The sequence below is a fragment of the Schistocerca cancellata genome, chromosome 9 (genome assembly GCF_023864275.1).
Source record: "Schistocerca cancellata isolate TAMUIC-IGC-003103 chromosome 9, iqSchCanc2.1, whole genome shotgun sequence".
NCBI classification, from domain to species: Eukaryota; Metazoa; Arthropoda; class Insecta; order Orthoptera; family Acrididae; genus Schistocerca; species Schistocerca cancellata.
In genome coordinates, this window is record NC_064634.1 from 368,270,546 (window position 1) to 368,342,634 (window position 72,089).

At 40.4% G+C, this 72,089-nt stretch overlaps 1 protein-coding gene across 1 annotated transcript; it reads left to right on the forward strand.

Annotated features, from left to right (window-relative positions):
• The first annotated feature begins 34,604 nt into the window (after window positions 1–34,604).
• On the forward strand, window positions 34,605–51,812 carry LOC126101596 (shematrin-like protein 2). Its single transcript, XM_049912274.1, has 3 exons — window positions 34,605–34,627; window positions 39,188–39,389; window positions 51,572–51,812. Exons 1-3 carry the CDS (start codon window positions 34,610–34,612, stop codon window positions 51,727–51,729), a joined length of 378 nt encoding a protein of 125 aa, XP_049768231.1. The 5' UTR covers window positions 34,605–34,609; the 3' UTR covers window positions 51,730–51,812.
• The last annotated feature ends 20,277 nt before the right edge of the window (window positions 51,813–72,089 follow it).

Consider the following 72,089-nt stretch of genomic DNA (forward strand, 5'->3'; position numbering starts at 1 on the left):
AGTTTTAAATGCCTTGCCCCAAACCGTTCATGAGCACAAGCAGGTCAACATCTTCTCCTACAATGACAACACTTCCAAAATCTTTGTTACAATTATAACGTCAGCATCTTCTTGTGCCTGGTGCACTTCAATGCTACACTCCATAAATTGCATTTCAAGAAGTGTGATCAAACGCATCTTGTTTCGTTCGTTGTACAAGAACTTGTCCTGAGGGACCTGGTTCACTATCTCTGACTCAACCACAACGTCAACCGAAGAATGTTGTTTGGACCTACGAATCCTCTCAGCACTCTTTGTGCTACATTTGTCTCCCTCACATGGATACCCATCAAATACAATAGCAAATTCAGATCCAAAATGACGTTGCAGGTAAGAAACATAGTTTTGGGCTATTGACTTGAAGCAAACATTTCGAGTCCAAGTCACTTTGTGGATAAGGTACCCTCCATCAATGACAAAAAATTTACTCGGTCCACCTGACTTCACATTTTCCACTGGAACGAAGGCATTGTAGAATGTAGATTTTGTTCCCTTCCGCATGCCTTTTTCTGAGAATAGGGACATTGGGTAAGGAGCAAGTTCATATTTCAGAAAGGCTTTTAACTCTTCTTCACTTTGTTTCATTAAACAAATCCTTTGGAAAAGAGTTAAAGGATCAATAGGAGTAATTTTAGTGCTCCCAGCTTTTAGAGAATTGAACGCAGAAAGTAGAGTCACAACTTTATCTTTTCTACGGAACTTTACATCGTGGAAATTGTGACCAACTATTATTTGTTCGAAATTTGAAAAAATGGTATTTTTTGACGCGCTGTAGCGCCTTAGATACTGGGAATAGAAAAAAATGGCAAGAATCAAATTTGTAGAGAATTTTGTGCTCTTTAAAAAAGGAAATAGACGTCAAAGCGATAGGAGCAAATGAAACAGATATTTTGAAAAAACTGAAAAAAGTCCGAATTTTTCGAAGTTTTTTGACTGCATAAAGTTTTCCCAAGAGAAATTTTGTTGGTATAACTTGGTTTTATAACCTTTCCAACAATATGAACGAGTTAAAAAATTAAATCTTATACCCCACCCTTTGCAAGGTACAGGCTTTTTTTTCTGACAGTTTCACTGAGCTGTAGTGGTGCTATTTCCCTTTTAGTTTTCTGAACTGCTGCCTACTCTTTTACTATTCTTTGTATCTATCAAAACAACTCTTCAACTATCAATCTATCTTGAAAGGAGTCAGTAAAGAATAACCGGATATGACTATTTTACCCAAAAGTGACAGTTTTCAGGATATTGATGAAAAACGAACCGGCGACGCGCATGCGCGCACTTATTAGAGATTGTAATAATTTAAATGATTTTTATCATGCATTTCTATCGGCATATTGGTCCGAAAACACGCAAGACAGAGTCAAACATAGTCTTATTATGCAGCGTAATTTTAAACAGTCTGAGTTCCGCACGCTGACAGAATACTTTGAAGACATGATTCGAAAGAATCAATATCTTTCCAACCCTTATAGCCCGTATTAATTCGTATTTGTTTAACTAAGCTGCCACAATGGATAAGACACATTGCTTTAGCCGGAAGATGTAAAGACGACATTGAAACTTTTAAGACTTTGCTAGAAGAACTTGAGTATGACAACGACGACGGAACTTCCCGTAATTTTTTCAGTAACGGTAATAACAATAGATTTTCAGAGAAAAGGGATAATGATCGGAACGGACGTTATAGCGGTAATTTTGAAAATGACAGACGAAACAGACAGGTCAATAGATACCAGCTTTATGACAATAACAGACGTTCTAACAGAAATTACACAGACAAGTATAATAACAGAAATTCTTACCGGAATGATCAATCATACGGAAACAGTAATTGGTATCATCAAGACAGAAATTACTCATACAATAATAGAAATTCTTACTACAGAAATAACCAGGGTAGTAGATCTAACAATAATTTCAGAAGTGACAGTCGAAATTACACAAGAAGTAGTCATGCAGATAGCCAGAAAAACAAAAATTTTAATAACAGACACAAGCAAGAATTTACATGTAACAGACAGGAGGGACCTAACTGGCAACCTCCACGTGACAGATATTCAGAGCGACAAGTACGAATCGTAGAAATTGATCCGCAAAATGACGCGAATAATCAAAGACGTGACGCAAACAATCGACAATGACTTGTAGCTTCGGCTTCTGTCAGCAATATAGACGGTTCAGAAAGTAATGACACTACGACTTTACACTACGTATGCTTGGAAGACATGAGAGATATTTTGCTAGAAGAAAAGGAAAATAATGTAGACGCATTTTTATACCCTGTTATTGAAGCAAGCGTGGGTAAGAATAAGTTCACTGCGGTTTTAGATTCTGGGAGCCCATAGAATGTTATTAGTGAATTAGTTTCTTGTATATGTGCAAGAACTATTGCTTGTCCTGTGTTACCTGTTACTAAAACTACAATTCGAGGAGCGATTTCTGGAAAAAGTGTGGAAGTCAAACAACAGACAAACTTAAATTTCATTTGTCAAGGATATGAATTTTCTGCTAATTTTATTATTGTTCCATTACTCAGTACACAAATTATATTAGGTATGGAGTTTCTTAAAACATATAAGGCAATTTTAAACTGAAATGAAGGAAGTATGAACTTGATGGTTGCCGGAATGCCGAGAAGTTTGAAATTTTTCGAGTCTGCAACGAAATCTGAATCAGACACAAATTTCCAGAATGAGATTTTCACTCTGCAGCGGAGTGTGCGCTGATATAGAACTTCCTGGCAGATTAAAACTGTGTGCCCGACCGAAACTCGAACTCGGAACATTTGCCTTTCGCGGGCAAGTGCTCTACCATCTGAGCTACCGAAGCACGACTCACGCCCGGTCCTCACAGTTTTACTTCTGCCAGTATCTCGTCTCCTACCTTCCAAACTTTACAAAAGCTCTCCTGTGAACCTTGTAGAACTAGCACTCCTGAAAGAAAGGATACTGCGGAGACATGGCTTAGCCACAGCCTGGGGGATGTTTCCAGAATGAGATTTTCACTCTGCAGCGGAGTGTGCGCTGATATGAAACTTCCTGGCAGTTTAAAACTGTGTGCCCGACCGAAACTCGAACTCGGGACCTTTGCTTTTGGCGGGCAAGTGCTGTACCATCTGAGCTACCGAAGCACGACTCACGCCTGGTCCTCACAGCTTTACTTCTGCCAGTATCTCGTCTCCTACCTTCCAAACTTTACAAAAGCTCTCCTGCGAAACTTGCAGAACTAGCACTCCTGAAAGAAAGGATAAAGCGGAGACATGGCTTAGCCACAGCCTGGGGGATGTTTCCAGAATGAGATTTACACCCTTGCAGCGGAGTGTGCGCTGATATGAAACTTCCTGGCAGTTTAAAACTGTGTGCCCGACCGAGACTCGAACTTGGGACCTTTGTCTTTCGCGGGCAAGTGCTCTACCATCTGAGCTACCGAAGCACGACTCACGCCCGGTCCTCACAGCTTTACTTCTGCCAGTATCTCGTCTCCTACCTTCCAAACTTTACAGAAGCTCTCCTGCGAATCTTGCAGAACTAGCACTCCTGAAAGAAAGGATACAGATGGTACATGGCTTAGCCACAGCCTGGGGGATGTTTCCAGAATGAGATTTTCACTCCGCAGCGGAGTGTGCGCTGATATGAAATTTCCTAGCAGATTAAAACTGTGTGCCCGACCGAGACTCGAACTCGGGACCTTTGCATTTCACGGGCAAGTGCTCTACCTGCCAGGAAGTTTCAGACACAAATTATTAAAGGTTGCTTACTTCTTATGTTTTCGCTGAGTATTATGACGACAATATGTTCATTCATGACAACGGCAATAGATACAGAGACGCGATGGATGATATAATTAATAGTGAAGAACTAATTAACGAAAAGGTTAACAAAGCTGAAGTGACAGATGACGTTGCAAGAGAAAAATTGTACCAAATTTTGACTTTACATGCTACAGTATTTCGTCATGACACAGGAATTATACAAGGTTTACAATATTTATTTAAAGTAAAAGAACACACACCGTTTCGGGGAGAAACGTACCCTATTCCTTTGGCTTATAGAGACAAGATTAAGAGTGATCTTTAATACATGTTAGATGAAGCCATTATTGAGCCAGCAGTCAGTCCTTATACCAGCCCAGTACATGTCGTTCTTAAAAAGGATGGGTCAATTCGTTTGGTTCTGGATTCCAGACAGTTTAATAATATCATCATTCCTGAAACTGACCGTCCACAAAATTTAGATGAACTTCTTCAACATTTCCATGGAATTAAAGTTTTACCCACAATTGATATGCACGCAAGTTTTTGGCAAATAGAACTCCACGCTGATTGTAGAAAATACACTGCCTTTTTAGCCTTTGGTAACTGTTATCAATTTCGGAAATTACCGTTTGGACTTACTGTATCTTCAGCAGCATTCATTCATGGTTTAAACGAAATTTTACCTGTTTATCTTCGTAACAATATTACTTCACATGTTGACGATATTCTTATTGCTAAACGTTCTTGGAGTGAGCATAACAGAATTTTTGATTCATTATTACGTATTTTTCCAATAGATACCATTACAGTGAACTTGGAAAAATCTGAAATTGGTCGTTCTCAGGTGAAATTTCTTGGTCAAATAATTTCTACAGAAGGTATTCTTCCTGATCCAGAGAAACTAGACGCTATTCGTAATTATGCTGTTACTACTACAAAACGTGATGTTCGTAGTTTCCTTCTTAGACGCTTTGTTAGATTGGACAATTTGGCCACATCTCGTTTATGTGAACTTTCTGGAAAGAATTCTAATTGGTTTTGGGATGAGGAAGCTCAATTAGAATTTGAACAACTTCGTGATGCTTTAGTTGCTGCTCCACTTCTTTCACATCCGGATTTATCTAAAGATTTTTGTTTGGTGACGGACTCACCATACAAAGGCCTAGGTGCACTCTTATTTCAAGAGATAGAAGAAAACGGCGTTGTAGTACAGAAAACTATTGCATTTGGAAGTCGTGTTCTCTCTAAATCAGAAAAGAATTATTCGATTACGGAACTTGAAGCTTTGGCTGTTGTTTGGGCTTTCACAAAATTTCTCATCTTTTTGTATGGCAGACATGCTAAGGTTTACACTGATCATCGAGCTCTGGAATTTCTTAAGTCAACAAAATTAACACATGGAAGATTATCACGATGGGCACTGTATCTACAGGAATTTGATTTTAATATTGTTTACATCCAGGGATCTTCAAATATTATTGCTGATGCTTTATCAAGTGAACCTATGGGTTTGAAACAAAGTGCTTAGGAGGACTGCAAAGAGAACAATTATTGTTTGATGTATATTCAACGTGTTGCGTTTGAAAATTTTATTTCGTCTTCGCTCCAGGACATCGCTAAGGAGCAAAACAAGGATCCAATCTGGAAGGACATTAAGGAGAAGTGGAGGAGAAAGGAAAGCGTAGCGATTAGACAGTATTATTTAGTTCGCAATGATATCCTTTTTAAACGAAAATCGGTTGACAACTCTGTTTGTTTAGTTTGCATTCCTGATGAGTGGGTTAATAAATTGATTTGGTATACACATGCACACTTTGGTCCCAGAAAATGCTTTCATAAATTACGAGAAAATTGCTACTTCAGTAATATGGAAAAACGTATTCGATTTGTTCTTGCCAAATGCAAATTATGTCAAAAGGCTAAGCCAACAACTATTTCTCACAGAGCAGTTTTCTTCTGTTTTCCCATGATTCTTGAAGTGGTGTACACACTGTGAAATATTACGGTTTATTCATTCATATTCTTATGTGATCGTTAATACTGTGTACTCGCACCTACTTACTGAAAGTTATTCAAGCTGAAGGCTCTTAGAGGTCATGTATGCATTTCTTTTATTTTATGATGGACAGGGTAACCAACATGAATTTTATAATGAGTAGAAGATTTGGCTCAAGTGGATTACACAGAGGTTGTGTGTGCACACTGTGTCTTCGGATTGTATGCGATGATGAAGTTTGCACTAGGATTTTATCTGTACTTGTCCAGGGAGACTGACTATTGGAAAGAGTTGTTGAAGAGGTATTATTGAAGCATTGAGATTGTGTGATGTTGATGATTATTGGACTTTTGGAGGATAAGAGGTAAGATAAATGATATTGGCGATAAGGTTTATATGTATCGACATATTGAAGAAGTATTATTGAAGTATTGAGATTATGTGATGCTGATGAATATTGGAGTTTTGGCGTATAAGAGGTAAAGTAAGTGAGGAGCATAATTTTCTTTTTGTTGGTTTATATGGAACAATAAGGATGAAGATGACAGACTAGAACACTCCAGTGGAAGGAAGATTGTCTACACACACACTTTGTTAAATCAGTAAGCAGTATATACTTATTTTTTGGAGAGAGGAAGTATTTGCATTTCTTGGCATACTGACAGTTGTTCAGCAACCGTACATTTTGATTTGGCTTGGTAAACACTGGTCTTCAGATGATGACTATGACATTGACTAACTATTATTGACTATTACACACTGCTGCCACTACTATTTGATACACATGTTGAACATCAAATTTTGACAGAATTGCATTTACACAGTTAACACTATTCAATTACACTTTAGTACTTAATATGTGGATGAAAGATGAGTGAGTGTGTTTTATATATTTTCCTTTCCTAATCCCAAATAATTGGTACCGACCTACCTCCTAAATATTATTTTACTTGTTTGTTGTGGCTTGCACTGACACCCATAAATATTGTAGGATTGCTGATATTTGTGTATTTGTAATAGGTAATATGACAAATTATCTGATATCATTTATGTGTTTATTATAATCTGTATGTTCAGTGTAAGAGCATTGATAATAGTTTTGTAAAAGCAGTTGTGTGTGCATTCGAACTGTTGTTCGTGCTTACACCTATTATTATTTATGGGTGCCACTTGGAAATGTTTAATTTCTGCTGATGAACTCTGATGAACTGTTTAATTATTGCTGGTGAATATTATGGACTGTTACCTGCACTTGTTCAACATTGCTGGGTGCCACTGTTGGAACTGCTCAACCACTGATGAGATGTCACTTGTTGGTGCCTGCACCTGCTCGCCATTGCTGGGTGCCACTGTTGGAACTGCTGCTGCTGAGATGATGTCACTTGTTGCTGTCTGCACCTGTTCAAAATTACTGGATGCCACTGTTGGACCTGGTGCTACTGAAATGATGTTACTTGTTGCTGTCTGCACCTGCTCGCCATTGCTGGGTGCCACTGTTGGAACTCCTACTATTGATGTGATTACACTCATTCCTTCCTGCACCTGTTCAACGTTACTGGGTGCCACTGCTGGAACTGCTGCGACTGCAATGATGTCACTTGTTGATGTCTGCACCTGCTCAACATTGCTGGGTGCCACTGTTGAAACTGCTCAACCAGTGACGAGATGTCAACAAAGCATCTGGCTCGTGTTCATGTATTAGACTTGTAATTCTGGTTTCTATGTGAAATTATAGTATTTATGGTTTTTCAATTAGTTCATTGTAAATGGTGTTTAAAATATTTTGTCGTTTTGAGAAAGAACCGAGCCAGGTACATGTACGTTGAGTCACACTACCACACACAGAACAGTTAGACTTGTGATTTGTTGTTTCATAGCTTTTATAGTTGCAAGGGACTTAATTAATCAAGTGCGTTAATGGAAATTCCTTGTCATTCTTTATTTTTATTTTATGCAGTCAGATTGCGTGCTGATACTAGTCAGGGCCAACCGGTTACGAGACTTCGTAACCGGTCACACAGCTATTAAAAGTATTGCATCTTATTCTTTTAACTAAGCTCCCACGCAAAAGTTCAAAACCATCGTACAATATGCATTAGATGAGTATGTGCCAAGCAAGATCGTAAGAGATGGAAAAGAGCCACCGTGGTACAACAACCGAGTCAGAAAACTGCTATGGAAGCGAAGGGAACTTCACAGCAAACAAAGACATAGCCAAAGCCTTGCAGACAAACAAAAGTTACACGAAGCGAAATGTAGTATGAGAAGGGCTATGCGAGAGGCATTCAACGAATTCGAATTTTATGAACTGACTTGGCAGAAAATTATAAGAAGTTTTGATCTTATGTCAAAGCGGTAGGTGGATCAGAACAACACGTCCAGACACTATGTGAGCAAAATGGTACTAAACAGCCTAAACGCAGAAATACTAAATGTCTTTTTCAAAAGCTGTTTCACAGAGGAAGACTGCACTGTAGTTCCTTCTCTAGATTGTCGCACAGATGACAAAATAGTAGATATCGAAACAGATGACAGAGGGAGAGAAAAACAATTAAAATCGCTAAAAAGAGGAAAGGCTGCTGGACCTGACGGGATACCAGTTCGGTTTTACACAGAGTATGCGAAGGAACTTGCCCCCATTCTTGAAGCGGGGTACCGTAGGTCTCTAGAAGAGCGTAGCGTTCCAAAAGATACGAAAAAGGCACAGGTCCTCCCCGTTTTCAAGTAGGGACGTCGAATAGATGTGCAGAACTATAGACCTATATCTCTACCGGCGATCAGTTGTAGAATTTTGGAATACGTATTATGTTCGAGTATAATGACTTTTCTGGTCACTCGAAATCTACTCTGTAAGAATCAGCACTGGTATCGAAAAAGACGATTGTGTGAAACCCAGCTCGTGCTATTCGTCCACGAGACTCAGAGGGCCATAGACACGAGTTCCCAGGTAGATGCCGCGTTTCTTGACTTCCGCAAGGCGTTTGATACAGTTCTCCACAGTCGTTTAATGAACAAAGTAAAAGCGTATGGACTATCAGGCCAATTGTTTGATTGGATGGAAGTGTTCCTAGATAGCAGAACGCAGCATGTCATTCTCAATGGAGAGAAGTCTTCCGAAGTAAGAGTGATTTCAGGTGTGCCGCATGAGAGTGGCGTAGGACCGTTGCTATTCACAATATATATAAATGACCTTGTGGATAACATCGGAAGTTCACTGAGGCTTTTGGCGGATGATGCTGTAGTATATGGAGAGGTTGTAACAATGGAAAATTGTACTGAAATCCAGGAGGATCTGCAACGAATTGACGCATGGTGCAGGGAATGGCAATTGAATCTCAATGTAGGCAAATACATAGACATAAAGATCCTTTATCATTTAGCAATATAGCAGGTCAGCAACTGTAATAAGTTAATTCCACAAATTATCTGGGAGTAGGCATTAGGAGTGATTTAAAATGGAATGAGCATATAAAATTAATCGTCGGTAAAGCAGGAGTCAGACTGAGATTCATTGGAAGAATCCTAAGGAAACGCAGGCCGAAAACAAAGGAAGTAGGTTACAGTACGCTTGTTCGCCCACTGCTTGAATACTGCTCAGCAGTGTGGGATCTGTACCAGGTAGGGTTGATAGAAGAGATAGAGAAGATCCAACGGAGAGCAGCGCGCTTCGTTACAGGATCATTTAGTAATCGCGAAAGCGTTACGGAGATGATAGATAAACTTCAGTGGAAGACTCCACAAGAGAGAAGCTCGGTAGCTTGGTAATGGCTTTTGTTGAAGTTTCGAGAACATACCTTCACCGAGGAGTCAAGCAGTATATTGCTCCCTCCTACGTATATCTCGCGAAGAGACCAAGAGGATTAAATCAGAGAGATTAGACCCCACACAGAAGCATTCCGACAATCTTTCTTTCCACGAACAATACGAGACTGGAACAGAAGTGAGAACCTATAGAGATACTCAAGGTACCCTCCGCCACACACCGTCAGATGGCTTGCGGAGTATGGATGTAGATATAGATGTAGATGTACGAGATGTCGTAGAAGAACTCCTAGGAGTCAAGTAGCTTGAATCCAAAGCACCACTGCCCTTTCGCTGTAATCCTCGCACCCTCCGAATGAGAATGCGACGCAGAAATTGCGACGCGATTGAAAACTACATGCTCCATGTCGACTTCTCTCCTACAGACAATCACATCTGTGGTCGCCGCATGGAACCTCTCCTAGGAGTCCTGTTGCTTGTATCCGATGCGCCACTGACCGGTGACTGTAACCCTCGCAAAAAAAAAAAAAAAAAAAAATGGTTCAAGTGGCTCTGAGCACTATGGGACTTAACATCTGGGGTCATCAGTCCCCTAGAACTTAGAACTACTTAAACCTAACTAACCTAAGGACATCACACACATCCATGCCCGAGGCAGGATTCGAACCTGCAACTGTAGCAGTCGCGCGGTTCCGGACTGCGCGCCTAGAACCGCTAGACCACCGCGGCCGGCCCCTCGCAATCTACGATTGACTATGCGACATAGAAATTGCGTCGTCACTGGAAACTACATGTTTTATACCGACTACACTCCAAAAGACTAACCCTGGTGTAGTTGCTCGTACCCAGTGTACCACTGCCTGTTTACTGTAAACCCTCCCACACTCCCATTGACGATGCGACACAGAAATAGCGTCGCGATTCAAAACTACACTCTCAATGCTGACCTCACTCGAAGAGACTGACATGGCTATGGTCGACGCATGAAACACCTCCTAAGAGTCCAGTAGCTGGTATCCGATTCACCACAGACTGTTTACTGTAACCCTCACATCTTCCCAGTAAGGATGCGGCACAGGAACTGCGTCGCGATTGAAAACTCCAGAGCCGGCCGCGGTGGACTAGCGGTTCTGGCGCTGCAGTCCGGAACCGCGGGACTGCTACGGTCGCAGGTTCGAATCCTGCCTCGGGCATGGGTATATGTGATGTCCTTTGGTTAGTTAGGTTTAAGTAGTTCTAAGTTCTAGGGGACTTATGACCTAAGATGTTGAGGCCCATAGTGCTCAGAGCCATTTGACCCATTCTTGAAAACTCCAGTCTCCATGACGACTTCTCTGCATGAGACTAACACGGTAGCTGTCACGAACTGAAGCTCTCCTAGTAATCCAGTAGCTTAAATCCGATGCACCACTGCCCGTGTACTGTAACGCACGCACCCTCCTAGTCAGGATGCGACACATAAATTTCATTGCGATTGAAAACTACAGGCTCTATTCCGACTTCTTTCCATGAGATTAGCATTGCTGTGGTCGCCTCATAGAACCGCTTCTAGGAGTCCAGTAGCTGGTATCCGATGCACCACTGCCCGTTTACTGTAACCCTCGCAACCTCCCAGGGAGGATGCGACAAGGAAATAGCGTCTTGTTTGAAAACTACCGTCTCCATTATGACTTCTCTCCAAGAGACAATCTCATCCGTGTTCCCCGCATGCATCCTCTCCATGGAGTCCATCAGCTGGAATCCGAAGCACAAATGTCCATTTACTGTAAACGTCGCACCATCCCAGTGAGGATGTGACACAGTAATTGCATCGTGATTGAAAACTGGTGCTCCATGCCGTCTTCTCTCCAAAAGACTTAACACGGGTGTGGTCCCCGCATGGAACCTCCCCTGGGAGTCCAGTACCATTAATTCGATGCACCACTGTCCGTTGATTGTAACCCTCAGTACCTCTCATTGACTATGCGGCAGAGAAGTTTCGTCGTCAATGAAAACTACAAGCTCCACGCCCATTGCTCTCCAACAGACAAGCACGATAGCTGTCACGGCATCGAAAATCCCCTAGGAGTCTAGTAGATGTACTCGATGCACCACTGCACGTTACTGTAACAATAGCACCATCCTAGTGAGGATGCGACACAGAAATTGAGTCGCAAGTGTAACTACTGGCTCGATGCTGACTTCAAGAGACAAACACGATAGCGGGTACCGCATCGAAAATCCCCTAAGGGTCCAGTAGATGTACCCGATGCACCACTGCTCGTTTACTGTAACCGTAGCATCCTCCCAGTGACGATGCGACAGAGAAATTACGTTACGATTGAAAACTACAAGTTCTATGCCGACTTCTCTACAAGAGACAAATACGGCTGCGGTAGCGGTATGGGACCTCTCCTAGATGTCCAGTAGCTTGTATCCGAAGCACCAGTGTCCGTTTACTGTAACCCTCGCACGCTCCAAGTGAGGAAGCGACGCAGGAATTTGGTCACGAGTGAAAACAACGGGCTCCATACCGACTTTTCTACAAGAGAGTAATACGGTAGTTGTCGCCGCATGGAACCTCTTCTGGGAGTCCAGTAGCTTGTATCCAAACCACCACTCCCTCCTTATCATAATTCTAACACCCTCCCAGTGAGGACGCGCCAAAGAAGTTGCGATGCGTATAAAAACAGAAACTGCGTCACGATTGAAAACTACAGGCTCCATACGGACTTCTCTCCAAGAGACTAACACGGCTGCGGTCGTCGCATGGAACCTCTCCTGGGAGTGCAGTAGCTGGTATCCGATGCACCACTGCCTCGCACACTCCCAGCGAGGATGCGAGAGAGAAATTGCGAGGCTTTTGAAAACTACAGGCTCCATGCCGACTTTCTCCAAGAGGCTACCACGGATGCGCTCGCTGCTTAGAACTTTTAATGGGGGTCCAGTAGCTTGTATCCGATGTTCCTCGGCCCGTTTACTGTAACTCTTTTCATTACCTCTCCCCCAGTAAACAAGAATTTTTCAGAGTGGTTTCTGCTGGTATAATAGCAGGAAGCACTCAAAAAACTCTCCGAAAGAAACAATCACAAAACCATGGTATAAAATGTGTGGTTACGAATTCCTGAAGTAGGTGACAAAATTATACAATATGTCAGTGATACAAGTACGGTACGTAACTTGCAATACATACGTACATACGTGTACATACATACAGTACATACGTGCAAACAATTGTACAAAGCTTCCCGTAATAAGTCACTGTACATATTTGTCATGATACAGAAGACATAACAAGACGGTAAATCAGTATTTTAGTGCACTCAAATACAGAGGCATAAATACATTCAGTAATGTGCTAACTTGCGAATTTTAAGCAGTTTTATTACACAGTGAAATGCGTTAACTTTTATCTTCATTTGCTCTGTAATTACGATAATAATACTGGTGTTGTGGTTGTTTACAAGATTAAGAGAGGAATTAGCCATATTCAGGCCCAACATTTTAATTCGGATCATTTTGTTTTGTGGTCAGATAGCGTATGTAAATACTACTGAAAATGGATTTCTGTCTCGCAAGTGAATTGTTTGATGCATTGGCTATCGATGATTTCGCATAGTGTAACGTGTACTTCACAATCTTTCTTTCAGAATTTAACTTTAACACTGTTCTGTTGCGCTGCACTAAGATTTACGCATATTTATATCAAGGTAAGTTTTCTCAGGTAGCAACCAGACACATACAAAGACGAGATTAGGAAAACTTACTGCAAGAACAGGAGATTACAGGGTGTTACAAAAAGGTACGGCCAAACTTTCAGGAAACATTCCTCACACACAAAGATAGAAAATATGTTATGTGGACATGTGTCCGGAAACGCTTACTTTTCATGTTAGAGCTCATTTTATTACTTCTCTTCAAATCACATTAATCATGGAATGGAAACACACAGTAACAAAACGTACCAGCGTGACTTCAAACACTTTGTTACAGGAAATGTTCAAAATGTCCTCCGTTAGCGAGGATACATGCATCCACCCTCCGTCGCATGGAATCCCTGATGCGCTGATGCAGCCCTGGAGAATGGCGTATTGTATCACAGCCGTCCACAATACGAGCACGAAGAGTCTCTACATTTGGTACCGGGGTTGTGTAGACAAGAGCGTTCAAATGCCCCCATAAATGAAAGTCAAGAGGGTTGAGGTCAGGAGAGTGTGGAGGCCATGGAATTGGTCCGCCTCTACCAATCCATCGGTCACCGAATCTCTTGTTGAGAAGCGTACGAACACTTCGACTGAAATGTGCAGGAGCTCCATCGTGCATGAACCACATGTTGTGTCGTACTTGTAAAGGCACATGTTCTAACAGCACAGGTAGAGTATCCCGTATGAAATCATGATAACGTGCTCCATTGAGCATATGTGGAAGAACATGGGGCCCAATCAAGACATCAACAACAACTCCTGCCCAAACGTTCACAGAAAATCATTGTTGATGACGTGATTGCACAATTGCGTGCGGATTCTCGTCAGCTCACACATGTTGATTGTGAAAACTTACAGTTTGATCACGTTGGAATGAAGCCTCATCCGTAAAGAGAACATTTGCACTGAGGATTGACACATTGTTGGAGGAACCATTCGCAGATGTGTACCCGTGGAGGCCAATCAGCTGCTGATAGTGCCTGCAGACGCTGTACATGGTACGGAAACAACTGGTTCTCCCGTAGCACTCTCCATACAGTGACGTGGTCAACGTTACCTTGTACAGCAGCAACTTCTCTGACGCTAACATTAGGGTTATCGTCAACTGCACGAAGAATTGCCTCGTCCATTGCAGGTGTCCTCGTCATTCTAGGTCTTCCCCAGTCGCGAGTCATAGGCTGGAATGTTCCGTGCTCCCTAAGATGCCGATCAATTGCTTCGAACGTCTTCCTGTCGGGACACCTTCGTTCTGAAAATCTGTCTCGATACAAAGGTACCGCGCCACGGCTATTGCCCCGTGCTAATCCATACATCAAATGGGCATCTGCCAACTCCGCATTTGTAAACATTGCACTGACTGCAAAACCACGTTCGTGATGAACACTAACCTGTTGATACTACGTACTGATGTGCTTGATGCTAGTACTGTAGAGCAATGAGTCGCATGTCAACACAAGGACCGAAGTCAACATTACCTTCCTTCAATTAGGCCAACTGGCGTGAATCGAGGAAGTACAGTACATACTGACGAAACTAAAATGAGCTCTAACATGGAATTAAGCGTTTCCGGACACATGTCCACATTACATCTTTTCTTTATTTGTGTGTGAGGAATGTTTCCTGAAAGTTTGGCCGTACCTTTTTGTAACACCCTGTATAGTGGTTACGTACTAGACAAAGACTTTAATACCCTCTCACAATTTGTTGTAAATCCCAAATTAGTAGGTGTCATTCACATTTTATATTCTTACATTACTTGAACTCCCTTTTGGGAGATCTCGATGTGCACTATAGCATTGCAGTTTAATAACAAGAAGAGGGGAGAAGATGATATGACTCCGTTGAGATGTCAGGGAATGATGTCTATGATTCTAAAGGGGCTACAGAGGATAAAAGCTCTAGGGGAAGACAGAGACTGGAATACGTCCAACAAAGAGTTTACGACGTAGGTTGCAAGTGCTACTATGGGATAAAGAAGTTAGCCAGGAGATGAATTCATGGCAGGCCACATCAAACTAATGTGAAGCCCTTCTAAAATTTAGGTTTCGTTTTCTTGCAATTTGCCGGTCAATACTACTGCTTTAAATTTTTAGTGTTCGAATTTGTCAGTCACAGTTGGTGGTATACACTAACCTGGATGATGTTATCATAATGCTTCCTGTGTGTCATTTATGGTCTATTAATAGATACACTTAAGTAATTCTTCCAGGGCAATATTTAGTCAGAGACAAATATGTAGCGTTCTTTGCTTGATAAAGAGGCCGAATCTTTCTCTCGCCCTCTTAGCTATGAATGTTAGACAACTTACTGTTTCAATGACAGGCAAGCGTAAACTAGCTGCAATCGTTCTTTAACATCACATTAGCATTTACATACTATTCACTACACTAAACTGTCGGAAGCTTTTTGGATCGGTACTACCTCGGACAATCCCGTGAAAACAGCTTAAGATAGAGGAAAAAGAAGGGCTCTCACAATGTAGCTCTTGAATAATGGACAGAGAGAAAGATTGTATTGTATCGTATTGTATGTTAACCGTGGACCTAGAAACGACGGAGAGGCTCCGTCCCCGCCGCAGCCGCAGTGGTCCACAACCCCACGACGACTACCGCAGTCCACTTCAGCCCTCTGTCGCCCCACACCGAACCCAGGGTTATTGCGTGGTTCGGCCCCCAGTGGACCCCCCAGGGAACGTCTCACACCAGACGAGTGTAACCCCTATGTTTGCGTGGTAGAGTAATGGTGGTGTACACGTACGAGGAGAACTTGTTTGCGCAGCAATCGCCGACATAGTGTAACTGAGGCGGAATAAGGGGAACCAGCCCGCATTCGCCGAGGCAGATGGTAAACCGCCTAAAAACCATCCATGGACTGGCCGGTTCACCGGACCTTGATACAAATCCGCCGGGCGAATTCGTGCCGGGGACCTGGCGCTCCTTCGTGATTGGTTTGAAGAACAGTCTGGAGAATTAGAGCGGGTGGTTTGGCCACCCAGATCTAACGACATGAATCCCAATGAACGTAAACAATCCATTCAAGCATTTATCTGAAATGTGAAATCGTGCATTTTCCCTTTCATTTTTAAAAACCTTTTATTCATTTGCTCTTCTAAATTTGTGAATTTGTTATTTACTTGTTAAAATTGAACAAATATTGTTTGTATGAACCCTTTCACAGTCATATTTTCTTGTGAGAAAGGCTTTTTGCTGAGTAAATTGCCGACAGTTTATAAATGGCAAGTATTTATACTAACTACTAGCCAATATATATTACGATTTGAATACGCCTCCTTCTTCAAATATCTACATAGCTTGTCAAATATCACAAAAAAGCACTCCGTCTTCAGGCCACAAGTGGCCCATCGGGGCCATCCGACCGCCGTGTCATCCTTAGATGAGTATGTGGATAGGAGGAGCGTGTGGTCAGCACACCGCTCTCCCGGTCGTTATGACGGTTTTCTTTGACCAGAACCGCTACTATTCGGTCGAGTAGCTCCTCAATTGTCATAACGAGGCTGAGTGCACCCTGAAAAATGGCAACAGCGCATGGCGGCCTGGATGGTCACCCAGCCAAGTGCCGGCCACGCCCGACAGCACTTGACTTCGGTGATCTGACGGGAACCGGTGTAACCACTGCGGCAAGGCCGTTGCTAAATATCACAAAACACTGGAACTTACGTTTCTGTTCACAATGCAATTTAAGCTTCGTGTGATTTATTCTGGTTATCGTACCTGCCAAGGACGCCGCCTCGCGTCGCAGTGCGCTTGGTTGTGGTGTGAGGTGGTGGAAGTCGTGGAATGCTGCCAACTATGTGTGTGAGACGCTCGCTGTCGGCGGTGGCAGACGGACGTGTTCGATGTTACCGAATCCCCTACGATGATCTCAGCTGATAATCTTCTGCTCCCTAGACCGTGGAGACGCCAGACAACTTTTCTGACAGCAGGCAATTCTGTTGCCGAGGCAATTAACTTGATTAATGAAGGAAACAGGAGTGAGGCCACAGACCAGTAGCAGACAGAGAACTGCAATTAAATCAGTTATATTGTTGATAAAGACACAGTAATACAAGGCCGTTGAGTCGCAAGATCCCACAATTTTGGACTATACGGCGACCTGCAGGCTTGACGATGGTCAAGCCAAACGTACATAAAAAATAGAAACACATGAGAAACAACGATAATTTTGTCCCGTCCCTACATATAGTGGTGGTCAAAAAAGGAGAGATGAGTTTTGGGACCTCAGAACCGTGAATAAAAATAACTGTCCATGAGTATTGCTCCAACATTGCTGGAACCATAATGGTGATTTCTTGAAGAGGAAATCTCATGTCTGGATGTTAATCACGAATGGAATTCCCTCGAACATACTACTGAGTGTACCTATGCAATGCTGTTTCCAAGATGGTGGAAGCCAACAGATGTATCACGAACTGCCACACTAGTGCCACTCACGAAGCTACTAAGAACTGCAATCAACTGAGACTGACGGAGTGTCTCTCAGTAGCTTTGTTTCCTAGGATACTACACAGTAATGTGTTTCCTCTGATATAAAGACGTTGATGTAGCCGACCTAATTGCGGGTGGCAAGGCAGACGTTGCTACCGCTTTCTGCCGAGAGAGCAGTTCGATATCCCGATCTGCAGGTTGGTCAACCTGTGGCGGCGCTGTTTCTACAACCATGGCCGGGATCAGTGTCCATACATGCTGCCATTGTCGTAATTTCAATATGAAATAGCAGCCTCAGAAATTCCTGCCGAGTTTTGGCATCTTGTATATCTTAAGAATTAAATGACTGAAGCTCGTGCTTCGCCCCCACCATTCGATAGTCCTCCACTAAGCCAAGATGACGGTGGTTTCAGTCCGTTGGGCAAATACGTGTTAATAAATAAATAAGCAGATTAAATTCGTTGATTTTAACTACCTGATTTATAAGTACATGCCTGCTACCACTGGACTCTTTACTGTCCAAGTAACACGAATCTGACATTGAAACCGTGCGGTTCTAGGCGCTTCAGTCTGGAACCGCGTGACTGCTACGGTCGCAGGTTCGAATCCTGCCGCGGGCATGGATGTGTGTGATGTCCTTACGTTAGTTAGGTTTAAGTAGTTCTAAGTTCTAGGGGACTAATGATCACAGATATTAAGTCCCATAGTGCTCAGAGCCATTTGAACCATTTGACATTGAAAACTTGGACATAATTTTATTTAACTCTTTTTGTTTGTAACGGGACTGCACTGAACGGCAGTTGCTTCGTAGCGTACTGTGTAAATTTCCGGCAAGTTTCTGCGATAGAGATGGTGCTTATGGCTGAAACAATCTATTTTCGGATATACCAGTTTTCTCTCTTTCCAGTTTAATCTGAATCGGTTTGCGAAACAACCGATTTTCGATGTTTTGTTGCTGTTTTTCCAGTTGTAAACGTAGACGTCGTATATGAATTTAAAAATTCCAAGGCTCCAGTCTTTTGCGTTACATATTTCAAGAAATGTTAATTCACAATATCATACTATACAAGTAAATAAAAGAAAAATTTGTCTGTCCACGGTTCGCTATTTTCTCGGAATGTGAGGAGAGACAGAATACTACAAAACATTACCAGAAAACTATTTTTCTAATTATTGGTGGAACTTTGCTCAAAAATCATGTTGAAATCGAAGATCGTACCGTTATTTGGACATAACGATTAGTTTGCGCTAAAATATGGAAACAGCGGTGGCAGGACTATGCTCTTCCTATTAAGTTTTCCGTTTCCTAGGACTACGTGCAGACAGTAGCATATTATGTAGACACAGGCATCGCAATCTATGGTTCTCATAATCCATGAAATAATTATTGTCTGTTCAATGACAGACCAAGTGTGGAGAAGTTATGCACACTGCACGTGCTCATGCACCTACTAGCATGGCACTCCACACGGCAACAGGGATATTATGGTCGCAGGAATGCTGTGTCGATTCTTACGTCATATGTTTGTTGTACGTTTCCAAGTGTCGGCGTTGTTATGAAAATAGCACTGCTCGCTTTTCATGTTTTCTGTAATAAGCCAGTAGCCTATTTCAAAGCAATGGAAATTTTACAAATAAACATTACTCGAGTTTGAACAAAGTTTTATTTAAAAACCAAAACTTTTGGCACCACGAGCATGAAAAATTAATACAACGGTTTTATATACGGTTATTAGTAAAAAATTGAAAAAATAACTATTATAACCGAAACCAAACAAATACCGAAAACCAAAGGTTATTCACAACTGAAGTGTCGGTATCGGTTTTAATGGTCGGACTTTCCCATCTCTGCTCTGTGTTAAAAATTTACTTATCAGGACTTCAGTTTACCAGGAACCATATTAAACCTTGGCCGTAATATACCTGAAATTGCCACGTTGGCTTTTCGCTATTCTGTTATCTTACATCAACTAACCACATAACTCACAGTTATTTTTAAAAGTAGATATTCTTCTGCTCAGTAGCAGCTGGGAAGTAAAGGTAATCAACAGATATTCTCTGCATGCTGCTTGAGTTACAGGTTGTAAGAGGTCCGAGCAGATGTAATTTCGATGTATTGCTCAAGCGCTGCCTGCGATATGCAAGGTATAAGAGAATCGCTGACCAGAGAGCAGTGTTGATTGCAGTAGGAACTGTGTAGCTGTAGCAGTAAGTTGTCGCTAGTCTGGAGTCTGGTCTGGTCTGGTATGATGTATCGTGTTGGCTGGCCCGGTCACGGTGCAGCGATGTCGGAGCCTGAGTATTATTGTATAAGGTAAAAAAGCAGCCTCGCGCATATGTAGTAATGTTATCTCAAGTCGCATGTAAATCTTTTAAAACTCTCGTAATAATAATTTTCCTTATAAAAAGTAGCTTTTAACGACCATTCATTTCAATTTAAAGGATTTACTAATTTCTCCCATCCATGATGATCCCGATTATTGCAATAGAAAAATCAGTTGCTTCCTTTCATAAATGAGAGATATATCGGCCAGCATTGCACAGAGCTGTGCCGTAAAAATTAATTGTAAGAGCAGATATATCCGACGACTTTATTGAAGTAAGAATTTTTCCTTTTTTTATTCTGAATGATCTTTCAGGGCCATGACACAGCACTGCTGTCGTCCAAAATTTACCAGGTTAAATTCACAGTGAATTATTGAAAAGTCATAAGTGAGCGACAATTTAATTGAGAGGTTAGTTACATTGTTTTATTACTAGGTTACTGAATTTATTTTTTTATTGGGACGTTATACTGATTGTGAATGACATAATTATAATTTTTACTGTTGAGAGATTTAGGAATTTTTCTGTTGTGAGGTTACGCTAAATGTGAATGAATTTTGAGCTTAGATTAAATGAGAAAGAATTTTGTGGGGAGGTTACACTTAAATTAGAATCTTATTCATATTATTTATTTTTTTTATTTATTTTGTGGGGAGGTTACACTTGGCGACAACCAACCAGGATCGTATTTCTTTGTGAATCTCTGAGAAGTAGTCATACATCTGCTCTTATTTACTTAAATGTAGTTTGCATCTGGCGCAACGCATTTACTAATTTGTCACTCTTTCTTTCACAGATCATCGGCAATTTATTGCTCTTTGTTGTAATTGTGTTTGTTCCATTTTTGCTTCGTCTTTGTTTCATTTTTGTGCTTAATTTTTTAATTTGTGGAAAATGCCGCGAAAAACTGTTAACAGTACATCGCGATGTGCAATGAGTGAAATAGCCGACTCGAATAATTTGACAGATAATACTAGCGACACTCAATGTAATAGTGATAATCCCCTAATTACAGATAATCAGTGCGTACCGACCACTAGTAATGATTTTAATCCTAATGATCAGCAAACAATTTCAATTGCGTCCACTGTTAATTTAACGACAATTGATGACGTGTCACGTTCCGTTACAATAAACGCTAATTTTGGCTGGGATCAAGTTATGGCAGTATTGCTACAAATTAGTGAATCGCGTAAACAACTTAATGAAAATCTCAAACAACAACTTAATGAAAAACTAGACAATAATTCCAAACAGTCGAATGAAAAACAAGACAACAATTACAAACAACTTAATGAAAAACTAGATAACAATTCCAAACAGCTTAGTGAACAGATTACAGCCGTTGCCGTGCAATGTCATGATACTAAGGAACAATTACGTGAGGAAATTAAGGCTTGTGCTAGAAACAGTAGTGAAGAAATTAGATCTGTGGCACAAGAATTAAGTAATACACATGCAGCCACAACTAAATTACTTAGAGATGAAATTAGTGCAGTCACTAAAAAATGCTCTGAAAACGCAACACAGTTACGCGACGAGTTTAAATTAATGTCAGCAGAACTTTCATGCACGATGGATGCGAAAGTAGACGCGAAATTTGACCAACAGAACAGCCAAATTGACGAACGTTTTAATCACCACCTACACAACAGTGAAAAGCGTTACAGTAAATTTATACAGGAACAGAATAAAGTAAAGCAACAAGTCATGGAAACAATTACTGCACGAAGACAGGAAGATAAGTGTAAATTGTTTACGAAAGCAAAAACATACGTAGACAACAATATTGCTACAGTATCAGACGAAATTAATACTATCAAACAGTTGAACACCGAATTGCATGATGAAATCTCCGATCTTAAAACAGAAACAGACACACACGCATTAGACTTTCAGACAATGACCAACAGACTTGAAAAGTAGGAACTAATACAGGATCCCGATGCCATTAAAGCAGACGTTAAAAAATTGAACAAAACCACACGTAAAATACAAAAACAAATTAATGCTTGTGATACTAAAAACGATGATCAGGGAAAAGCAATGACTGAAAAATACGATGAATTGGCCAGTCGTGTTGATATTATCGAAAATAATAATGACACCAAATCAGACGATACGTCACTAGTTTCGCTTAATCAAACATCCGAATTCCAAAATTTGCAGCAGACCATCAGTGAGATAGGTTCGTCTAATAATACATTACGTAGAAAATTGTCATCTTTACAACACGAAGTGACGGAGATGAAAAATATTTCAGTCTTTAACACATCACAGCATACGCCACTTTCCGAACATTTGTCAGACTCACACAGCCAATATAATTTAGGTAATTTACAGAGAGTACGTGACTTAGATTCCGAACAGTCACAGACAAACAGATTATCATACAATCCTGAACCTGTTCAGACATACAGAGACGATAATTTTGATTATAAGCAATTTTTACCCGTAAAAAAATCTAAGGTATTTAAAAATGACAGAACACAAATACATCCTTTGGACTGTATACGACAATTTGCTTTTGTATTTTTATCAACTTGGCCTGTAACGCAGAAACTAGAATTGGATTCGATACAACAACTTGCTTTTGAATGTTCACTGGCATTGCCTGTAACGCAGAAACTAAAATTTATTTGTAGCGAGTAATAGACCTCAGGGGATTCATTACACTTCGATGAATATGTGCCGTAGTGTGCACAGGGCCCCGAGCCATAGTAGTGCTACTTCCTCTTTAGTTTTCTGCACTGCTGCCTTCTCTTCTACTATCCTTTATATCTATCAAAACAGCTCTTCAACTATCGACCTATCTAGGATTAAAAATGAGTAAAGAAAACCCGATATGACAAATTTTACCGAAAGTGACAATTTTCATTAGACACTCCAGAAATGACAAGAACTATAAGCGTAATTTTAATAACAAACAAAATTTTAATCAACAGTATGTACAAAATTTTCAGCTATCGCAGACGCATTTTGGCAACAATAGAGGTTTTTCCCCACAACAGCAACAAAACCAGCCCGTTAGCATACCTAACCTACAATGTAATGTGCAAGGTCAACCAAGCTTTAATGTTTCGCCGCCTACACGTATAGCGTCGGATCCACCAAATAGTAACGCACAGCAACAAGGAAATAACTACGTACAGAAGACGCATCATTTCAATTCCTATCGCAACGCGCCTATAGCAATGATTATTATGACAGACGTAAATGTAATGAGCACAATTTTCAGCATACGTTTAAAAACAGTCGGTCTTACCAGCAGCAGAATCATCCGCAACAACAAATTATCATGAATGAACCAGACAGTAGATATCATCCCGAACGTAATACTCAGGACGAAATAACAGAACAGTACAAATAGTTGAAATGCCCACAGCATCCTCCCGAAAATAACAGCACGTCAGAAAGAATTTGACTAGATACAGTACAGGTTGAATCTTCCAGCAACGCAAGCAATACTCTTGACACAGAGAAACTTATTCACGAAAATGTTATTAGTTCTGACGACATCCGATACACACTTTTGCATGAAAGACAGAATCACAACGTATGTAGACAACATCGTTATCGCAGAAGCCAACTGGTGTGAACACAATTTGATTCTGGAACAACTGTTGCAAACTTTACGTGCACAAGGACTCACAGTTAATCTTAGCAATTCGCACTTTGGCAAAACTTCCATAAAATTTCTTGGACATGTAATTTCAGCAGAAGGTATTGCGCCTGACCCGGAAAAACTACAAGCTTTACGTGACATTACTGTTCCTACGACGAAGAAACAACTACGCAGCTTTTTGGGTTTAATTAACTTTTTCCGTAAATTTATTCATTACTTTGCTTTAATCACACCTAGATTATGCCAGTTGACGGATAAAAACACTATTTGGTCCTGGGAAAGCCAAGCACAGTCTGAATTTGTCAGTCTGAAACAAGCTTTGTTGAATGTACCACTTTTATGACATCCAGATCTTACTAGAAATTTTTCCATTGCCACCGACAGTTTTAACACCGGTTTAGGCGTACACATTTTTCAGGAAATTGAAGAAGACGATACTACAGTAATTAAAAATATCGCCTTTGCGAGTCGCATTCTGTCACCTGCTGAACGCAATTACTCTGTTACAGAACTTGAAACATTATGTGTTGTATGGGCATTTACGAAATTTAGGCTTTTTCTTTATGGAAGACATACGACCGTTTACACAGATCATAGAGCTATACAGTTTTTACTTTCCGCAAAATTTACACATGACAGATTAAGCAGATGGAATCTTTATTTACAGGAATTTAATTTTACAATTGTTCACATTCCCGGTACACAAAATGTTGTAGCAGACGCACTATCCCGATCTCTCAGCAACAATCAGCAAGACATCGGAACCAACTTCTGCCAAGCAAATTTTAGCGTCATGTATATTCAACAAGTTGCATTTGGAAATTTCATTTCGTCGTCATAATGACAGGAGCAGAGCAAAGACAACGTATGGAAAGAAATTAAACACCTTTGGCAAGATAGGAATAATGTTACCATTAGAAACCATTACACTGTACGCAATAACATTCTCTTTCGCCGCACTCACCCTGACAGCAACAATTGGTTACTACGTATTCCTGACGAGCTTGTTAACAAATTAATTTGGTATACTCATTTAAGTTACGCACATTACGGAGCCAGAAAATGTTTTCTTATACTGAGACAGAACTGTTATTTTGCCAACATGGAGGAACGTATTCGACGAGTTTTAGCTTCATGTAAAATCTGCCAGAAAGCTAAGTCAGACACGACTTCACATATTCCTCCGTTACATCCCATTGTACCTGTTAAATTGAGACACATGGCCGCTGTAGACATTTCCGATTCCCAGATCTAATAGACGTTTTTGTTACATCTTTGTCACTGTTGAACTCACTTTGAAATTTGTTACCTTCACTCCGTTACGCACAGCTACTGCTAAATCTGTTTCGAAAGCATTTATAAAACATTTTCTATTTCATGTAGGGCATCTATTGAAAGTAATTTCCGATAATGGACCACAGTTTCGATCTGCTATATGGACACGTATGTTACGAGCAAGAAACATTTCTCCGATCTATATATCCAGGTATCACGCTTCTTCGAACCCCTGTGAACGACTAATGAAATAAATTGGTAAACTATGTAGAATATACTGCCATAAAAAACATATTGATTGGGCTACACACATACTGTCATTCCAGGATGTAATTAACTCCATACCAAATGAATCTACTATGTTATCTCCGACTGTTATACTGAAAAATGTTGAACCACTTAACAAAATTAAAGAATTAGTATCCTTTCCTACATTTCGTCGACTACGACACCTTGAAATAATTGACATTGCGCTCAACAACATCAAACGTGCCGCAGAGCGCCGGAGAAGACAGCAAAAACAAGTTTGTATACGCCCAGACTTTCACGTTGGACAGAAGATATTAGTACGCACACATTATTTATCCAACAGAGGAATGAGTAGATGCAGTAAATTTGAGCTTCTATATGCAGGTCCATACAGAATTCGCGGCATTCCTCACCCCAATGTAGTACACGTCGAAACTCTGAGAACCAGAAAAAGTAAAGGCAATCACCATGTCTCCAATATTAAACCCTTTATTGAATGAACATACTTTATGATTTATCACACTGTAATGCCATTTTCTGATTCTTATATGAACAATGATGCAATTATATTTATGTGACTACTTACTGATGATTATCATATTTTTTCTTGGCAAGTGCCCGGCAAGGTAAGGTTAGCAGGTCGCTTTTCTTGTCGTTACACATCAGACCGTGCACAATTTTCCAGGTAAACTTACATATTTTATGACCAATTATGCAATTCTATCTAGTGACATATTAATTTTATCAAATTCTTTCTCCATTAATGTCTTCAACTCCCGCCTCTATCAACCACACAACATACAAGCTGAACACAAAGAAAGTCATTTCTTGTCCTTATATATCAGACCATGCACATTTTCCATTTTTCGTGTATGTATGATTGTTTTTCTGTTTTGTTTGTATGCACTAGGAAATCTTTAAGATATAACAAACACCAGTTGACTTTAACATTTTTCCTTATGATATCTCAATAGCTTGACTATTCTACACTCTTGGCTACTGCATTATGAGACTGTGTGTACATTTTTGCACCTGAACACTCTCTATGTTTTTGACATAATACGTTTTCTGTCATGCTATGCTGTATGCCTAATTATATCACTAGAAACTAGTTTTTATTTAATGGGTATATGATTTAAGTGCAAGATATCAATCCTTATTCATAATTTTCAGAAAGCAATAACGTGTAAAAGAAATAAATTAAACAAACCACAGTGGATTACTATGAAATGGGAATTTCACCTTCGGAATAAACGAAAGAAAATTGAATACCTTGTGATGAAGAGTAAATGGATCAGAATTAACAAGCATTAACAAGAATATATTATACACATCGTATGATAGCAGTCTTAACTAATTTTTTTTCTTTCAGAATACGAGGCGATTCATGCAGGCTGTCAGACAGAACTACACATCTTAGTTTTAGTGATGAAATATGCGAGAAATAAGAAACTCTATACTATGAATAGTTGTATGAGTAAATGGTGATATGAATAATGAATAATGAAGTGTATTTTTTGCAGATGATAATGAATGATGATGTATAGTTATATGAAGAATATGCTAATATGAATAATGAAGTTTTTCTTTGCAGGTGATGATAGTGATGAAGTTATGGTAATATGAATAATGAAGTTTTTCTTTGCAGATGAGGATAATGATGAAGTTCTTATATTTACTGTTAGTTAAGAGATGCTATGTAGTTATTTAAGTATTTGTTGCAGTTCGTTTTGATAGTATGTCTTATATTGCATGGTATATGACTGAATGTTTTGGAAAGGACAGCTAGAGTACATACATATTGAGTACACATTTCATTACCTGTTAATTCGAAGTTTACTACTTTTCAGCATAATATGCGTTTCTTCTTTCAGCTTAATAATCCATTTTGTATTTTTTCCAGGAGAAGCTATTCATGAAATTAATGTGCTATAAGCAGTTAGTTATTAAACCTGTTCTAGTACTTGCATTTTTTTTACCCATTTGTGTGTGTCATTCATGAATGTGATCACATATACTCTGCTTGTTTCATAACTTTGCTACAGTTGACTCATGACAAATGACATTACTAATCCTTATTTGCAGCAATAAGTCAAAAGCAAATATTTTCATGCCCCAGCAATTAATTATCGATCCCAACGCAATGCATTGCTAGTACACAAAAAAAATGTATTACCAGTCCCAAATAATGCTACTAGTTTGAGAGATATTTATAGTACTAAATATAATACAGATTTGTCAGATGTATTGAATCCATTATATCTATGTATTATTGAGCCACAGACCTTGAGTAATAGTTACAGTGTGTTACATTTTAAATATGTCCTATGTCACTTGAATGATGAGTTCTGAGTAATACTGAAAGATGTTTTCTAGCCACAGACCTTGAGTAATAGTTACAGTGTGTTACATTTTAAATATGTCCTATATCACTTGAATGATGAGTTCTGAGTAATACTGAATGATGTTTTGTAATAATGCATAAATATTATGCCAATAATTTCTGTAAATAATATTTTTGTTATACTCTATAACTGCTATGCCAATAATTAACTCTCATTTTTAATGATGACTTCTGAATAATACTGAATAATGTTTTATAAAACTATATGAATACTTTGTAACTGGCCAATGAATGCCACTGTTTCTTATATTTTAAATTTGTTTTATGTCACTTACATGCTATTATATATGAATACCAGTAGCTTGATGCTACACTCATTAGCTCCTGTTTCGAATGATGACTTCTGATGGGTTGTAACTGGCCAATGAGTGCCAATGATTACTATAACTAGATGAATTATGTAAATGGTATGCCCTTAATTAACTCTTGCTTTGAATGATCACTTCTGAATAATGAATAAAAATGGTTTGCAACTGGCCAATGAGTGCCAATGTTTACTATAACTAGATGAATCACGTTAATGCTATGCCATTAATTAACTCTTGTTTTGAATGATGACTTCTGAACAATGCATAAATATGGTTTGTAACTGGCCAATGAGTGCCAATATTTAGTGTAATCAGATGGCTTATTAATAATGTTCTGTAATACTCCATACATAGTACAGATATATTTAGTAACTAGGCAATGAGTGCCAACAATTACTCAAATCGGTTGATACTCTAATGTAATTCTCAATGATGACTAGCATAAGACTTAATGTCCTTCACCTTCTGACCTAATTACCAGAAATTACTGCAATATCCGTTTGTCCTGTCCATCCTCATGATCATGGAGCACTATATTTGGATTTTGCACTAATTCTACGTTGGTGAAAAAGTATCAATTCTGCAGGAGTGTGGTGTTGACACATCATGCTGCCCACCACCTTGAACGATGAAGATGTTATTATGGTCCCACTGTTTGGTGTACCTAATGTACTACCAAAATGATCACATTGGATATTAATACGACATTTCAGTGTCTTGGCTACACTGATTAATACTTCAGGGAAGAGAACTTCAGATTGTCTCACTTGGTGGTGTGCTTCTGTAGAAAGATATGGACTTTCAGTGCAGCTACGTGCAACCTTCTGTGCTACAACCATGATGCAATCCTTCCCTTTCCTTCCCTAGTTCTTGTAAAATGGTAGAGGCATATACAGTGCGTGTGCACTTTATGTCATTTATTAATATGTTTTGTACTCATTGCGTATCCTAGTTCTTGTAAAATGGTAAAAAATATATACAGTGTGTGTGCACTTTATGTCATTTGTTAATGTGTTTTGTACTCATTGCGTATACATTTTGTCATTGCTTGATATTTGTCATTGCTTGATATGTTCTGTACTCAGTGCATGTGCACTCTATTTCATTTCATGTTCTGCACTTATATATATTATATACTCTGTGACTGTAAACTTAGTTAATTGAGTAAATTTTAGAAAAATTTGTTGCTCATGGCAAGTCCAATTGACTCACCATCGCTGCCAAATTTTTGCTCCCCAGTGGAGGGCTATGTAAGAGGTCTGAGCAGATGTAATTTCGATGTAATGCTCATGCGCTGCCTGCGATATGCAAGGTATAAGAGAATCGCTGACCAGAGAGCAGTGTTGACTGCAGTAGGAACTGTGTAGCTGTAGCAGTAAGTTGTTGCTAGTAGTAGCCTGGAGTCTGGTCTGGTCTGGTATGGTGTATCGTGTTGGCTGGCCCGGTCGCGGTGCAGCAATGTCGGAGCCTATTATTGTATAAGGTGAAAAAGCAGCCTCGCGCATATGTAGTAATGTTATCTCAAGTCGCATGTAAATGTTTTAAAACTCTCGTAATAATAATTTTCCTTATAAAAAGTAACTTTTAACGACTATTCATTTCAATTTAAAGGAGTATTGCAATAGAAAAATCAGTTGCTTCCTTTCATAAATGAGAGATATATCGGCCAGCATTGCACAGAGCTGTGCCGGAAAAATTAATTGTAAGAGCAGATATATCCGACGACTTTATTAAGGTAAGAATTTTTCCTTTTTTTATTCTGAATGATCTTTCAGGGCCATGACGCAGCACTGCTGTCGTCCAAAATTTACCAGGTTAAATTCACAGTGAATTATTGAAAAGTCATAAGTGAGCGACAATTTAATTGAGAGGTTAGTTACATTGTTTCATTACTAGGTTACTGAATTTATTTTTTTATTGGGACGTTATACTGATTGTGAATGACATAATTATAATTTTTACTGTTGAGAGGTTTAGGAATTTTTCTGTTGTGAGGTTACGCTAAATGTGAATGAATTTTGAGCTTAGATTAAAAGAGAAAGAATTTTGTAGGGAGGTTACAAATCAGAAAGAATTTTGTGGGGAGGTTACACTTAAATTAGAATCTTATTCATACTATTTATTTATTTTTTTATTTATTTTGTGGGGAGGTTACAAGGTGCTGAGAGAAGATGAGTCATCGTATGTTGGATCGCTGACTGATGCCATAAGACATCGTGTTGCGACGCTTCATTTATGTGGTACAAAGAAGGGAAGAAGGGTACTTACACGATCTTTATTCTAATTTACTGTTTTCTGCATTTTGAATTTATGTGTACGCGGACAAGGAGACTGCCTCATTGCGCAGCAGGACCCTACAAGCGGAAGTCTAGCAAACCAGAGCCATCGTATGCGGATTATAAATATTCGATTTCCAGGCTTCTACTTCCTTCTGCTGTACTGAAAATGTGGGTTGTGTGACTACATCCTATTTAGTTTAGGAGTCAAATCGCGTTACTAAGTTTATTCTCTCAGGTATCATACACTACTGGCCATTAAAATTGCTACACCACGAAGATGACGTGTTTCAGACGCGAAATTTAACGGACAGGAAGAAGATGCTGTGATAGGCAAATGATTAGCTTTTCAGAGCATTCACACAAGGTTGGCGCCGGTGGCGACACCTACAACGTGCTGACATGACGAAAGTTTCCAACCGATCTCTCATACACAAACAGCAGTTGACCGGCGTTGCTTGGTCAAATGTTGTTGTGATACCTCGTGTAAGGAGCAGAAATGCGTATCATCACTTTTCCGACTTTGATAAAGATCGGATTGTAGCCTATCGCGATTGCGGTTTATCGTATCGCGACATTGCTGCTCGCGTTGGTCGAGATCCAATGACTGTTAGCAGAATATGGAATCGGTGGGTTCAGGAGGGTAATACGGTACGCCGTTCTGGTTCCCAACGGCCTCGAATCACTATCAGTCGAGATGACAGGCATCTTCTCCGCATGGTTGTAACGGATCGTACAGCCACGTCTCGATCCCTGAGTCAACAGATGGGGACGTTTGCAAGACAACAATAATCTGCACGAACAGTCGATGAAGTTTGCAGAAGCATGAGCTATCAGCTCGGAGACCATGGCTGCGGTTACCCTTGACGCTGCATCACATACAGGAGCGCCTGCGATGGTGTACTCAACGACGAACCTGGGTGCACGGATGGCAAAACGCCATGTTTTCAGATGAATCCAGATTCTGTTTACAGCATCTTGTTGGTTGCATCCGTGTTTGGCGACATCGTGGTGAAAGCACATTGGAAGCGAGTATTTGTCATCGCCACACTGGCGTATCACCCGGCGTGATGGTATGGGGTGCCATTGTTACACGTCTCGGTCACCTCTTGCCCTCATTGACGGCACTTTGAACATTTGACATTACGTTTCACATGTGTTACAACCCGTGGTTCTACCCTTCATTCGATCCCTGCAAAACCCTACATTTCCGCAGGACAATGCACGACCGCATGTTGCAGGTCCTGTACGGGCCTTTCTGGATACAGACTGCTGTTCTGTCCAGCACATTCTCCAGATCTCTTACCTACTGGAAACGTCTGGTCAATGGTGGCCGAGCAACTGCCTCATCACAATACGCCAGTCACTACTCTTGATAAACTGTGGTATCGTGTTGAAGCTGCATGGGCAACTGTACCTGTACACGCCATCCAAGCTCTGTTTGACTCAATGCCCAGGCGTATGGCCAGAGGTGGTTGTTGTGGGTACTGATTTCTCAGGATCTATGCACCCAAATTGCGTGAAAATGTAATCACATGTCAGTTATAGTATATTTGTCCAATGAATACCCGTTTATCATCTGCATTTCTTCTTGGTGTAGCAGTTTGAATGGCCAGTAGTGTAATCATACTTCCTGCACATCAAAGTATCAGACCATATTTGTCACTAGCTACAGGAACTGTCTATGCTTAATTTTATTCATAATAACGGATGTTCTTGAAAACGCTGCAAATGTGTCATTCGTGATTTAAATAATGTGACACTGTATTGTTTCATACTCACCACGATGCGTTTAGTAAACATATTGTCACTGCCAAGCGCGAATACTAACATAAATATTTTTTGTGTGATGTTTGCGTGTATGTTATCCTGCATCTCTTACAGCGTAGTCCCCCCTTTTGTTAGGTTATACTGCAGTCAGAATATAGGACAGAGTGGTAACGTTAGAAAATTGTGTTCTTGCCTGTCTTCTTCCAAGTACTGTGCCTCCTTTCGTTACGCAAAAATCCACACACGCAAATTATCACTCACACTGTTTCTCTGTGAAATACATAACGTTGTACAAAGATACTATGAGTTGATTTATGACTTCTTGCAGAGTTTGGATAGAGTCCGAGGTGTTACAAGTTCCTTGAATTGTACTGTGTACGTAAAGTTGTCACTTATAACTTTTGTCTTAGCATAACTGACTTTTACATTATCAATTATGATTTGTATTGTATTTTATACTATTTATTTATTATTATTTAGTTGTATACTATTTTGTTGCAAATATTGAGTAGCGTCTATAAAGAAATGAACATACTTATGGAATTTGCTTCAGTTATTCTTCCTGGAGAAACTATGGAAGAGATTAACTGCTTCACTCTCTTGTTTATCATTCAGAAATTTTTCCCCTTGCCTTTTGTGGCGTGCAAAAATTTCCTGTTCCTCCATTAAATCAGTTGTATGTGAGCTCTGGAAATTCATAACGTCTTCTTCAGAATTTTTGAGTGGGTATCCAATATTTTTATGTATGTTACTAACGCTAATTTCGTAAACTGGTTATGTGTGTAACACTTGATGTGTTAGTGTATCTAGTACGAAAGTTCCTGCCAGTCTATGTAGTAGCTTCAGCAATCTTTACATGTGGTTTTGTGTGTTCCTGAGTTAAATACTTTATTTTTTATTGTATAAGGCGTGTACTAATTTCTGTTGTAGTTTATTGGCTGTGGAGAAAGCTGTTATCACTTTATGTGACGTAAATAGGCTTTCAATTTTTTCAGAAATGTTATCTACCACATAAGATGCTCTGGTCACAAATTTGAGTGTCTTATTCTTCCCAAACCGCCAATAGTTTCTGTCTTGTTTGAAATTTGTTTGCGTAATTTATCTGCCGTTGATCTGGGGAAGTCATTAATCATTGCAGTCTGCATAATGATGTCAAATTCCTTCTCCATGTCGTACGTGTACCATCGTTTTGTATGTGGTTTTCTTGTGCATATCTGACATGATGTGGCAGGAAATGTGATGCTCGAAGCTGCAATTATTCTAAATATCTCGAAATTGTGCCTGTTGTCATTTTCTGTGCACAAATATGGGAAACTAACGCTATCATTTTTCTTTTATTCAGCGGTGAAATTTATTTTCTTATTTGCAGTACTGAACAAATTTATGATGTTAGTTGTGTTACAGGTGTCACGTTTGACTAAAATTGAGGTATAGTCTACATATTTTTATAGTGTACTATTTTTCTTTTCAAGTAAGGTCCCTGGGTACTAAATATTTTGTATTGTAGTTGGTTTCCGAAAATGTCTGCTATTGTTCCGGTTATCGATAAGCCCATGGCGGCACCTCTCGGTTTTTAAAACAGCTCATAGTGGTAACAATGAATGCAACAGATACTGCAAAACTGGACAACTATGAAGGAGACACAGTACCAGTAGGCAGCCATAAATAATATTATTTCCTAACATTAATAGGTAAAAAAAGTCTCAAGATTTATTTTCTGATTGCAGTATAGCCTCAAACAGACGGATATTGTGCAATATAGGCGTAGCAGCGCACATGCAAACATGAAAGAAAAATTTTATATAAATATTTGCATTTGACTGTGAGAATAAATTCTCGAAATGCGTCGTGCTAAGCATTAAATAATACATAACTCGTGCAGTGCTTCATTATTTAAATCACATAGTACTTGATTCTTCACCTTACCCCCCCCCTCCACCTTCCACACACACAAACACCTTTCGTTGTCCTTAATGACATCTTATTGCTGTCTTTTCCCTAAATTCTTTGGTTAATTGGTTAACAATCTTCCTCCTACAGCACTTCCACTTCTTACCACCCGTCGATAGTTACCCCACATTTAATATTGACTAGAATTCAATATCATTTAGTTTCGTCCAAGATTCTGATTATCTGCCTTGTAACGGAAATTGGTGGCACATTCTCTTAAACTCGACCCTCTGAAAAACGTACTAGCACTGGAATCGTTAGACGTGCTCTGAGAATGAGAATGAGCAACGAATGTTCGCCTCAGATTGAACTTGGTCCTCAGTAGATCTGGTAATCCTTACATGGGGAGCTGAAATCTGGCAGTGGGAATCATATTTAAAAGGCAATATTCGAGTGTTTATTTGAGCAAATATAAGCGGTATAAGGCAGTCGTTTACTGAAACCGTATTTGGGAACTCCTGTGAAACTGATGATTTCCTGGTTCCTTTGCAGGGTCGTCATCATAAGCGTGTACGTGGATTTACGTACTGCCTTGTGCTGTTACGTCGGCAGCATCCCAGTGGAGCGACCGTGTGCGAGCGTTCCCTGGTAGTTGCTGTTCTCCGTGGAAGGCCGCCCCCCGCGCGTGGCGGTTCGCATCCGGTCGCTGTTAACAAGTCGCTATAAAACGCCATCAAGGGCGCGCTACCGTGACCCATATATAGGCTGCTGCCCGCCTCTTTCGCGAAAGAATTCTCTTGTGATCGTCATGGCTTCAGGGTTTCTCGTGAGTATCATATCATATCGTTTACAGTCAGAGTGTGATGGTCAGTATGGAAGAAGTTAGTTGCTAGATCAAGTAGACTAGTACAAGTGATCGGTCGCATAATTAATTCATGCAAATATTTAACTGAATTGTCTACTTACGGTAAGGAAATTTTGCGGTCTGCTCTGCTGTTTATCTAAGAGGCACGGAGAATGGCAACTGTGGAACCTGTGGCTACACGAATGACCTCATATTCTAGGACCACTTAGTCGTATGTTGCCGCCATTCAGTCCAAATAACCGCCCCCCCTCCCTCCCCTCGCTACCACCCTGCCGTGATAATAGGATGCTAACGTCTCCCCTGTGTTATTTTCTGCACTGTCTTACACAATAAGAACATGCCATGGCTCACGTCAGGGCCCAAGATCTTCTTAGATACACTTCAAGCCTCAGCTCGAGGTGGAAAGTATATTTCGCTATGAGAACTCTACAGTTTTATTATACACTCCTGGAAATGGAAAAAAAGAACACATTGACACCGGTGCGTCAGACCCACCATACTTGCTCCGGACACTGCGAGAGGGCTGTACAAGCAATGATCACACGCACGGCACAGCGGACACACCAGGAACCGCGGTGTTGGCCGTCGAATGGCGCTAGCTGCGCAGCATTTGTGCACCGCCGCCGTCAGTGTCAGCCAGTTTGCCGTGGCATACGGAGCTCCATCGCAGTCTTTAACACTGGTAGCATGCCGCGACAGCGTGGACGTGAACCGTATGTGCAGTTGACGGACTTTGAGAGAGGGCGTATAGTGGGCATGCGGGAGGCCGGGTGGACGTACCACCGAATTGCTCAACACGTGAGGCGTGAGGTCTCCACAGTACATCGATGTTGTCGCCAGTGGTCGGCGGAAGGTGCACGTGCCCGTCGACCTGGGACCGGACCGCAGCGACGCACGGATGCACGCCAAGACCGTAGGATCCTACGCAGTGCCGTAGGGGACCGCACCGCCACTTCCCAGCAAATTAGGGACACTGTTGCTCCTGAGGTATCGGCGAGGACCATTCGCAACCGTCTCCTTGAAGCTGGGCTACGGTCCCGCACACCGTTAGGCCGTCTTCCGCTCACGCCCCAACATCGTGCAGCCCGCCTCCAGTGGTGTCGCGACAGGCGTGAATGGAGGGACGAATGGAGACGTGTCGTCTTCAGCGATGAGAGTCGCTTCTGCCTTGGTGCCAATGATGGTCGTATGCGTGTTTGGCGCCGTGCAGGTGAGCGCCACAATCAGGACTGCATACGACCGAGGCACACAGGGCCAACACCCGGCATCATGGTGTGGGGACCGATCTCCTACACTGGCCGTACACCACTGGTGATCGTCGAGGGGACACTGAATAGTGCACGGTACATCCAAACCGTCATCGAACCCATCGTTCTACCATTCCTAGACCGGCAAGGGAACTTGCTGTTCCAACAGGACAATGCACGTCCGCATGCATCCGGTGCCACTCAACGTGCTCTAGAAGGTGTACGTCAACTACCCTGGCCTGCAAGATCTCTGGATCTGTCCCCCATTGAGCATGTTTGGGACTGGATGAAGCGCCGTCTCACGCGGTCTGCACGTCCAGCACGAACGCTGGTCCAACTGAGGCGCCAGGTGGATATGGCATGGCAAGCCGTTCCACAGGACTACATCCAGCATCTCTACGATCGTCTCCATGGGAGAATAGCAGTCTGCATTGTTGCGAAAGGTGGATATACACTGTACTAGTGCCGACATTGTGCATGCTCTGTTGCCTGTATCTATGTGCCTGTGGTTCTGTCAGTGTGATCATGTGATGTATCTGACCCCAGGAATGTGTCAATAAAGTTTCCCCTTCCTGGGACAATGAATTCTTGGGGATACATAGCAGTATGTTTGGGTGCTTCCCATCGAACTCATATTCTTAAAAATAAAAATAATTTCACGTCAGTCCAACAAAATGGTACTTTTTAATGTTTTATGACCCACAGGACAGGATGGCAAGCCAGTAATAGAGAAGGCAAAGTTGAATTCCGCAATTTTGATTTAACACTATGTAGCTCGTCAGCCCATAACGTTTCAAGACTGGATTAATGAAAAACTGTTAAAAATGTTAAGATGATGGTTTTAATGTTTCAGGCGTTCTACACAGTCTCCCATCACTTGAGTGCAAATAACAGAACGTTTATAAAATCTTGGAAACCTGCCAGAAAAATCTTTCTTCGGATGTTCAACTCGCGCGTCACATTGTGTTCAATGTCTGTTATGTCATTAAACATTTGACATTTCATTCGAATTTCTGAGCTTTGTCGTTCTGCTGTAGATTTCGGTTGATAACAACTGGTATCGCCACTCGTCATGATTTTTCCCAGAAAAGTCCCGATCTGTACTTCTGTCAAGTAGCAACAGTCTTTTTTTTTTGTTGAGTAGTCAAGGTGTGGGGCCCAGACTTTGCAAACATCTTCAAAACGATCATCTATCAGACAGAGGTTGTCATCCATGTATTTATATTAGCATTCTAGGGTACATATTCGTGAAAATATTTTCTGAAACATATTTTACTCTCCTTTTTCATTAACATATCTACTAAATCTCCTGAAATGTCCCCATTATCAATCCTTCTTCTTACAATTAGAAACATTTATTACTTTCAGGTTTATTTCTGAGGTGTGTTCCTGTGGTAACTGAATGTGATAAGCTAAGTCGTTATCTCTTTCGTAATTGTTCGTTTGAGTCGAGTTGTTTAACAGAAGTCTTTTACATTAGACGAGAACTACATTGCTATATGCAGAATATATCTGTCTTTCATGTGGTTTTTAGTTCCCCCGTACTTTACAGATTCTTTATTCTGTATTTTGGACTGTTGAGTGAATGTCTAAAGTATGTGGAGCAAGCGTGTATGTGCACGCTTTTCTGTAATTTTGCCACATCTGATGGGTCTGCTCATTTTATAAATTTTCAGGTGAATGTGTACTTTTGGAGCACTAAGTTTTATGCGTTATATGTGAGCTCTTTGTCTGTCACCAAGTACGTTTTGTCGGACATTACTTAGTTTTTGTTATTTCATTCTGTGTAATGAATTATTCTCTGCTTTTTTCAATGTACCGTTGTGCATCCACGAGAACCACCGCATTTCCCTGGTGCATCCTGGGCATGAGTGTGTTTTTTCTGATATTTTTGTCTAGTTGTTTGTAGAGTTTTACATATTGTGGAAATTGTTTGTATTAATGTGTTCTTAACTAACATCTACGGTGTTTTAAATAACTTTGCCTATTAGTTCCATTGTTAGAGTTAGGGTGATAGTGTTTAAATCCTTCCTCTGTTCCTGAGACAGTATGTTCTTCCTTTCAATAATTATATTTTCTATGCAGTGTAATATTCATTTATTGTTGGGTTTAGACTTTGTTTTAAATCGTTCTCTAATAACTGTGTTTGTTCGTCATCAAGTTTGCCGCCTGTGGCATTTGTGTAGTGTAGGTAGAATTGGCGCACGTGTATCGGCTTATTTTTGTGTTTGAGTGTATTTGTTGGTTTCTAAGTTCTTTTGTTTCCTTTTTATGTCTTCTATATCAGCTGTGACTGTGGTAGACAGATCTCAAAAACAAAAAGATAAGAATGTAACAGTTTCAGTTTCAAAGAATAGAATTGTTAATAAATGGGAATATTATCTCACTATCATTTAAGTAAGTTGTGGTTTCAAAATAGTGGCATGAGCTATTTTTAGAAGAATGGAAACACCTCTGGGGAGTTCACTTTAGTTTCGCGAGATAATTAGGAATACGTGGTGCAGTACTGACCTTCTGATGACTTAGTAGAAGGTAAACCTACATATATAGCAATTGTACTTTCAGAAAAAGCTGTCTGAATTACACTTGTTAAAATTATTAACGTATCAGGAATAACAGAAACAGGTAAGATTATCTACTACTTATAAAGTCACTAGACTGTAGTCATAAGATTAGAGGGATATGCAAGGGAAGGAATGGTTGAGAAGAGAGCGACTCTAGGTTATATTCTATCCCTGGTGAAATTCTCTTCATACATTAAACAAGCTGTCAAGAAACATAAGGATATATTTAGAAAGGAGATTAAAGTTGAGAGAGAAGTAATTGAGACTTATGGCTTTTCCAATGACTTTCTAATTTTGGCAGAGACGGCAAAGGACTTCGAAGATGAACTGATCAGAATGAGTACTGGAAAAGAAGTAATAAGTAAGGGAGATTAGTTAATAAGATGAGTGTTGTAATTTTGGCTCCAAAATAATTGAGAACGTCCCAAAGAGAAAGGGTATAAAAAGAAGTGAGGATGAGCACTACCTGGTTGAAACCAGTTACACCATTAAGATATTTTGCAAGATGGGGCATAAAAATTTGAAAAGTAATAGAACTTGCGATTTTATTTTGATGCAGTTCAGTCATTCTATTGTCTCACTGCACTTCACACATGCAATAAACGTGGGTATTCAATGCTGCTCTAATCGTCTCAGCAGTGATGTGTGCTCTGTTGGTGACGGCGATGTGGTGGATGGTGATTCCCACTTTCCCGTCTGTACCTCTGTAGTGCACGGCTGTGCTGCTGGCGTGGCTGGCCACGGGCGCGGCTGCCTCACTGGCGCCCAGGCCGTACTACGACAGCTACGACTACGACTACGACTACACGTACCGCCAGCCCGCGCGCTACGTCTACCGCCGTCCACTCTACGCTCACTCCTTCAGCTCGGTCTACAGATACCCGTATGCACCGCAAGCGTATCTTCCAACAGGTGAGTTACTAACCAGTGTATTACTGATACAAGAATACCGGCCTGCTCTGTAAGTTAGTAGTTAGCTTCCAAAATAACCGCGCTGAATTAAAATTACATTTTCCCGCTCGGACGGCAATAGCTATTAAGACGTTTTCTTCGTGACTTCATATACGCATACCAAACCGCACTGGACAAAATATTCATCATCCGCTTAAAAGAGCACACTGCTCGCATTAGGGCGCTGAACACGGAATAGAACTGTTATCAAAGAGGTTATGCGAGTCATCGCTGTGAATTGTTGTGTACACACATCAAAAAAAGTTCTGTATCACCCCGGTTCCGAGAGTTCCGGAACCTGTACTGAAAATAGGAATACATATCAACATAAACATCATTTCCGCCCTTTTTATTGCTCATGAAAACCACACATAGCATGTTGTACCACCATACAGCGAGGCCTTCAGAAATGGTGGTCCAGATTCCTGTACACACTGTTACCTCTAACAACCAGTAGCACATCCTCTTGCATTGATGCATGCCTTTATTCGTCGTGGCATACTATTCACAAGTTCATTAAAGCACTGTTGGTCCAGATTGTTCGACTCCTCAACGGCGATTCGGCGTATATCCCTCGGAGTGTTATGTGGGTCACGTCGTCCATAAGCAGCCATTTTCAATCTATCCCAGGCATGTTCGATAGGGTTCATGTCTGGAGAACATGCTGACCACTCTAGTCGAGCGATGTCGCTATCCTGAAGGAAGTCATTCACAAGACGGGAGTCCAAATTGTCGTCCATGAAGCCGAATGCCTCACCAATATGCTGCCGATATGGTGCACTATCGGTCGGAGGATGGCATTCACGTATCGTACAGCCGTTACGGCGCCTTCCATGACCATCGGCGGCGTACATCGGCCCCACATAATGCCACTCCAAAACAGCAGCGAACATCCTCCTTGCTGCACTCGCTGGACAGTGTGTCTAAGGCGTTCAGCCTGACCGGGTTGCCTCCAAACACGTCTCCGACGATTGTCTGGCTGAAGGCATACACGACACTTATCGGTGAAGAGAACGTGATGCCAATCCTGAGCGGTCCATTCGGCATGTTGTTGGGCCAATCTGTACCGCGCTGCATGGTGTCGTAGTTGCAAAGATGACCTCGCCATGGACGTCGGGACTGAAGTTGCGCATCACGCAGCCTGTTGCACACAGCTTGAGTCGTAACACGACGTCCTGTGGCTGCACGAAAAGCATTATTCAACATGGAGGAGTCGCTGTCAGGGTTCGTCCAGCCATAATCCGTAGGTAGCGGTCATCCACTGCAGTAGTAGCCCTAGGGCGCACTGAGCGAGGCATGTCATGGACAGTTCCTGTCTCTCTGTATCTTCTCCATAACCGAACAACATCGCTTTGCTTCACTCCGTGACGTCTGGACACTTCCCTTGTTGAGAGTCCTTCCTGCCGCCAAGTAACAATCCGGTCGCGACTGTACCGCGGTATTGACCGTGTAGGCACGGTTGAACTACAGACAACACAGTGTACCACCTTCCCGATGGAGTAACTGGAGCTGATCGGCTGTCGGACCCCCTCCGTGTAATAGGAGCTGCTCATGCATGATTGTTTACATCTTTGCGCGGGTTTAGTGACATCTCTGAACAGTCAAAGGGAATGAGTCTGCGATACAATATCCAAAGTCAATGTCTATCTTCAGAAGTTCTGGGAACCGGGGTGATGCAAAACGTTTTTTGATGTCTGTATGCTGCAGTCGTTTGTATGGAACCAGTGCGGAAAGATCGGTACCCTTCGAGACGTGACATGATGATAGCAAATCGCTATCGCGTTTGAGTATGTCCATGAGCAAACCGTGAATGAAATTGCCTGTTTTATGTTTGTATAAGTGCAGCCTGTCCAACATGTCTACAAGGAATGGTGAAGCACTCGCAGAAAGTTTACACGACAGAGATTAGTGCTCATGAAAAATCCTAACCAACAGGCACTCGAAGCGATTGTCACACTTTATCAATCCCAGTAAGTATCAAATGAAACTGTGATGTCTGCTGGCAATGACTTCAGCTCCAACTCAGTTTTCGAGCAAACTGTGCGAGTGGGAGTAGATACGACATGCATTTGGAGTCGGGGTATTTCTGGCTGACTGGAAACGTGTAGTGTCGTTCGACAAGTAGTTTTCACATGACGCAATGTGTCTCAAATACACAGACGTGCCAGTGAAGTGTTTAACCCACTACGTGTGGAGGTTTCAGTTCAGGCCCGAGTTGGTTCTATCTGATCCGTACCATGGCTTTGGTACATGCTGCTCACGCTGAACATGAACCACAATCTTTATTACCATATTCTCAGCGACAACGTGTTGCTCTACCCTGTGCAGTTTCATGATGAGTGTGACATGCACACTAACCTCTTCCAAAATAAGAACAGGCATATTCGTAGGACGGAACACATAGGTTTCTGGTTTGACGAACACTCAGGCACCCTACCGTCCCTCTAAATCATCCGATCTCAGTCCCATGGAAAGCATGTGGGACTATATGGTACAGACGGTGAAACGTAGGCGTAAACAGCCGTGCAACTTGGCAGCTGTGTAGCCTATGGGAAGTAATTTTGAACGAGTGGCTTCAGTTGGATATGACATACCTGAAGGAATTTGTCGATAATCTTGCTCGCCGAATTGAGTCTAGAGGTGCTGTTACCCGATATTACCGTGATGTCTTCGGTGGGTGACCAATCTTTTGCCCAATGTGCACGCAGTTTCGGCTTATATAGCCATTTTCCACACACAATCATGAATGCTAATAAATCGTGTGAGCTCGATTTTCACGTTAGTGTCACTTGCTGTTGGATGTGCTGTTACATGCTGTTTCATAATACTGTAACAATTGAGCTTAACCGTCACTCATGTTCTAGAACAATCACATTGGCGCCATAAAATGTAAACCGTTAAAAATGGCTGTATAGGCAGAAACTAATTGTGTATTTGATGTAACGAAGAAGAGTTCTTAATAAACATTACAAGGCGACTGTAAAAATATCGTCTTTATAAAATAAATTTATGGCTTTCGTAGCAGTTATTATGAAAAAGTTTGCCAAGTATATGGAATTTCAAGTAGATAACGAATGGATCAAAGGGTAACAATGACATATAATGATCATAATTTTTACTGTTGATGACAAAAAATTAATAGAAAAACTGAATTATGGTAAAGCTAATTGTCGGATGCATTCAGCTCATAGATTGTGCGAATTTACTCGTATTAATGTCTGGTCTAGTAATCGTCAAAATAAAAGATATTGTCATGCTGGCAGTGATGTCTTCTTTCTGGTAGGTAATTATGAATTTAATAATAAAAAAACAAAAATGAATCCAGACGTTACATTAATACATTAGTATTATCGCTACTTTCGTGATCAAGAATGATAATCAAAATGGTTAATGCAGAAGTAAATATGATGTACATAGACAGGAGAAGAGTCCCTACGTTGCCTGGCTGCGTTACTTACCAATCGCTGGAATCAGTGCGAGCGAGGAATTAGCTTGTGGCACCCATCAAAAGCTACATAAAATGAACGACGAGATAAATCTAGATTTAGGGATTGTAAACGCTAGACTTAGGTTAATAGGCTCTTCCTGAATTGTTCTGTAACTCTCCTTGAGTAATGCTCTTCATTCGGGAACCCTTACGAAGAAGCAACAATTATGAAAAATTGAAAGAGTCCGAGAGACGTGTTTGTCTGTTTAGCGTGAGAGCGCTACAGTGATGCTCCAGAATATCGAGTGCTTGATACTACGTCCGTGGAAACAAGTATGCCCTCCCCTTCCTCGATGTCTGATATTAACAAGGCGCTCCGTATTTGATCCTTGACACCGAAAGGTTTTGATTACGAGAAAAAGTACCGCCGAAAGGTTTTGATTACGAGAAAAAGTACTGCTTCGTACCGTCCATGGTTAGTGCAGCAGCACGACTTTATCTTCACTACGCAATGATTCAATAGTAATTACAGTTAGTTTTATTGTAACATTACTGTCACTAAGGTGTGAAACATACAAAAAAATCTGGCAGATTTTCAAAAATTGAAGTAATCTTTACTAGAATTATTACTTTTCGAGAGACAGAAAAAAAGGCAGAGCGTTCAAAGTAGGCACAAACCTGTAATCTGACATTCAAAATAAGTATTTCCTATTTTGAATAATCAGTGACTAATTTCGATAAAAACTAATGCTACCTGAAATTCAGGAGAATCTATCTATGGGTTTTCACTGACGGTGAAATTACTAATGTAGCTTATGGTTACTTTATTATAAATTCAGCTGGAATCCACATCTGAATGATCCTTTCAAAAATTATTTATTTACTGTATTTTTTGGTAAGTTTATGTTCGGTTTATGTTGCAAGAATGGGACTGCTTTTTACTGTCTTTCTCTCATGAAAATATCTAATTTAAGTAGAAAATCGTTACGTTACTGCAAAATCTCAAATGAGACGACAATTACCAGTTTTAAGAATTAGATTCGGTATGATGACTAGTGTCAGCTGTGAGCACTTACTGGGAAGAGCATGCTATCTGAATCTGTGAACGATATCTGCCCTTGAGAAATTCACAAGAAGGAGTCTCGTTTGTACTTCGGCGCAGTATCCATGAATCTCCACGGCGTGCCTCAGATGGGACATTACTTCGCCATTTTCTCGTTGTTATTAGTATAGGACTCGGTTTTCTGAACCTGGTTGTAAGAGTCGGGTGTTGTAGTCTGAAATTCATACTGATGGTTTTCCGGAAAGGTGCCAGTATTAAATACTGTGTGGCAAGAGGCGTATTTTGGTATGGTGAACTGATTTACGTTAATATGGCAGTTTTCTCAACTCCACAGCAAAAATTGAAATTTATCCGCGGCAACTTACTAAGAAACGTATCCGAGTCATCTAAACTATAATATTAACGAGCTCTGAAAGACCATTGTTAGGAAGAAACCGTTATGTTGTTACAAGTTTTAACCATTCACAGAAAGTAAAGTACATACTCATGGCAAATGTGACTGAGTCGTTTGCCGAGTACAAGAAACTTTATCCAATAAATGTGACAGGATCTCTGACAGTAGTTTTCCCTTCCTTGTATGAACTTACAATATAGATTCATTCCAGATTTGCAGCGACGGAGAAGTTGCGATTTTTAGATACGATTCTTGAAAGACTCTAAATAGGAAATCATACAGGGACATCATTCACTCCAGTATTTTGCTGGAACGGGGAATAATGATCAGTTCGGAAGAAGACTAAGTACAGACAGAAAGAGAACTACGAACATCACTAGGCTAGAGAACTGGACGTAAACAATTCCATCCAATAACAATTATTCCGAATGATACAATAATTTCATTTTCGTCTTTGTCAACGTGCATATGCGAAAGGCATTGCGCATCACGTAAGAAATCACTCTTAACATTTCAACAGAGTACCCTCTAAGTCAAGACAAGAATCTTATTAGTTCCTCCCACATGCACCCTTCGTTAGGGCAATCGATAAAATCAGAGAAATTTTGGATGATATCAACTTGTACACATCATAAACTGTATAAATGGAGTAAAACATTGGTAAAATAATAGACTACAGGTATGTTCTGTTCGTTTAGCTACACTCAGTTCTTTGTTTTGTGGAGTAAAGATACAGATATGTACTTGCAATAAAATACAGGCTGAAGAAGTACCAAAAAAGAATTCTGATTACATAATTATACTGAAAATCTCTACGGTGAAAAGAGATCTGTTCTAAAATAAAAGGGGAATAGAGGTGTGTAGAAGTGGAAGGCATACATCTGTAGACAGTTTGACAGAGCACTGAATCATCTGACCTCAAACAGCTCAATAAGAGCTCCCGAGACACTATAATCATGGAAGGTAATGGAACTAGCAACCTGTGTGACTTACTGTTAAAAATCCACTGAATACGATACTTATTGTCTCATGAAACTACAATTACAATACTAATGAAGGCATATGCTGACAAATGCGAAAGGTAACGAGTTATCAGACTGGCACTGATGCTTCTAAATGGAATCACTAAATATTTACTTGCCCAGAAGTCATTTGATTTTAGAATCAAACAAGGTCCCAGATAAGGTTTTCTTACACTACGAAAGCAGTGGAAGGAACAATAAAGGAAAATAATGATAACCTCAGCGCGAGGACCTAGGGAAAGCCTTCGCAAAATGTAAGGTTGTATAAGACGAACCAGACCACGACTAAATGAGAGGGTGCGAGGAAATAGCTTAATAATCTAAAAACCCACTGGAGTTATGAAATTATAAAATCAGTGTCACTTTTGCAGGTAATGCACGATCTCATTACTCCGTATGTTATTTACGTTACACATCGAAGATGCGACGAAAAATGTGAAAGAATTTCAGAAGAAGAAAGAAAGTGGAAAAGAGAACCACTGCTCAGGAGGACGTCAACATTGAACAGTATACTACTGATGCAGGACGAAACGTCATGGAATAAAAAACATAGTAACATAAATTTTAGCAATAGCCGGTAATGCAAGCGTCTTAATGTAAATGAGGTCGCCTACAGGAGACAGATGAATCGCAATACGACAGCTATGATTTGAATTCCACATTACACCATCTGTATTGTTCAATGTGCATGACTGCCCAAGTTCGGCAGTCAACAACTGTGACACTATTAGTCAGGTAAGCCCACCCATCACAGCATGGTCGTACTACATCCGATGGTTCAAATGGCTCTAAAAACTTTGTGATTTAACATCTGAGGTCATGAGTCCCATAGACTTGTTGTTGTTTTGGTCTTCAGTCCTGAGACTGGTCTGATGTAGCTCTCCATGCTACTTTATCCGGTGCAAGCTTCTTCATCTCCCAGTATCTACACCAACCTACGTCCTTCTGAATCTGCTTACTGTATTCACCTCTTCGTCTCCCTCTACGATTTTTACCCCCCCACGCTGCACTCCAATACTAAATTTGTGATCCCTTGATGCCTCAGAACATGTCCTACCAACCGATCCCTTCTTCAAGTCAAGTTCTGCCACAAACTCCTCTTCTCCCCAATCCTATTCAATACCTCCTCATTAGTTATGTGATCTACCCATCTAATCTTCAGCATTCTTCTTTAGTACCACATTTTGAAAGCTTCTGTTCTCTTCTTGTCCAAACCATTTATCGTCCATGTTTCACTTGCATACATGGCTACACTCCATACAAATAATTTCAGAAAAGACTTCCTGACACTTAAATATTAACAAATTTCTCTTCTTCAGAAACGCTTTCCTTGCCACTGCCAGTCTACATTTTATATCCTCTCTATCTTCAGTTATTTTGCTCCCCAAATAGTAAAACTCCTTTACTACTTTAAGTGTATCATTTCCTAATCTAATTCCCTCAGCATCACCCGACTTAATTCGACTACATTCCGTTAGCCTCGTTTTGCTTTTGTTGATGTTCATCTTATATCCTCCTTTCAAGACACTGTCCATTCCGTTCAATTGCTCTTCCAAGTCCTTTGCTGTCTCTGACAGAGTTACAATGTAATCGGCGAACCTCAAAGTTTTTACTTCTTCTCCATGGATTTTAATACCTACTGCGAATTTTTCTTTTGTTTCCTTTGCTGCTTGCTCAATATTCAGTTTGAATAACATCATTCCCTTCCATGTCCCTCGACTCTTATAACCTTCAGAATTTGAAAGAGAGTATTCCAGTCAACCCCTAGACTTAGAATTACTTAAACCTAACTAACCTAAGGACATCACACACATCCATGCCCGAGGCAGGATTCGAACCTGCGACCGTACCAGCAGCGCGATTCCGGACTGAAGCGCCAAGAACCGCTCGGCCACAGCGGCCGGCTACCATATCCGATGCGAAAAACTGGTTTTTGACTGTCCTGAGGCTAAAGACAGTATAAAAAGCAAATACCACATAAGAAGAAAAAGACATCGGTTTCTAATTGTCGTGAGACTACTGGTGCAAGACATGTCAACATGTTGTCCACCGTTTTCTGACACATGTCCCATGTCTCGGGAGTCACGTCTGAAATGCGTTGCGTATTGCGTGCCTCTGTTAAGCTACGTTCGTAACCGGAGCACTGAACGCATCTTTCAGATAAGCCCACGGCGAGAAATCTGATTGATTAAAACATGGTGACCTGGACAGCAAGGCTGTAGGGAAATGACGGCTTATAATTGTAGCATTCCCGAAATACCTCTACAGACAGTAAAACAGTTGTGCAATGTTGCGCAAGAGCGCCATCTTGCGTAAAAAGTATCCTACCCACACATGACGTTGGTGTGCTTTTACATTTACGGGTAATAGGATCCGCAGGACACATCTCCTCGAAAATAGTGAGGAATAAACGATGGCATGAACCTGCACCATACAATCACCTTTGCAGAATGAAGTGCTGTCACGTGATATACGTGAAGATTTTCCGTGACTTATGTTGTGCAGTTCTGCCTGTTGACATGTCCTTGAAGATGGAAATTGGCTTCGCCTCTCCACAGAATGTTCCATGGTCATTCATTGTCCACTTCATTGTGAGCCGGAAATTCCAGAGCGAATGTTTGGCTTGCTCGCAAGTCAGCAGGAAAGAAGTCCTGAACATGGATAACTTTGTGTGGATAGCAGTGCAAAATGTTTCGTGATCGCAGACATGTACAACGTTGGGGCAATTGCCCGTGCTCTGCATGTTCACACATCACCACTCGACCCATCCTGCAGTGCTCTACCCAGATCGACTGCTTTGCTCCCTCTTCCATATTCCACTTCGAAAGAATCTGTATATTCGAATTTTGTATTCATTTTCTCCAGACCCTTACGACACATCGGACCAATGCTTCTTTTCTTACCCTTGAGTGGTCGGAACATCTGTAGGTGATGATGATGTTTGGTTTGTGGGACACTCAACTGCGCGGTCATCATCTCCCATACCAAGTTCCAATTTTCACACAGTCCATTTTTTTACACAGTCCAATCTAGCCACTGTCACGAATATGATGATGATAATAAAGGCAACACAGACACCCAGTCCCCGGGCAGAGAAAATCCCCAACACGTCAGGGAATCGAAACGCAGAACCCCTCGATCCAGAGGCAGCAACGCTAGCCGCTAGACCACCATCTGCGGACAATATCTGTAGGGCTACTGGCGCACAGTCACCATTCTTGTAATAGAGCTTTAACAGTAGCATGGGATCCTTCATGGAGACGGTCATTTTGAGCATCTCTGATGCAAATAGAGAAACAACCGTGTGTCTTTTGGTGTGCGTATTCTGACACTTACAGCACCATCTATTCGTAAAATACACTACTGGCCATTAAAGTTGCTATACCACGAAGATGAATGCTACAGACGCGAAATTTAACCGACAGGAAGACGATGCTGTGATATGCAAATGATCAGCTTTTCAGAGCCTGTGGCGACACCTACAACGTGCTGACATGAGGAAAGTTTCTAAGCGATTTCTCATACACAACAGCAGTTGACCGGCGTTGCCTGGTGAAACGTTGTTGTGATGCCTCATATAAGGAGGAGAACGTTTCCGACATTGATAAAGGTCGGCTTGTAGCCTATCGCGATTGCGACATTGCTGCTCGCGTTGGTCCAGATCCAATGACTGTTAGCAGCGTACGGAATTGGTGGGTTCTGGAGCATAATACGGAACGTCTTGCCGGATCCCAACGGCCTCGTATCACTGGCAGTCGAGATGGCAGGCATCTTATCTGCATGGCTGTAACGGATCGTGCACCCACGTCTCGATCCCTGAGTCAACAGATGGGGACGTATGCAAGACAACAACCATTAGCACGAACAGTTCGACGACATTTGCAGCTGCATCGACTATCAGCTCGGAGACCATGGCTGCTGTTACCCTTGACGCTGCATCACAGACAGGAGCGCCTGCGATGGTGTACTCAACGACGAACCTGAGTGCACGAATGGCAAAACGTCATTTTTTTGGATGAATCCGGGTTCTGTTTACAGCATCATGATGGTCGCATTCGTGTTTGGCGACATCGCGGTGAATGCACATTGGAAGCGTGTACTCGTCATCGCCATACTGGCGTATCACCCGGCGTGATGGTATGGGGTGCCATTGGTTACACGTGTCGGTCACCTCTTGTTCGCATTGACGGCACTTTCAACAGTGGACGTTACATTTCAGATGTGTTACGACCCGTGGCTCTACCCTTCATTCGATCCCTGCGAAACCCTACATTTCAGCAGGATAATGCACGACCGCATGTTGCAGGTCCTGTACGGGCCTTTCTGGATACAGAAAATGTTGGACTGCTGCCCTGGCCAGCACATTCTCCAGATCTCTCACCAATTGAAAACGTCTGGTCAATGGTGGCCGAGCAACTGGCTCATTACAATACGCCAGTCACTATTGATCAACTGTAACACCGTGTTGAAGCTGAATGGGCAGCTGTACCTCTACACGTCATCCATGCTCTGTTTGACTCAATGCCCAGGCGTATCAAGTCAGTTATTACGGCCAGACGTGGTTGTTCTGAGTACTGATTTCTCAGGATCTATGCATCCAAATTGAGCGAAAATGTAATCACGTGTCAGTTCTAGTATAATATATCTGTTCAATGAATACCCGTTTATCATCTGCATTTCTTCTTGGTGTAGCAATTTTAATGGCCAGTAGTGTATTCATTGTTTTTTCCCATGACGTTTCCCTATGGTCAATAATATGATATTCAAACTAGACACCATTCTGAGCAGTGATTCTATTTCTACAGCTTTTGGCCACTGGAATTTTAATTCCGGACAGCCTGTGTATAGCACCACTAAAGTTGGCTGACGACGCAGACTTCCAGACAACAGGTAGGACGCTGACAACCTCGTCGTTGAGCACCCCGCAGCTACACAGCAAGCAGAAAATATTTATATGAACTGTTGCTTGAAATGTGGGGGCTATTTAGGTCAGTAGTTGAGTCAATAGTGAACAAACAAAGCCGAAAGTCCTCGCGATCGTTGCGAGTGGTAGTTATGTGAGCAGGTAAAGTTTAAAAATCAAATCTGTCAGATACAATGATAGAAGTGAAACACTTTTTCCATTTAGGAATCTATACTATGTGAAATTATCGTAATAGAATATACGTTGGCATAGGCAAAAACTAAACAGAACGTGGACTACGAGAAAACTCTAGAAAAGAATATTTCATGTTTTGTGCTACTGAAAGATGTTACAAATTAAGTGAGCGAATTGAAAACTAAGAAGCAGACGCCAGAAAAGAACATACTCTATCAGTTAACTTACTAACGGATGAGTGACGAAAGGCAGGAAGTCTGCTGGCGTTCAAATATGAAAACAGCAAGAACGGATTATGGTTTTTGTTGACTGTAGTAAATATCTAAAGATCACCAAACTCTTATCAGGGCTGTACGTTCGTAACAAATAAGTGAAACTTTGTTGATTTCAATACAGAAAATGAAAACTTAATTACCTATAAACCTCAAGACGCAATTAAAAAAACACGAAACCAAAAATTTATTCATTGAGGTATGTTCCACTTATATAAGTAAATGAAAGGCAGTTTGGTTTCCGACCATAAGCGTTTCGCTTCTTTAATTTATGAAGCATTTTCAGTGGTCTGTAATACATGTTTCTTTTGATATATATAATAAATGTTTTACGTAGTAGTTATAATATGTTATTATGTTATATTCTCGCTGTATAGGCTAGCACTATTATGCCAGTAGGTAAATTTGGGATTTACACAAAACAGCTGGCAACAGTTACTGTTGTTTGTTTATGTTTGTGCTTAAATGTTATATTATTACTTAACGAGCAGGAGACATTTCATGCCATCAACTGACTGATAACTGCTAACACTTCATTGCAGTAATAATATAAATAATAATACTAGTAACAATAATCGTAATAATAATAGTAATAAGAATGAAGGGTCAGCTTAAGTTGTTAATATCAAATTACAAACACTGCATCGCGAAAGCAACGATTGTGGCCATTTGTTTGGACCAAAATCAGGGTTAACCTAAAACGATAGAGGACTATCGAAAACTTAAATCCTGCGAACTTCCTCTCCTCCAACTTATTATAAATGTGTAACAGCCAACTTTTGTTCCTGTGGTCCACAACCAAAGGGAACATGATTTTCGTTACCTTGTGAATGCCCTCCGATCTCCAGTGACGTGTTTGTGTTGCAGATTATCCGAGGTACTATGGGCGCTATGATGGATTGAGAGACTACGACTACGGTATCTACGGTGGCTATGGATCCTACGGTGGCTATGGTGGTTATGATGGATATGGTGGATACGGTGGCTATCGTGGCTATGGTGGCTATGGTAGATATTACTTGTGAAATGACCACTGGAGTGTTACTGTGACTGTAAAGTTTTTACACTTGTCAGCCAACTGCAGTCTCTTAACGAGTGAAATGTTATGCAGGCCATTTGTGTAGTACAGTAGATCAATAAACTACATTACAAAATCTGATATTTGTTTCACTTAAAATATGAAAATTTACCTGTTATTGTTAGCTATGACAGCAGTTAAAATAGGATAAAGAAAAGTACGTTTCGTTTGATTAAGAAGTGTTATAAAATTTATCGTGTTTTGCAACTTATACTTGGCATGAAGAGAGGCAGAGCTACATGTTCAACAAACGGAAGGTTACTTTCATACCATTATCGTCGTGTAAGACCATTAAATACACTGTATAGGCTCCAACTATTTACATCAACTGTCAATAACAATTGACTTCTCCTCGTTCTTGGGCTGTCATTTTCCTCTTGTATTTCCTTTTCGAGGTCTTTTAGAGCTCTTCTTCAGAACGGCGAATGCGAAGCAGTATCATTTTGCTATGTAACAGAAGGCATTTTCTAAATAAACGGAAACACTCAATAACACCAGTGAGATTTTTCAGTGGTACCTTGATGTCACTGGTTAAAAACTGGTATCTAATAAGCCACTCAGGAGAAAAATAGGAAGGAGGTTTAAGTGAAATTGAATGTTTTGATAGTTTCTGAGGTGACTGCTTGTGAGAACTGAATACACAGTTTCAAATATTGCTCAGGCAGTAGAATTTCATTTATCACTTCGAATTTATACGTCTTTCTGTTCATAAGTTTTTCCATTGTATTATCGACTCTGATTTTAAGTTCTTGCTTTATGATTATTTTTTCATTTTGATACGTAGGAGTTTTCTGTTTCTTTTCATTTCCTTTCCTCTTTCTTTTTCCCCACTATTCTTTTATAGGCGCTCTTTCTTTCTAGTGTTTATACGCTGTTTTCATGATTGGAAGATTTATTTCAGTTTAACTTGATGGCTGGATTCTCGTCTGTTAAATCAGGGGAACGGAAGCTGTGTGCCATACCTGCCAGCGAATCATTTAAACTTTTCACTACTTTGGACATTAAATCTTTCATTGAGCCTGCGACCATATTTGGCTCAAAAATACACTCTTGTCTTGATCGCGAAATTATTTTCATTATGCTCCTTATGACGAGAATTAATGGTACAAGGAACAAACATTAGAATGGATGAACAGACTTTTATGAAATAATAATTTTTATAGTAATCGTGGTGACTCATCAGCTGAATTTCACAAGTTATGGATACGTGGTGTGCATTATAAGGTAAACATGTTCGGCCATCATATGACTGAAGTGAATATAATTTCGCATATTATTTTAACATAAAGCAATTATCCTATTCTAAGTATTATAATTACAGCCTATACATATTACATTATGAAACTCGTTATAGTCGTTCTTGTGCTGTTGTGGTCTTCAGTCCAGAGACTGGTTTGATGCAGCCTGTGCAAGTTTCTTCATCTCAGAATACCTACTGCAACCTACATCCTTCTGAATCTGCTTACTGTAATTATCTCTTTGTCTTCCACTATGATTTTTACCCTCCATACTACCCTCCCATAGTAAATTGGTGACTCCTTGATGCCTTAGAACGTGTCCTACCAAACTCCAGTCAAGTTGTGCCACAAATACCTCTTTTCCGTAATTCTATTCACTACCTTCTCATTACTTACGTGATCTGCCCATCTAACTTTCAGCTTTCTTCTGTAGGACCACATTTCGAAAGCTTCTATTCTCGTTTTGTCTCAACTATATTTCGTCTATCTTTCACTTCCGTACATGGCTACACCACCTACAAACACTATCAGAAAGTACTTCCTGACACTTAAATCTATACTCGAAGTTAAGAAATTTCTCTTTTTCAGAAACGCTTTCCTTGCCATAGCCAGTCTAAATTTTATATTCTCCCTACTTCGACAGTCATCAGTTATTTTGCTTTCCAAATAGGAAAACTCGTTTACTACTTTGTGTCATTTCCTAGTCAAATTCCCTCAGCATCACCTGATTTTGTTTGACTATAACCCATTTTCCTTGTTTTGCTTTTCTTGGTGTTCATCTTATATCCTCCTTTCAAGATACCTTACATTCCTTTTAGTTGCTCTTCCAGGTCATTTGCTGTCTCTGACAGAACTACAATGTTGTCGGCAGACCTCTAAATTTTTATTTCTTCTCCATGGGTTTTAATACCTATTCCAAATTTTTCTTTTGTTTGCTTTACTGCAAATATCGAGGATATGCTACTGCCCTGTCTCACTACCATCCCAACCACTGCTTCCCTTTCATGCCCCTCGACTCTTTCTACTGCTCCCTAGTTTCTGTACAAATTGTAAATGGCCTTCGACACCCTGTATTTGACCCCTGCCACCTTCAGAATTTGAAGTATTCCAGTCAACATTGTCAAAAGCTTTCTCTAAGTCTACAAATCTAGAAACGTAGGTTTGCCTTCCCTTAAGCCATGTTCTAAGATAAGTCGTAGGGTCAGTATTGCCTTGCGTGTTTCAACATTTCTACAGAATCCAAACTGATCTTCTCCGAGGTCAGCTTTTACCTGTTTTTCCATTCATCTTGTTAGTATTTTCAACCACGACTTATTAAACTGATAGTTTGCTAATTTTCACACCTATCAGCACCTGCTTTCTTTGGGTTTGGAATTATTATATTCTTCTTCATATGGGAGGTTATTTCGCCCGTCCCACACATCTTTCTGATCAGATGGAAGAGGTTTGTCTTGGCTGGCTCTCCCAAGGCTATCAGTGGTTTTAGAATGTTGTCTGATACCTGAGCCTTGTCTCGACCTAGGTCTTTCAGTGCTCTATCGAATTCTTCAGGCAGTGTCATATCTCCCATTTCATCTTCATCTACATCCTCTCCCATTTCCATAATATTTCCCGCAAGTGCATCTCCCATGTATAGACTCTCTATATACTCCTTCCATCTTTCTGCTTTCCCTTCTTTGCTTAGGATTGGTTTTCCATATGATCTCCAAATTTCATACAGGTGGTTCTCTTTTCTCCAAAGAAGTGTAATTTTCTTGTAGGCAGTATCTATCGTACCCCTAGTGATATTGCTTAGCCATTTTGCACTTCCTGTCGATCTCATTTCTTAGACATTTGCATTCCTTCTCGCTTGCATTTTTATATCATCTCCTTTCATCAATTCTTCCTCTTCTGTATATCTTTCCTGTGTTCTTCTCAGTCGTTCCCTAATACGCTTTCTGAAACTCTCTATAGCCTCTGGTTCTTTCAGTTTATCCAGATCTCATCTCCTTAAATTCCTAGCTTCTTGCAGTTTCTTCAGTTTTAGTACGTAGTTCATAACCAATAAATTGTGGTCAGAGTCCACATCTGCCCAGGGAAATACTTTAAAATTTAAAAACTGGGTGCTAAATCTCTGTCTTACCATTAAATAATCTGATATAACCTATCCAGTGTGTCCAGACCTCCTCCACGTATACAACCTTCTTCCGTGATTCTTAAACCACGTGTTAGCTATGATTATGTTATGCTCTGTGCAAAATTCTACCAGGCGGTTTCCTCTTTCATTCCTTATCCCCAGTCCCTATTCACCTACTACTTTTCCTTCTCTTCCTTTTCCTACTATCGAATTTCAGTCCCTCATGACTATTAAATTTTCGTCTACCTTCACTATCTGAATAATTTCTTTTATCGCATCATACATCTCTTCAGTCTCTTCTTCATCTGCTGAGCTACTTGGCGTATAAACTTGTACTACTGTAGCCGGCCACTGTCGCCGATCGCTTCTACGTGCTTCAGTCTGGAACTGCGTGACTGCTACGGTCGCAGATTTGAATCCTGCCTCGGGCATGGATGTGTGTGATGTACTTAGGTTAGTTAGGTTTAAGTAGTTCTAAGTTCTAGGGGCCTGATGACCTAATATGTTAAGTCCCATAGTGCTCAGAACCATATGAAGCATTTTTGTACTACTGTGGTAGGTGGGGGCTTCGTGTCTATCTTGGCTACAATAATGTGTTCACTATGCTGTTCGTAGTAGCTTATACGCATTCCCATTTTTCATTCATTATTAAAACTACTCCTGCATTACCCCTATTTGATTTTGTAATCATAACCCTATGTTCACCTGACCAGAAGTCTTGTTCCTCCTGCCACCGATCTTCACTAATTCACCCTATATCTAACTTTAAGGCATGCATTTCCCTTTTTAAATTTTCTAGCCTACCTGCCAGATTAAGGTATCTGACATTCACGCTCCGATCCGTAGAAGGCCAGTTTTGTCTCTGCTGATAACGACATCCTTCTGAGTAGTCCCCACCCAGAGATTCGAATGGGGCCTATTTTACCTCCAGAATATTTTACCCAAGAGAACTTCATCATTATTTAAACATAAAATAAAGCTGCATGACCTCGGGAAAAATTGCGGCTGTACTTTCCCCTGGCGTTCAGCTGTTCGCAGTACCAGCACAGCAGGGCCGTTTTGGTTGATGTTACAAGGCCAGATCAGTCGATCATCCAGACTGCTGCCCCGGAAATTACTGAAAAGGCTGCTGCCCTTCCTCAGGAACCACACATTTGTCTGCCACTCAAGAGATACCTCTCCATTGTGATTGCAGCTACGGTACGGCTATATGTATCGCTGAGGCACGCAAGCCTTCCCACCAACTACAAGGTCCATGGTGCTTGGAGGGCCAAGTTACTACTTTACAATAAACGTTACTGTGCTTCAAAAAATAGTTTATCTTGAATCATATTACGTTACTTTTACAGTAAAATTCCTGAAAAATAACTAACAATAGCAATTAATGCATCTGCTGTAGGGAAGACATTACAACAGTATTAATAACATACCATAACTAATGATGTTACACATATAGTTGAGAAGGAACCCTTTGTTTTGGGTAAGGGAGAAAAAAGAAACCCTTAATATGACAACGTAAATACAGGATAGTACAAAAACAATAATGACAGTACTAACAGAATTTACACTGAACGCTGTTGACAATGACTATACACATCGAGGCACGGCTGCAGATACTGTTCTAAATGTAACATACTTGTGAAATGTATGTACAATAATCCAGCTGCTAATATTTTACATAAAAATATGGGTAATATATGTATCTTTGCCCAGATATTAGACGAAAAGGAAAACATAGCATCAACATGATATGCGATGTAAGACTGGTAATCCACAACATATCCGGCATGATATGCACGTACATCATTAAGTATACTTTGTTCTAGATGGTATCTCATTCTTTCTTTGAATATCGTATTTCACGATGCGGGGACTGAGAAGCAGCCCTGTATTTGCCTAACAGATAGATGAAAACTGCAGAAAAATTACAGATGGGTATACAACAGCGTAACCGGAATGTGGGCTAAAGAGGCAACTCATGTTTCACCGTGAATGACCAAATAATTTTGATACTTTTCCCATGGTTTGGGGCCACAGTATCGCAATACTTTTTAATAAAGATTCCACCATTCAACTGTACAGATCATTTACTCTTATGTACAATTTAATTTTAGACATATGTACAATCATGATTTCTGTCTTTGACCATTTTGAAGTACCACAATGCTGGGTGCCTTCCAATTACGTTAACCTTGTTTATGTAATGCAGGTGTCACAGCATAAAAACGAAAACACATGCACAAAATGTCTGCAGAAATAAAACAAACACATGCGCCATATATTGAGTAACTGTGCTATAAAATGGTCACCAAATACAGTCATTACTTGTGCAGACACCATTATATCAAGCAAACGTGTCAGTAACATAACATTGATATTCACATGGGTTTTGTCGATTTCAAAAAGAGCTTACACCCTACGTGGGTGCACAATCATTAGTGTCTCGGAAAAGCTTTTAACAAAGCTGGTACAGATGTGTTTAGAGGAAACCTGTTGCATAGTAAAGATCACTACAAGAATGTCGGAGTATTTTCAAGTCAGAACTAATCATAGACGAGCAAACTCCTTATGTCCAATATTCTTTAATTTAATTTTAGAAAATATAGACAGGAGACCTCAAAAATAAAAGCAAGCTGGAATGAAAGTGGACTTTTATATGCAGACGATGCTCTAATAAGTGGTAGCAAAGAGACTTATAGCTCATGAGAAGTTCTTGCAGTTGCAGACACACAGCCAGGAAAAGTAGGTTTACAAATTAATGAGGAGAAAACTGAGCAGATGGTCGTGAGAAAAGCACCGAATGATGGTACCCCACTGACAGTTGGTGAAGAAGCTTTTAAAAGATTAGACATATTTAAATATTAGATGCGCATTGTTAGCGAGCTGATTAGAATGGAAATTAAGATTAAGGCTAGGATCGCAGGGCAAGAGGCAGACTTCATATTTCTAGATTTTCGGAAAGCATTCAACACGGTATCCTACTGCCGATTATTAACGAAGGTACGTGCATATGGTACAGGCTCCCAGATAAATGATGAATCGGTTGTTGTCCTCGACAGCGAGTGTTCATCAGAGACAGGGGTAACATGAGGAGTACCCCAGGGAAGTGTGATAGGATCAGTGCTATAATCTATACACATAAATGATCCGGCAGGCATAATGGGCAGCAATCTGCGGTTCCTTGATGATGATTCTCTTGCGTTCAGGAAGGTGTGGAAGGTAAGTGACTGTAGGTTGATACAACATGATCTAGACAAAATTTCTCGTTTTTATGTAGAAAAATGTAAGTTAATGCGGATAAGTAGGAAAAACAAACTCGTAATGTTCGAATACAGCATTACTAGTGCCCTTTTTGACACAGTCAGGTCGTTTAAAAATCTGGGCGTAACGTTTCGTAGCCATATTAAATGGAGTGAGGATGGTAGTAGTGAAAGCGATTGGTCGACTTCGGTTTATTTAGAAAATTTTAGGAAATTGTGGTTAATCTATAAAGGAGACTAATGGGACCAAACTACTGAGGTCATCGGTCCCATAAGCTTACATACTATTTAATCTAACTTAAACTGACTTACGCTAAGGACGACACACACACCCATGCCCGAGGTAGTATCCAAACCTCCGACGCAGGGAGCCGCGCAGACCGTGACAAGACGCCTTAGACCGCGCGACTACCCCGCTCGGCAGCGAATTCCGTCACTACGATTTAGATACGTATACATAACGCCGTAGATGTGCACTGATCACCCGTGCACGTGCTCAAGCCACTGTATCTGCTCTGCCAGTGAAATTATCCTGCTAATAAAGCCTTAGGAGAAATTCCATAGCGTTTCAGAGTGCAGGAGGCAGGCGATTACGGAGTCATAACCTTAGGCTCGTTTCGTGAAATGTGTTCACAAACCTGAAGTGGAAAAGCACTGCTACCGAAAAGTAAAATCCTGAATCGACTTCAGCTTGAAAACCACTTTTTTGACAAGTAAGAATTAGAACAGAACTAAGTAGGTTTTATTTTGGAATTTTTCCAGCGATTTTTGCTTACGTATGTTTGTACGCTTTCACTATCCTTTTCAGTCCGATTCAATCAATATATTATAAACAAAACTGGCAGTTTGCGAAGTGGTTTGAGTATAATTTAGATGTGCTGAATGGTCTAAGTAACTGGCAATCAGAAAAACTTAAAAATTATGTGACAATTTGTTTCATAAGAGATTTCGTAATTCCTATGTAGAGCTCGTTTGACGCCATGAGAATGAAGAAGCAGCAACAGCTGTAGGTGGGTAGCAGTAGACGTTGTGTGAGCAGTTTTGGAGACCATACAGTTAGATATGCAACTGACTCTGATTATTCCCTTTTTAGTACCTACTCGCTGAATACCCAGCGCTCCTCAGGTATGTACTTATTAATTTCTTCTAGTATTCCATCTTCTCCTTTCCCCTCTGCTCATCTCATCCGCCTCTCCCCTCCATCTGTCTCTTCTTCCCCTCCGTTTCTGACCATCTGCTCTTCCTCATGTCCAACTGATACTTCTCCATCTCGTCCTCACGAAGTTAGTATATTCCTCCCCCTCCATATCCTCGTCAGCTCCTTTAAGAGCATCTCCTCTCTTTAAGAGCATCTCTCTTTTCCATATCCTCCTCCTCCTTTCTCTATCCATCATCTCTCCCCATAGGCTCCGCCCATCTCCTCTTTCTTCTCTCTCTGTCCATTTCCTCCTCTTGTGTTTCTCTGTCCATGTACGTCTTTCCTCTCTCTCCGTTCGTCTCCTCCGTTTCCCTGTCCATTTTCTTTATGTGTCCTTCCTTTCCTCCACCCTTTCTCTCACCATCTCCTAAAAAATGGCTCTGAGCACTATGGGACTCAACTGCTGTGGTCATAAGTCCCCTAGAACTTAGAACTACTTAAACCTAACTAACCTAAGGACAGCACACAACACCCAGCCATCACGAGGCAGAGAAAATCCCTGACCCCGCCGGGAATCGAACCCGGGAACCCGGGCGTGGGAAGCGAGAACACTACCGCACGACCATGAGATGCGGGCTCACCATCTCCTCCTCCTGCCTTTTTCTGTTCATCTGCTCCTCTCCCCTTGTCCATCTGCTTCTGTCCCCTACTTCTCTTCCCTTTCTATGTCCATCTCCTCTCTTTCTGTTTATCACCCTTCCCCCTCTCTTCGTTTACCTCCTTCTCGGCCATGTGTCCATCTTCTCCTCCCCCCTGTCTTTCCATCTCTCCTAACCCCTTCTGTCTCCATCCCTATCCCAGTAGAAGGTCGCTGGTTCATACCCCCGCAGTATTTATTTCCAGGTTTTAGACAGTAATTGCACCAAGTTTAATTGAAATCGAGCTGCTCTTTACCTGTGGTTTTGTCTGCATACGCACATGTCACATATATTTATACACACAGTTCATCAATATCTCTAGCGAATTTTGCCCTGTAGCTTCGTTGTCACGCAGCTCAATATTTATGACGTAACATATGCTGAAATGGGTGTCGTTCAGTAATACAGTATTGTAGGTACCGGTAAATTCAGCGCCATGTGTGAATACCGTCTGCCACATATTTTGGGTATAGTCTTAGCGGCAAAGGGGTAATAAATTTGAACGTTATGCACGATGCGGCAGTTTTTCACGCATCTCAGTGATTATCATGTCATGCTTCCTCAACTAAGTGAAATTATGTAGGTATATTCCATATTATATGTGAATACTATCTCAAAAATGCTGCATCAAGACAGTTATTAGTAAAGAATCAATAAATTAAAACGTCGTATGTGAAGTGGAAGTTTTGCTGCATGAATACTGAATGTGTAGTAAGACAGAAACTCTTTTCCTTTTATCATTTTGTGGGGTTATCGATAGAAAAAGTTTCATATATTTTCTGTAAAGCTTCTTGCAGGGCACAAAGGCTCTCATTCTCGAATACTGGATGAATAAGGTCTGGGTATTCTCGCGTCGTGAGTCGCACTTCTGTTTTACCCTCAGCCTCACCCACCCCCACCACACACCCCTTTGAGAGGTACGTGGTTATTCTTTCCAGATAGCATGTGTACCAAGTTGGGTTGAAATCGGCCCAAAGATTTAGGATGAGCTGTGAAACATACATAACGTAGGCCTACATACGTACATGCACTTTTATAATGTGTATGTATAGATTTGTAATACTGTCACCAGATGCACGACGTCTTAGTTTCTGGACTGACACATGTGCCAACAGGAAGACACAACATCCACCCGTTTAGGAGAAAACCGAATTTGAAACATTTAGGCGTGCCTATATATTATGTATGATCGCAATTAATCAGGGAGTCCGCAGCCGAGTGATTAAGCACTTGCCTTTATCAGGGTGAGATCTCTGGATCGAATCTCACCGCCAGTACATCATTTTTTTAATTCACACATAGTTATAACTACATATATATTATTACTGGGCAAATCATCAATATTTAATGATTCTTTTATAATTTTCGTAATCTTTATCTTGATTAAACGAAACAAATATTCGTAAGGAGACTAGATAGAGAAACAGGATACACAACAACTTCCAGTCAGATCAGGTGTTTTATTTATATTATTGCATCTGCATTACTGAGACGTATAATGTGTAACCTGTGGAGCACTGCACGAATCAGGTAGATACTGATCACAGAAAGGTGGAAATCAATAATTTACGACACATAGCACATGTAATGAAAGCCGAATTCTTGCACGTGCATGGTTTCTTCAACGTTTCTAAGGCAAAGAAAACTTGGTGTGGATTCATTTATAGTTCTCTATGAGCAAAAAAATTCGTTGCGTACTACGCAGGTCTATCTTCAACATTGCGGAGAATGAAACTAAAAAATACCGGAAGCGAGATTCGATAAAGAGACCTCCCGATTATTTATCTAAGGCTCACCTAATCTGCTGCGGTTCCTTTGAATACTACCGACCTTACCAAGTATATAAGCACGCCTAAAACTTTCATACTCGATTTTCTCGAAAACAGTTGAGTGGGGAGTGTCTGTTTACATATGTTGAAGTCGTGGTTGCGGCCTACACACAGGATCAATACGAAGCAAATCGTACGGTCACCTTGTGAACAATAATAAATAAACAATACTCGAAGTTTCCTTTCTCATTGATAAACCAATGATCATCTGAATTACGAAAAGGGATCCCTCTACAGCCAAGGAACAAAAGATAAGTTTATCTACTGGAGTTGTGAATTTTAGTATCTGCTGATGGGTCCTCGTGTTTTTGTAAACTGATCAACGAAAAATAGGTAGATCTCATCCATTCGTCGGCGCGAGACAAAATCTTATTCTTCATTCCTTTTCCATTTCAATTGTAGCTCTTTGGACATTAAGTGTCAGACGATGAACAAAGTGATGACTATGGTCCGGAGCTCTGCTAGATACAATTCTGATTCTCTCAGCTCTTCTGCAGATCAGTCGTTCGTCAACCCTGTCATTGTTCTCCAGCAGACAATGGCCTGTGTAACTTGATGTTTCAGGCACTTCATGCTCTATACATTTTTCCCGTGAGAGTTGTGTAATGAATGAATTCAAAATTTATGCATATGCGTCTACTGTTACTAGTTCATGACAAACAAAGAGAAATACTGGAATCCATTACATTAAAATATGGCTCACCACCTATTCACTGTATTTGTAGCTGGAGCTAGTGTTACTAAAGTACTCAGGTAGTTGTGGGGCATTTACATACGGGCACTGCATACTGAACCTGAGCACAGAGTCGTTATTGCTGTTGGGACTGAAGAACGTCTGCTTCAAATCATAGTACTTATCTGCATTTAAAAGCAATGTCGTTCGACTAAGCTGCGTCTTCATACATAGTTCATGAAAAGTCAGGTATCACTAATTTTATGAGTTGAATAAGATCTTTTTACCAGTTTCTTCAGATTGTATTCCAGCAAGAATGATAAAAACTCAGGTACCTGTAATATCACTACCTGAAATGCGCTTGTACTTCACAACGTTAGATTGCCTAAAATTTTGATGTTGTTTGTGAAATTTAGGAAAATGTTTTCTTTAAACTACGGATCAAAATTCTATCTGGCATGGAAACACGTAGAGAGTTTGAAGCTCATGTGGTAGTTCTGGTAATGGCATCATACCTTAGATTCGGCGAACAGAATTTACAATGCTGTGTCATTCCGACATTGTAAAATCCATTGCATCTGCAAAGGGAATAAAAGCAAAGTATTTTCTATGTTTTTATAAGCAGAAAAGCATACCACACAAATTTAAAAGCCCTGTTCTAAATATATTACGCATTTTTTACCATTATCTATAGAAGGAAATTTGAACACTGCCCTTTTTTTGTGGAAACGTTGCAGCCATATAAGACTGAGACTATGCAAATTTTGCATAGATTTGCAGTAGTATATTGAATTTCCTCTGCAATTAGTGTTCTGACATCAGTGAAGTAACACTGGCGATACAGCTGTCCGTTAGTTCGAGTTATGAATGACCAGTATAAGTTACTTCGTGCTTTACTGTCAATTGAAACGACCATTCCACTTCATGACAAGTTTAAATTACGCCTTCCTCCTAGCCCAGGAATTATTTATAATTCAATGCACTTCTTGAGAATCTTTTAAAATTGATTTAGGGATTCCCCCATCTTCCATTTAAGTTATGTACATCGTTTCTACGGAATCAGTACAACACTGCATAAGTGATAACGATACTTCTGACCTCTACATTACTTTTGAAACACATTCTTTCCAGAAACGCCTTTTAGATGGAAAGTTATTAAATGTCTGGCACACTACGACACAAACAGGGTAGAAATGTAGCTTCAGTGAAGCTGTGATGAATAATGACGAACCCAGTGCTTTAGAGTATTTCTAATAGAATAAGCCTTAATTACACTCTGTTTCACTAACATCGATGTGGGCAATGTTTGAAGCGGTCTGCAGTCGATCCTTTCCAGCTTTACAGAACACAGCTTATTGCAGAAATGTGTTTCAGGCATCTGGTTAATACCATGTCATCTGACAGTTTTCGTCTTTCCGGGCTGAAATATTCACTCTGTTGCTCGAAAATCTTGTCATATGAGTACTATATTTGAGACTTTCACATAACGTTTTATGTAAACTGAAGGTGGGGGGAGAAGAAAGGAAAGGAAATGGACGGAACTGAATCGGGACTTTATGCTGAATCAGCGGCGACGAGTAAAAACATCTGCCGGACCGGGACTCGAAACTGAGATCTCTTCCTTACTAGACCATTGAATTAATTCCTGCACCTCCCGCACCTAACGCTCTTGGAAAATGCGCCAACTACTTCGGCACGCTTCGCGGTCGACTCATATTCCAACCAGCGCCACCAATCTGCAGTGTCTGTCCACGTACTCCATGTTAGCTAATTTTAGTTTCCCCCAGGAGGTCGAATGAACAGACACCACGCATCCATACACGCATTCACATAATACATAACGTTTTGCCTGTTAAAAAGTTTTCGATGTTGTTCGGTTGTACTTTTCAAAAGAGTAAACCGCCATTGGGCTGTGTATTGCTACATTTATATCCTGTACTATCTATATTTAGGCTTTTATGCTATTGTCAAGTACTATACTAAAAGTTGTTACACCATTATAATGTCATATTTCTTAAGGCAGTCCAAAGAAAGTAAACAAGACTTTTAGCATTGTGCTTGATAATGGCATAAAAACCGAAATCTAGATAGTACAAAATATAAATGTAATAATACACAATCAAATGGCAGATTACTCTTTTAAGGAGTGTTGCCTATTGTCTTCTTGACACGACTGGATAAACCTTAGAATTATACGAAACTTTGTAGAGTCACTGTTACTTTTTGCAGTACTGAGGTAAACTGTGGTAACTGAAATCATTTTTTGAAATATATGTGCAATTATAACAAAGTCATAACTGTCTAAAGGCGCAAAAGGTTAGACCATTCCTCGCCACAACAAATAAATAACGCTGTTTACGGTAATTTGCCAGAACTTTAGAGATATGTCCAGTAGTTCATCTATGGACGTAATGGTGTACTGTTAGGGGGCTCCGGAAAAGTTTAGAATCACGAAATATTCAATTTATACTTTTTAAAATTTTAAAAATCTACAGATTTTCCTTTTTAAATTGATTATAGTTTATTCAGTTCAAAAGGCTAAAACCATTTTAAAAATATTTTTGAAATATTTTCTGCATGCGCGTTATTGTGGCACTGTTAAATTGCTGTCAAATGGTGTACTCACGAATCTACATGCACATCATATACATTTTAGTGATGTGAGAGAAAATAAGTGTTACAAAATGAGTGTTATGGAAAATCTGTGATAGTTCGATGAAGCACTCACTCGATTGTCGTGTGTTTCACGTTTATTTACTCTTTTCTAATCCTGAAAACATTCGTATTGAATTCTGCTCATTGACGTAAATTCATGGGTAAACGTAAAGTGACTAGAAATCCTCTGAAAGTTTTTAAAGTAGCAATGTTGGAAAGTCAAAGGTAGGTGTTATTACCGTAATCAATAAAGACAATAACCAAGTGTGCGAACCTAACCTTCGCAGAGAAAGTGAGAAAGTAAGTACTTCGCAGAGGAATCTTGGTTCTGTTAGTGAAACGTATGAATGCTTAATGGGCGAATCGGATGTGAATGAAATATTTGAAGTGTCAGTTCTCAACTGAATTTTTGCGGAACTCTGTCAGATGTATTCAGTATAGTGAAGCCTGTCTGGAACTTTCTATAAAAATCACGTAGGACTTGCCAGTGAATTCGAACTGGAGTATGGTATGTGGTCATACATGACCACCTTCTGGAACAGTGATGCAGCAACTCCAAACGAAGAAAATCATATAAAAACGTATGAACACAACGTAAGATTTGTTTACACTCTGCGTACAATGGGTAAGGGTGCTAGTGCAGGCGCAGTTTTCTACAGCATGATGAATCTTCCAAATCCCACTACCAAGTTTACGAACTAAGGTTATAAGGTTATAATGTTTAAAGTAGATGTCTATATAGAATGTACGAAGAAAGCTGTTGCAGAGGCAGTAATAGAAAACAGTGGTAATAGAGACTTGCCTGGAGCATTCGATGATGTCTGGTATAAGCGGGACACACATCTCTTCGTGGTGTAGTATCTGTCACTAGCATGCGTACAGGGAAAGATTTAGATGTAGCAGTAATATCTAAATATTATAGGTGTCCACAAAACAAAATAAAGGTACACATGAAAATAGTTGCACAGCTAACAATAGTGGCAGTAGCGGAGGAATGGAAGTGGCTGGTGTTGCTAGTATATTTCAGAATGATTCAAAGGGCTCTGAGCACTATGGAACTTAAGATCTGAGGTCATCAGTCCCCTAGAACGTAGAACTACTTAAGCTGTGAGGACGAGGCGAGAGTAGTGCTTGGGTCGCTCAGTTGATAGAGCACTTGCCCGAGAAAGGCAAAGGTCCCGAGTTCGAGTCTCGGTCCGGCACACAGTTTTAATCTGCCAGGAAGTTTCATATCGGGGCACACTCCGCTGTAGAGTGAAAATTTCATTCTAGTAACCTAAGGACGTCACACACATCCATGCCAGAGGCAGGATTCGAACCTGCGACCGTAGTGGTCTCGCGGTTCCAGACTGAAGCGCCTAGAACCTCTCGGCCATACCGGCCGGATAGCATATTTCAACGTGCGATATGTGAATTACCTTGGTGACGGTGATTCTTAAAGTTTCAAACATATTCAACAACTGAAATCCTATGGTGATGGCGTTATAGTGCTGAAATTTTAGTGTAATGGATACGTAGACAGGAATTCAATCAAGACTTCGCCAGCTGAAAGCTTCGTACAAAATACAAAAGCTTAATGATGGTAAAGGGTTGGATAGGAAGGGAAGATTAACTGACAAGGTTATTGACAAAATACAGAACTATTATGGAATGGCTATTAAGCAAAACACACATAGTGCCGATGGAATGAAGAAGGCTGTTTGGGCTCTTTTTTCTCATACTTTTTCATCCGATGAAAGCCCCATTCTTACTTGGCCGCAAACGAGAAATCAGTTGGTGTAAGTGCGACAAGGAACTGATAAGTAGTGAAATGTACACTCATAAACTTAGTCTGCCTGAATCGGTAATGGAGGCGATTAAACATATTTTCAGAGACTTAGCAGCATCTGAACTGTTGAAGAAGGTTGTTCGCGGAAAACCTCAAAACCCCAATGAAAGTGTAAATAGTGTTATGTGTCAAGAATCCCTAGGACTGTGTTTGTTGGAATATAAACACTTCACATTAGTGTATATGATGCTGTTGATACTTTCAATGATAGCAACGTTGTAAGGTACAAAGTACTGTATTTCGAAACATGGGAATGGTGGTTCTAACGATGCTTGCTTTAGACAAGGAACGTCTTCGTGCTGCTGACAGAGCTGTAAATAGCCTAGAAATACAATCCAGAGTGAACAGGAGGAGGACAAAGAGGAAGCTGGAGGAGGAGTTTGCAAAAGATGAAGATAATCCATCCATCCCTGCACTAAAAAGGTAATACAAGCTTTGTCGCTCGATTCCCAAAAGTTCTATTTTCTCATTCAAATTACTTGTGTCCTCAGGATCTACCAAATCAATTTGCCTCAAATTTTCTGGAAACGCTACACAGTCTCTTCTGAGTAACCTAACAGAGCGTTTTTTCTAAAAATTCTTATATTGTGGAATTTATAAATAAAAATGGCACAAAAAGTAGTGATTTTTCATTACAATAGAAAAAATTAATCTCTAACAACTGTATTAAAATTTTTAGAAATCTCTGGATTAAGTTGTATCCAATGCTCCAATAAATAACCTGTAAAAATTCAAATTCATAGCTAAATACTTTCTGAGATAACGTGCAAATTGGAAAGATAGGCATTCCGGAACCCCTTTAGACTGGTAGACAGAAGTTCAGCATTTAACATCCCGTCGACTACGAGATCATTAGACAAGTTGCGTGTGTGGTACAAATGAGCTGTGACATTTTCAACGCCAACCCCTACCCCCGAATTTGCGTTAAATAACTAAGGAAAACAACGTAAACCTTAACTTTCATGGCCCGATGGTGATTTATGCCATTTCATTCATGAAACTTTTCGTTTTTTTTTTTTTTTTTTTTTTTTTTTTTTTTTACCCAGACTTTGTTCTGTATCTACCATGTAATGTGCACATGTCACTTTCATTTCCAGATCATCAGAGAAATGATCAGATCATACGGTACACAAAGAAAACTGAATGGAAAGGCAAGTTCATAAGTGGAGGTAATTGCGTCTTTCAAGCGGTAATCACATGAGAGGACACAGAAATCGTCAGAACAGCCAAGAAATAACTCTAAGCACCATTTTATTTATGTACTGCAGTGAAGATGTTAACTGTTTTAAATTTATCATCAAAATTTATAAAGACAAAATATTGTATCCTGTTCACAAACATGTATTGAAGATGTTTTCCAGATAAAAGGAAAAAGTGTCCGGAAATTTAAATATCAATATCGCAATGCGAAATTGTCGTTTTCATCTACATCTATATCTACATCTGCATGATTAATCTGCAACTGACATTTACTTTCTTGACACTTTATCTACATCTACATCTATGTACCTATTCTGCAGTTCACACATAAGTGCATGGCAGATGGTTCATGGAACCAGCTTCACACTGTTTTTCTACCGTTCCACTCTCGAACAGAGCGTGGGGAAAACAAACAGTTAAATCTTTCCGTGTAATCTCTGTTTTCTTTTGTTTTGTTACGCAGACGATTTCTGCCTATGTAGGTGGGAGTCAACAAAATATTTCCTCATTCGCAGACAAAACCTGGTGATTGGAACTTCATTTAAAGATCTCGGCGCAACCAAAAAGTCTTTGTTTTAATGACCGCCATCCCAACTAGCGTATAATATCCGTGACAATTTCTCCATTATTTCGCGATAACACAAAACGCGGTGCCCTTCTCTGAACTTTTTCGGTGTTCCCTGTTTATACTATCTGGAAAGGACTCCATACCACGCTGCAGTACTACAGCACAGGACGGACAAGAGTAATGTATAATGTCTGTTTGGCAGATCTGTGGTATCTTCTAAGGGTTGTGCCAATAATACGCAGTCTTTGGTTCGCTTATCCCTCTACAATTTCTATGTGAAATTGAAGTAATTCATATCTTTAATCCTTAGATATTTAATAGAATTGACTGTCTTTAGATTTGTGTGATTTATCGTATAACCGATATTTAACAGATTCGTTTTAGCACTCATGTGGATGACCTTAAACTCTTCATTGTTCAAAATCATCTGCCATTTTACGCACTATACAGGTACACAGATATCTTGTCTAAATCGTTTTGCAATTGATTTCCATTTTCTTATCAATTCACTTTATGGTAAACAACAGTATCATCTGCAAATAATCTTAGAGTGCTGATCAGATTGTCTCGTACATTGTTTATATACGAACAGTATAGGGCCTATAACAGTTCCTTGGAGAACGCAAGTAAAAGAATAATTATATAGCTGCTGCGTTCAAGCTCCACTTCAGTGCAAATTTCAGTTAGCTTAGAAATTTTATATATTTTTTAACGATTATAAGGAACAGTATAAGAATTTTTTGCTTAAATGTTTTATGTCTTACTGAGACACTTGAGAGAGAAACGGAGTTAGATATTGACTGAATGCTGCAGAAGGACAGACAGATGTTGAGGTGCCTTGTGAACACTTTACAACCAACCCCGACAGAGCAGTAGCCTTGTGCCAGTGGGGCTCGCCAGCTGTGTACAGATTTGGGACGCGAAACAATGACCTGCAGCGTTGGGCAATTCCTGCAGCCGACCGCTAGTCCGGCAGGCTATAAAGGCTCGAGCGACGGCAGCATCAGCACTGACTGCTTCGCGCCAGACAGCTGAAAGAAGATACCGCCATGGCGCGATCCCTCGCACTGGTGAGTACTGCCTCAGGAGATTACGACCTGCGCGTAGGTTGTACGTAGCACTGCGGCACGTTATTAATACGGAAAACAGACTTCCTGAAAGAGTACGCGATAATTGTGAATATCTTGTGCATAAAACCCCGTAGATCACCTAATATAAATTGTCTTTATCTATAGTACCATTTCGGCTACTCACATCGTCAGATTTAACTTAAAACTTGCAAAAGAAGATTCAGCGGCTGTACCAATAATATCTGCGCGTAATTAAAAGAGTCGGATAAAGAAACGACTAACCCTCAGTTTCGTAAGGGTTAATCTGGTCACATAATATGTTGTGATTTCGAAAGCACCCGTTCTGGTAACAAGTAGTTCCCTATGTAACGCTAGAAAACATTGTCTGCTACACATATTGGTTAGCTTATTGTGTTTATGTCTCTAATCAAACTTATAATACCTAATTCCTCAAAAACACTCTCGGTGATTAGCACTTTCTTCTACTAACTCCTTGAAGTGGAGCGTCAGCTATTCAAAGAACGCCCCTTTAGGCATAGATATGTTTGGTACTGACACTGAACCTTGTTTTGTAAGTTCTAAGTTTAGATGTGAAAATGGCTGTAGCCGGAACGACATGTAAAAGGTACACACTAATCGATCTAGAAGGTTTTAATCACAGAATAATGCGGCATGTTGCTCAGTGAAACAGAGTTTCGGGCAGAGTGAATTTCGATGATTTAAATAACCACTTCATCAAGCTGATTTAGGTTCATTGAGATTTATCTAAACATTTTCAGACGAATATCTCGAACAACATGCAGCGCAACTAGTGCCGCCTCTGGTGATTTCGAAGTCAATAAAAATGTTAAAAACTACAGTCTGTTTCTCTCTTGTTTTTACTGTTGCATTATTACTTCTTCGGTCTCAAGTGACGCAGGTTTTGATGTCTGCGCACTTTTGTCCTTTCTTGCTTCACTACGACGGCCTTCGTAACCGAGGTCATAACCGAGGTCACTTTCGATTCAATGTTCTGGGTTAAATTTCAAATCACCTCATAGTATCCCGTGAAGTGAAGGTATATTGCAATATTGATGGTGGTCCGTCAGCCGGACGGGGACGTTAAGCTGGGAATGGAAAAATGGACCTGTTAAAACGATAACGGTATTTTAGTTCTGAATAACCGGTATTTTTCGGAATTTGTTTGGTCTCGGTTACTATTTTTTTTTTAATTTTTACTGCTACGATGTAAAAGACAGAAATATCTATTAACCATAACAGCAGTGCTGTTTAAAAAACGAGTAAATTTTATTTGTAAAATTTGCATTGGTTTGAAATATTGCGTTATTAAGAAAATGGGAAAAGTGATCAGTGCTATTTTAACAACAATTCCAATGGAAATGAGCAACAAACACACACCATAACAACTGGTACAGCATTGCGGAAACAGTGATGTCCCCGTTGCCATATGTCGTCGCGTAAGGTACGTGTGTACGTTGAATGTGCAGGACTTGTCCCATCTGGTCTATTCAGTAGTTTCTTGCTTTCGTTGTACTTCAGAATGGCACCAACCCCAGTCTGGAAATATGGAAGTAACATAGCAATGAAGTACAATTTTCAATTCGCTTTAAAAGATGAAAGATATGTCTGCCATTTCTACAAAACAATAAAAGACGATGAAAATTATGCTAACGGTAAAAAATTAAAAACGTAAAAATTCATTCACAGTAGGAAATAAAACTAGAAGGTAGCTGATCTGCTACCTGTATGTACATAACATTCCTTTATCTGTGGTAGCCCCTGAAAACGGACAAATTAACACAATCTCCATTTTCTCTCTTTGGCACTGACTATTCGTAATGCCCAAATAGCGTCATGATCCCCGGTTATAACACGATTTTTGAGCAGAGTTTAAAAAAAATTAGTATAAATAGGAGAATACTGGTTATTTTTTTCCTAGTATTCAACCCCTTATCACTTTTCGATAAATGCAGCGAACGGTGAATGGACTTTCTTTTATTTGTCTGTTTAATTTAATATTTTCATTCTATGAAC

Coding starts and splice junctions, on each gene's coding strand:
- LOC126101596 (XM_049912274.1), top strand. Junction 39,390..51,571: donor GCAAGCGTATCTTCCAACAG/GTGAGTTACTAA, acceptor TTTGTGTTGCAG/ATTATCCGAGGTACTATGGG.